The sequence below is a fragment of the Miscanthus floridulus genome, chromosome 10, assembly GCF_019320115.1.
Source record: "Miscanthus floridulus cultivar M001 chromosome 10, ASM1932011v1, whole genome shotgun sequence".
NCBI lineage: Eukaryota > Viridiplantae > Streptophyta > Magnoliopsida > Poales > Poaceae > Miscanthus > Miscanthus floridulus.
The window spans coordinates 58,360,006-58,431,130 of NC_089589.1; the positions used below are offsets into that span (position 1 = coordinate 58,360,006).

The 71,125-nt window shown below is 43.6% G+C and overlaps 4 protein-coding genes and 1 long non-coding RNA gene across 9 annotated transcripts; 2 read left to right on the forward strand and 3 right to left on the reverse strand.

Annotated features, from left to right (window-relative positions):
• Positions 1-11,817: 11,817 nt before the first annotated feature.
• Positions 11,818-15,256, reverse strand: LOC136484726 (probable protein phosphatase 2C 74). Its single transcript, XM_066481668.1, has 3 exons — positions 14,622-15,256; positions 13,650-13,859; positions 11,818-12,584 (listed from the first exon to the last, which is right to left on the reverse strand). Exons 1-3 carry the CDS (start codon positions 15,180-15,182, stop codon positions 12,090-12,092), a joined length of 1,266 nt encoding a protein of 421 aa, XP_066337765.1. The 5' UTR covers positions 15,183-15,256; the 3' UTR covers positions 11,818-12,089.
• A 5,184-nt stretch (positions 15,257-20,440) lies between these two features.
• LOC136484727 (uncharacterized) lies at positions 20,441-23,284 on the forward strand. 2 transcript variants are annotated; one of them, XR_010766182.1, is made up of 4 exons: positions 20,441-21,298; positions 21,935-21,977; positions 22,327-22,393; positions 22,943-23,284. It is a non-coding gene; the product is annotated as an uncharacterized lncRNA (long non-coding RNA). The 2 variants fall into 2 exon arrangements; XR_010766183.1 differs by lacking the exon at positions 22,327-22,393 and having other exon boundaries at positions 20,443-21,298.
• Positions 23,285-23,834: 550 nt separating this feature from the next.
• Positions 23,835-24,953, reverse strand: LOC136488704 (kinesin-like protein KIN-7I). The gene is made up of 3 exons (XM_066485542.1): positions 24,733-24,953; positions 24,527-24,664; positions 23,835-23,975 (listed from the first exon to the last, which is right to left on the reverse strand). The coding sequence occupies exons 1-3, from the start codon at positions 24,802-24,804 to the stop codon at positions 23,835-23,837; spliced, it is 351 nt and encodes a 116-aa protein (XP_066341639.1). The 5' UTR covers positions 24,805-24,953.
• A 3,185-nt stretch (positions 24,954-28,138) lies between these two features.
• LOC136484728 (uncharacterized) lies at positions 28,139-31,269 on the forward strand. The gene is made up of 3 exons (XM_066481669.1): positions 28,139-30,111; positions 30,203-30,370; positions 30,413-31,269. The coding sequence occupies exons 1-3, from the start codon at positions 28,504-28,506 to the stop codon at positions 31,130-31,132; spliced, it is 2,496 nt and encodes an 831-aa protein (XP_066337766.1). The 5' UTR covers positions 28,139-28,503; the 3' UTR covers positions 31,133-31,269.
• A 2,803-nt stretch (positions 31,270-34,072) lies between these two features.
• Positions 34,073-43,681, reverse strand: LOC136486626 (uncharacterized). Of its 4 annotated transcripts, XM_066483574.1 has the most exons (20): positions 43,432-43,681; positions 42,290-42,391; positions 41,825-41,935; positions 41,657-41,713; positions 41,459-41,529; positions 40,818-40,917; positions 40,445-40,515; positions 40,242-40,342; positions 40,062-40,165; positions 39,907-39,960; positions 39,730-39,785; positions 39,591-39,629; positions 39,307-39,457; positions 38,299-38,480; positions 38,156-38,223; positions 37,434-37,506; positions 37,283-37,344; positions 36,276-37,200; positions 35,357-35,647; positions 34,073-34,571 (listed from the first exon to the last, which is right to left on the reverse strand). In XM_066483574.1, the coding sequence occupies exons 2-20, from the start codon at positions 42,365-42,367 to the stop codon at positions 34,298-34,300; spliced, it is 2,868 nt and encodes a 955-aa protein (XP_066339671.1). In that variant the 5' UTR covers positions 42,368-42,391; positions 43,432-43,681; the 3' UTR covers positions 34,073-34,297. The 4 variants fall into 4 exon arrangements, with proteins under 4 accessions (XP_066339671.1, XP_066339673.1, XP_066339674.1 ...); XM_066483576.1 differs by lacking the exons at positions 41,657-41,713; positions 41,825-41,935; positions 42,290-42,391; positions 43,432-43,681 and having other exon boundaries at positions 40,242-40,358; positions 40,818-40,912; positions 41,459-41,496; XM_066483577.1 differs by lacking the exons at positions 41,657-41,713; positions 41,825-41,935; positions 42,290-42,391; positions 43,432-43,681 and having other exon boundaries at positions 40,242-40,325; positions 41,459-41,491.
• Positions 43,682-71,125: the final 27,444 nt, after the last annotated feature.

A 71,125-nucleotide genomic window follows, 5' to 3' on the forward strand; every position in this document is an offset into this window, starting at 1 on the left:
TGAATTTGCTTGATGGTTTGTGGCCAGGGATCATTTCCTTGGCGGTTCAGGCTCTTTCCTTGGCGGATTTTGGGGGAATTATTAAAATGAATTTCTCAAATAAACATGTTACAAACTTTAGTATCATTTCAAAGTATGAAGTTTGTACTATGCAATGGTGCTATTGGTTGTGATGTTTGCTTGATGGTTAGTTGCTAATTAATTCACCAAAAATGCTTATCTAACTGATTTTCAAATCCCTAACTGAAAGTGTTAAGTCCAGTTTCAATCTATCCGTGTTCTTGACATTGGATCTCTCAATCCACTAAGAATTAGGAGATGAGTCTTAAAGCAAAATTGAAGACCTCATCAAGATGAACAACTTTTGTTTTTGGAGCTGATCGAGTTTCCATGTGGTTTTGGGAGAAAGAGGAGGAGAAAGAAGCTCTGTCAGCCTGCTACAGTGCCACGCCGGCAGCAGGCAGTCAGCTTGCTCGCCATCGGCGGAGCAGCTGCTGGTGCACCAGTAAGCCTCACCTGCGTCCATATAACGCGACGCCGCTGGCCGTTCTCTCCTTCCTCGCCTTTCTGCTCCGCCGCCAGGCCGTCCCGCCGCCATCGAATTAGCCGCCGCCGTGGTGCTTTTCATCCAAATTTCCCACGCCCGTAGCCTCGCCTTGTCCTTGCGCGTCCGCTGATCCCGCTCGCGCTGTCCATCCCCGCTAGAGCTGGCCGGAGGCCACCTTCTTCTTCCCTGCCGTCCAAGAGAGCCGCCGTATGCCCCTCCGCCGTGGCCAGGCCACTCCGGAGAATTTCTCTCCCTCCTACCTCTTGTTTTAGTTTCCTTGCATTGTGGTTATGCTCATCGGCTCTCCGGTTTTCTCTTGTATCCTCAAGACACACCGGAACGCGAACTCGCCGTCTAGTTCACGCCGCCGTGCTCGTCCTCGCCGTCGGCAGCCGCGTCTGCTTCGTCTTCACCTCAACCATCACGCTTAGCACATCGAGGTAAGCATACTCAGGCTACCCCGATCCCTAGTTAGGCCAATTAGGGCCGTTAGCAGCTGGAGCTCCGTCGCGCCGCCGTGCGAAGCGCCACCGCGCCGCCATAGTCCACGCTGAGCTCGAGCAAGCCGTAATTCGTTCAACCGGTAGCGTAGGCATGTTCGCGTATGTGGGGAGCATGTGGGTGATCTCCCCGTGGCCGAAGAACTCGCCTTCGACCTTCTCCGCCACGCCAGAGTGCCACCAGGCCGCCATGGCCGGCGTCAAGCTTGCCATGGTGCCCTAGGGTTTCAACCGTCACCGTAGATCGATGCGCGAGGTTTCCCCGAGCGTATAGGTGCCCACGCCGTTGCCGGAAACTCGCCGCCGACGAGGAACCCACCGGCAACGGCGCCAGCGCCGCGGTCAGCGCGGAGGTACTGTGCATGGACCAGGGGGCCCAGCTGTCAGTCGCTATGGGTGAGAGAGAGGAGTGAGAAATGAATTTTATCCTTTTCCGATTTTCAGAAAATGCCAAATAATGCTGATTCTTGTTTAATACATAACTAAATAATTAGAGCTGATAAATTTATGAACATTTTTGTGTAGCCTTTTTATAATGTGCTTAATCATAGAAAATTATAAGTTTGCCATAATCAGTAGTTTTGCTATGCTCAAAAAATACCTCTTTTAATTATATAATGGACCTGGCATGATTTTTGTAGATTAAAATTATAATCCAAACATCATGAAAATTTTTGTGTATTCTTTACATGCTTAGGCCTGTCTTGACAAAAATTTAGTACTGTTTTGATGAATATAAATTGTTCACTTAATTTAAGTGTGTTTAAAATACCTTTTATTAATTAAATAAATACTTAAAATGACTTGGGTGTAATTGATACTTTGATTGTAGACCTTGGAACACTAATCCCTATAGTTCCTTGCCAACTTACTTACATTCTTGTTGTGTTCATAATTAACTTGTTAATAATAATAACTAAATTGCTTTGTGAGTAATTAACCAAACTATACCGTGAAGGAAAGTTGTACGCAAGTTAATTAATCTTGTTTGACCATCATGATCCATGTTGCATCTTTCATTCATGCTAAGTACATCATCATCCTAAAGCATGCACCTTTATTTATGTTTAGTGAACGAAAGTGGCCCGAGGAGGATTTTCAGTCCGGAGAGGTAGGATATGATATTGGTGGGAATTCTGAAGTGACTGACAACCCCAACACCAGAGACAAGCCCCAGAGCATAAACCCCTTTCCTTGTGTTTTACAAATATTACTCACTTAAGTCTTATGTTGATGTATTTAAGTTAAAATAGGAATTGGTTGAATACCCACTGCTGCATGCCTACCCTGACTTTTCAATATTCATCCTTGTCACCCTGTTAGTCATAGTAGTTGAATCATGCTTAGCCATGTCTAGTGGATAAGGTTTGAGTAATAAGGTACATTTCATGTGTTCTTAATCAAGAATGGCCTTGAGATTTAATGATAATTATGACTTAAATTTGAGACCGGGTAGGACATGGGCTATGTCTTTGGTGGTTAAGCAGACCAGTTTGCCTGGTTGTGCTTGTCCTGTCTTTGTCGATTGAAGACCGTACCATTATTAACCTATGTGAGTCGAGACTTTGTAGTACTGGCCACATACTCTGGTAAGCCTAATACCTTGGCTATTTCGTTATGAGAAAGGACAATCGCGTACTGGGAGTGGAGAGATAGCGAGAGTAGCATGTACTCATACTATGGAAACATCAGGGATGACGTAGGGCGGTGGAGTCTGCGCTCTCGGGTGGCGTGAACCCTTTCTCATTTTGGAGGATCTGAGTGAAAGTTGATATATGTAGGTCCGGGATCTGCATGTGTCGTGTGGTAAGGAAACCCTAGTTGGGCCTAATTGATTCGAATCGTTGTTGCTTCTCGGAGAAGAAGACTCAATTCTCTGCTCCACATCTAAGTTAATTAATGAAACAAAAGTACTTATGATGATAGAATGAGATGGTTAAGAAAGTGGTTGATTTAGATCAGGTGCAAACTGAAGTCTTATAATGATTTACTTAAGCTAAAACATTGAAAGTAAGGATCAATCATTAGTAAGCTTTTCTGTAAAAATTAATCTTGATTCTTGCTTCAGACTTTCCTTGATTCCCCGTAAACCTGCATATCCTTGGAGTCTTTCCTTTTCGTCGGTTAAGTCTTGTTGAGTACCTTCGTAGCAGGGACGGATGTAGGATTGATGTTTAGGAGGGGCTGAGTTCAAACTGTGGCAAACGCACAAAGCTATATGTATACGGTTTTTACTGTAGCAACAATAATCTATATATGCATATATATATATATATATATATATATATATATATATGCAACAAATAGATATATGTATTCTTTTTTTTTACTGTGGCAAAAGTCATCTACAATAATGTATCTGGTCACCAAGTCAGGGTAGATTTATTTGAACAATAGTTTTATTGAATAAATTTCTTCGAACTAAATGTAGAATTAGAATTAGAGAGACATAACTAGTTCCTATCATCAATCAACCAAGTATTCTGAGTTTCTGCACAAATATTAAACTTATGAGTTTATGCATATTAAAATTCTACGGATATAGATACTAATGCATATTAAAATTCTACGGATATAGATATTTATACATATGAAAATATGTGCGCAAAGTTCTCTTTACCATTCTGAGTTTCTAGACAAATAACAAATCTCAAATTTCAATCTGCCATAGCCATTTATTAATCGATCAATCCATAAGCAAATAATTCATTGAATCACATAGAAGAGAGAATAACTTCTATCAAATTTCAATCTTCAATCGCTAATGACATAATCTGTATACCTACTACCTAGCTGCAGCGCTGGCTGGCCTAGGTCCCCAGGGCCTAGGCCACCGCCCCCTGCGGCCCGGTGTCATTGCTGCTTGTCGTGGCGGCCGACATCGCCGGATCTTCACAGCGACGGCCCGGCGGTCAGGGTGGCCGTGGTGAGTGGGAGCAGAGTTGGGGACTGGGGACCTAGGGTTGGCGCCTTGGCAGGATGCGGCGGTGTTGGGTGGACGCAGGAAGCGGCGTTGGTTCACTACCGGATTCAGCTTCTTTGCCGAGTGCCTCAGGCACTCGGCAACGGCTGATATACACTCAACAAAGCCTTTGCCGAGTGTTACACTCGGCAAAGGGCGCTCAGTAAATAGTTTATTGGCAAAGACCTCTTTGCCGAGTGCACTTTATCGGGCACTCGGCAATGCCTTTGCTGAGTGCTAATCTGACACTCGACAAAGAAGAGTCGCCGTGAGGCAAGCGCCACCGTGACGGTGGCTTTGCCGAGTGTTAAGGTCAAGCACTCGACAAAGGTCGCCTCTTTGCCGAGTGCCATTGACTCAGACACTCGGCAAAGGTGGCCACTGTGCCAAGTACCACCGGCAAGACACTCTGCAAACAGGCAATCTTTGCCGAGTGCCTGGCCCGTGGCACTCGATAAATCTATGATGTTTGCCGAGTGCAATGGCCTTTGCACTCGGCAAAGCATGTTCCTAGGCATGTTCTCAGGTCGTCACTTTGCCGAGTGTCATGGCCATTGCACTCGGCAAAGTGACTAAAACAGCCTTTTTTATTTGTTTTTTTTACATTCCATCCAAACAAACAGAAGATATATATAACAAACATCACCAACATCACATATATATCATCAACAACACATATATATCACCAACACCACATATATATCACAAACATCACATGTCTCACAATATATCACAAATAAGTTCACAAGTAATCCAAGTGCTCCATCATCTACAACCACAATTGCAAATAGATGTACCATTAACAACCACAAGTATCATCACCTAGCTTCCTCATCCCACCGCCCACCATCTTTGTTCAATCACCTACAATTAAAAAGAGTAAACCAATATGCATAGATAAACAAGAAGTACTTAGAAAGAGATGCAAAATAAACAAAACATAATTACAAAATAACATATTATTTCATGTATTAGAAATAATCTTCATGATCGGGATTAGCTGGATCATAAGTCGCATCATCACTATCAATCATGTCAAAATAATCAACACTATCCGAAAGAGCAATGTTGCCATTGTCATTGTCTAAATGTAATCGCTCAAGCATTTGTAAGTCCTTCACATTTTGCACCTCATCTCCAGCGTCCTCTTCAATAACCATTTCATTGTCTACTTCCATTCCTATCGCTTCGGTTAAGTCTATCTCAAACCTCCCTTCTAGTCCCTTTTATAAGCTGTTGTAATCTTCATCGTTTGGGACAGGCACTTTACCGTGTGGCGATACCCTGTGCACAATATCCCAACCCTTAAGATGACTTTTGGTTTGACATGCATATGGGAGGTAATAAACTTGCGTGGCCTGTTGGGCCACAATATAGACATCATCTCCTGGTAAGATGGAATCCTATCGAATTTCGACTAGCCCAAGATTAGAATATGTCTGTCTCATTACTTCAGGATCAAACCAATGGCATTTGAATATGACGGGATTAAAAGGTTTGGAACCATGAAACTTGAGTTTGTATATTTCTTCAATTCTTTCATAATACTCGACCTCATCAACGTCGGGCGTAAAAACTCTAGAACTTGTGGTTCTTCGATTGGACCGACTCTGCTTGTAGCTTGTTGTGCGAAAGCGATATCCATTCACGACATAACCGGAAAATGACCTGACCCTATAGGCAAAGCCATCGGCAACCTGTCTCAACTTGGCACGCATAGACGCATCCCTCTGGCCCTGCAAGCTCAAGCAGGATACATCGTTATATTATTCGCACGTACGAGTAACTTGGAATGTCAAACTAAGTACGGGCTAAATTAGACGGTACCTTCCGTTTGAACCAAGAAATGAAATTGGGCATTCCATTTCCCGCACCCCGTCTAAGAAGGGTATCTACCTGCTGTGGGGTAGGATCCCTTGATTGACACCAGAATTCATGAAGAAATTCCCTGTACCAACGAGAAATAAAGGGGTTGGATGCAGAATAGTGACGGCGTATTTAACAAGTTCGTTGAGAACTTACTGCATGTACGGCGCCACTTCGTCAAGGTTGGTCAACACGTATAGCATGATATGGCGCCACTCTTCATGATTCAAGGTCTTGGGGGTCGATGCACTTACGCTTCCGAGTTGCCCTCGGAAAAGACTGAGGTTCGATTCATTTTCGCCAGAAGAAGCCACTCAATCCATATGTAGTAGTCATGACTCTTCATCCCTAAGACTCGCATAGTAGATAAGTTCACTCCCCTCCTCAGATTAGCTGCATACGCATCAGGAAACATTAACGTTTGGATCTATTCTAGTACTTCCCTCCTTTGGGGCTTACTTAAGACAAAATCAGCCTTAGGCCTTCTCCATGTCTTGCCGCGACTAGGAGGCTTCATATGTTGGTTTGGTCTATCACATAACGTTGCCAGATCCACTCTAGCCTTAACGTTGTCCTTTGACTTTTTAGGAATGTCCATGATTGTTGCCAAAAGTGCCTCAGCGATATTCTTTTCAGTGTGCATTACATCAATGTTGTGTGGAAGGAGAAGGTCATCAAAATAGGGGAGCCGAGTCAAGCCCGACTTATGTGTCCACATATGTTGCTCTCTATATCCCACAAAACCACCTTCTGGATTGACCACGAGACCATCTATCTGTTCACGAACTGCGGAACCAGTCATTATCGGTGGTGCAGGGTCTGTCACTATGACACCTTTCGTAAAGTTCTTGATGTCTCGTCTGAATGCATGGTCAAGAGGGAGGAATTGCCAATGTTTGTCGAACAATGAATACTTGCCACCCTTCTGCAACCAAATGAACCTCAGACCTTCCTTGCATATTGGGCATGGGAACTTCCCGTGAACACACCAGGCGCAGAATATCCCATATGCCATAAAGTCATGCAGGGAGTAGTGGTACCAAACATGCATTTTGAAGTTTTTCTTTATAGCTTGGTCGTATGTCCATACCCCTTCCTCCCAAGCATGGACCAATTCATCAATCATAGGCTCCATGAACACACCCATATATTCCCCGGGTGTCCAGGAATTATCAATGACAAGAATACGTTGTGTCGTTGAAAGCATATGCCAGGGGGAGATGGAGGGGGATAACGAACATGGGCCAACATGTGTATGGGGAAGCCATCATTCCATAAGGATTGAACCCATCTGTTACCGGCGCAACACATACATTACGAACATCTTTAGCTTTCTCATGATGAATGCCATCAAAGTGGGTCCATGCTTCACCATTAGATGCATGTATCATCCTGTCAGGATTGTATCGTTTGCTATTTTTGTGCCATGTCATCTGTTTTGTGGATTCCTCGATCATGTATAGCCGTTGGATCCTCGGTATGAACAGAAGGTGTCATAGGATTGTCATGGGAATGTCAAGCTGCCTCTTCTGGCCATCATGAGAATCTACCTCTAGGAACCTAGAGGATTTACACTTTGGACAGTACTTTGCTTCCACATATTCTTTCCTAAATAGGCCGCACCCCTTCGGGCAAGCATGTATCTGCTCATACAGCATCTTAAGTGCACGAAGGAGTTTCTGTGACTTGTGAATGCTCTTTGGCAGAAGGTGACCCTCCGGAAGCAGGCTACCAATAACTGTCAACATACCATCAAAGGCGTCTCGACTCAGGCTATACTGGGACTTTAACGCCATTATGCGTCCAATGGCATCCAGTTGAGAAACCTTTGTCTGGCCGTGAAGGGGTTTCTGTGCTGTGGCAAACATGTCGTACAATGCCTTTGCGGTTGCCTCTGGCTCCTCCTCTGTACGTCCTTCAGTGAACTGTGCCTCGTGATAGTCATTTAACATGTCTGCTACCTCGGCATCAGCATCATAATCCTCGATGCATGGTCTCACCACCTCCTCTCTCATACGATCGGCTTCACCATGGTAGACCCACCGGGTATAGTCTGCCGTAAATCCATTCTTCTAAAGATGTTCTCCCATGACCTTCTTCGTTTGTCTTTTCCTGTTTGCACATTTGCTACAAGGACAGCAAATTTTACTCGCTCCTTTAGCAGCCACGCCAAATGCCCATTCCAAGAAAGCATCGGTCTTGTCGATCCATTCATTAGTGACCTGACCCTGACTTGCGTGGCCCATGTACATCTACTCACGGTCCTCCATCCTCTAACATATATAGCGATGAGTAATATAGACATCAATTGCATCTACACGACGTTCCTACTATCTAATAGGTGAGGATAGGTCCTAATCCCACATGAGGATGCGTAGGTGGGGCTAGTTTCTATGCTCTACTCCTATCTGAGATAGAATTTTGGCAGCACCTCCCCGCTATTCTCCAAATACACGTCCTGCCAGGGAGAGTGTGTATCCGGAGAACAACAGAGAGATGATGCAAAACTCTATCTCGGATCAAAGCAGACCATGGAAACTAACCCCACCTACGCATCCGTGGGCTGTCCAAAAAACGTGGACAATTCAAAATAGATACGGTTTTAGATATGGAATTATCTACATATTTCCAACCGTATCTCTTTCGAACGGGAGACGCCTAACTGGGTTACGTGATCTACGACCATGATATGGAAAGAGGGGTTATACCTAGGGTGGCGGTGGAGTCAGGCTAGCGGGGCTGTGGCGGGTCGGTGTAGCGGCGAGGAAGGCGATCGGGGTTGCCGAGGTACTCTGGCTCCGCTCCGACGGGCTCTTCTCTGCAAAAAAAGAAACATAAAACTGTCAATACAAAATTTTGGCAGCACCTTCCCTACACGGTGAGGTTTCCAAAACCTGTAAGAAAACCAACGGCATGATGGCCGACATGCACATATATATGAACGGCACGATGGTCGACATGCAGAAGATTATGTAAGGAACACCTAGCAACATAATCAGGATAAGCAACGAGATGCCCGGATGTGGGTCGCCGCTGCTGCGGGGCCGCGCCATGCCCCGGCGGCGTTGCTGCGGCGCCGTTGCAGGAGCGCACGAGGGCGAAGGCGCCGTTGCTTCGGCGGCCTCCTTCTTCCTCCTCCTTCTCTTCCTCCTTCTTCCTCCTTCTTCCTCCTCTCCTCCTCTCCTCCTCCTCCTCTCTTTCTCCTCCTCCTCTGGCGGCGCGGCGCGGGGGGGCGGTGCTGGCGTGGGCGGGGGCAGTGGTAGCACTGGCGCAGGTGGCGCTGGCGCGGGCAGGCGTGGGCGCAGGCGGCGCTGGCGCGGGCGGCGGCGATGGCGCTGGCGCGGTCTGCCTACGTGCTTGTGTGCAAGTGTGCGGTGTGTGTGGGCCGGCTGAGCCAGCGGGGTTAAATCCCCGCTTTGCCGAGTGCCTCCGATCTGGCACTCGACAAACTATTTTTTTTTTAATTTTTTTAATTCTCTGCCGAGTGCCACCTGGCCTGGCACTCGGCAAAGAGAGTTTTTTTTTAAAAAAAAATTCTTTGCCGAGTGCCCCCGATCCGGCACTCGATAAACTATATTTTTTAATTTTTTTCAAATTCTTTACCAAGTGCCACCCGGCCTGGCACTCGGCAAAGAGGGGGTTTTTTTAAAAAATAAAATTCTTTGCCGAGTGTCATACGTCCTAGGACTCAGCAAAGAGGCTCCTTTGCCGAGTGCCAAACTCAGACACTCGACAAAACCATATTTTTTCACTTTTGACCTCCAAACTTTTTCTGCAGTCCTCATATAATACCTAGTACTCCATGTTCCAATGTGGCACATTTCTCAGACTTTTTCTATATTTTTTTAATTTATTTCATTTAATGGAATTTTCTTTGATAATTCAAATTATAACTGCTAGTCATTCGAATAATGAAAAAAATAAATGAAAAAATGATATTCATGTTATTTAGTATAATGTGAGGCCGTATCTAGGAACAGACCACCAATTTCGAACATCTTGTTTACGAAACATGACCACGAACTTGCGGTTGAGTTATTTTTAAATTCTATAAAAAAGCAAACGAAGTCCAAAAATCATGAAACTTGTCAAGATGTCATGATATCATATGTGGAGGCTATGATAAAAATTTGAGGAGGTTTCGCGCAAGTTGTCACATACGATGCTTGCCACCTCGTCAGCCTCTTCATGAAATCATAAAACTTCTTCAGGGATTCTTCGGTTTGTAAGCATCGTACGTGACAACTTGCGCGAAACCTCCTCAAACTTTTATCACAGCCTCCACATATGATATCATGACAAGTTTCATGATTTTTGGACTTCGTTTGTTTTTTATAGAATTTAAAAACAACTCGACCGCAAGTTCATGGTCATGTTTCGTGAACAAGATGTTCGAAATTGGTGGTCTGTTCCTGGATACGGCCTCATATTATACTAAATAACATGAATATCATTATTCCATTCATTTTTTTCATTATTCGAATGACTAGCGGTTATAATTTGAATTATCCAAGAAAATTCAATTAAATGAAATAAATTAAAGAAATATAGAAAAAGTCCGAGAAATGTGCCACATTGAAATATGGAGTACCAGGTATTGTATGAGGACTACAGAAAAAGTTTGGAGGTCAAAAGTGAAAAAAAATATGGTTTGCCGAGTGTCAAAAAAATGGCACTCGGTAAATAACCACTTTACCGAGTGTCAGAAGAAGACACTCGGCAAAGGGTTAACGGCGGCTGCCGGTCGTTAACGACGGCGACCCTTTGCTGAGTGTTCCGGTTTTCCGAGTGTCCGACACTTGGCAAACCTGGTCTTTGCCGAGTGTTATTGTTTGCCGAGTGCTCGGCACTCGGCAAACCACCTCTTTGTCGAGTGTCATTTGTTTGCCGAGTGCTTTCTCTATGGCACTCAGCAAATAGCCTCTTTGCCGAGCACCCGATAAAAAGCACTCGACAAAGGCTGGGACACTCGTCAGAGAAGCCGTCTCTGGTAGTGGTTCGCGTGTGGGGTGGGAGTCGCGTCGGGGGAGATGCCGCACTCTCGCACAGGAAGAAAGAAAGGAGGTGGGCTATGGGCTGTGTCAAGCGAAAAATTGGTGGGACGCCATCTGGGCCTTACAAGGCCAAAGGAGAAAAGACTGGCAAGTGAAGGAAAAAGCCCAAGTCGCGATTCTAGTCGTCTTCAACCTCCAGATCAGGATCTCAGCCCCTCCTCCCTTTCAAAAACTGATGCAATCTTCATGGGGGCTCCAAGGGTTCAGCGGCGGTAGGGGGGGGGGCTAGAGCCCCCCTGCCCCACCGCTGGATCCGTCCCTACTTCGTAGTCAAGGTTTGTTAAACTATTGTTGTAGGTGAGCCTCAACAGTAGATAGGCTTTTGCCCCTGCTGCATGACGGTTCTAGAGGACAAGAGTCAGCAGTAGAGAAAGTCTGTTGTGCACCATTGGGTAGGATGAGCCTCTTTTGATGTGATGTAATATGTGATACCGTCAAGCTACCTACTGCCTTGATGGCTAAAACCTATGGTTTGTAATAACTAACAAATGGTTTGTAAACTTATGCTTTGTAAAACTTCCGCTGTTACTCCGATGTAATATATTTGTATATTTATATAAATTGTTGTAATACTGCAATGACTTCTGTAATGTATCCTGCTCGGAAAGAAAAAGTGGATGATTCGGGTTTCTCGAGGACACCCACAGACTATCGGGATTGTGTGGCTTACGTCAATGACATGCGCACGTGGGCTATATAATTTGGGTAGTTCTGCCACACAGATTTGGATAATTCGGATTTCCAGACACATCTATTTCCAACCTAGACAATTATATAACAGCTTATAAAAGGAAATGAGTTCAATAGATCCAAGTCCCCCTCAGTTCACAAATATCATTCGAATAAACACCATAGTTAAATTTATCTGCCAAAATTTAGCTAGCTTTAACCACGTACTTTACAGTGAGGGTCAGAAAAGTGATGTTTAATTACAGCAACTAATTTGCTCCCCGGGCAGCAGCAGGGATGCAAATAAAAAAAACGTGATGCTGAATATCTACAATCAATGAACAAGCCGTGTTGTAGTGTGGTCAGTCAGTTTATCATCTTCCGGTTCACTTTCACGTACCACCTCTCCCTCAATCAAGACCCAGGTGAAACGTGTTGCTTCATCAGTTAGTACGTGTCTCCAATCCAAGAGCTCTGATCCGTCAATAATCCTATCTTACAAACCTATGGAGGTCGACTACCATGACGGTGATGTCGTCCCGGCTTCCCCTGCGCAGTGCCATGTCCACCAGCTCCCTGCAGGCCGTCGCCTGGTTCCCGGAGATGACATGGACGGCCTCCTGGTTGCTGACCTTGTCCCAGAGCCCGTCGGACGCGATGACCAAGAACTCGCACCCAGCATCAAGGGGCACGCGGGTGACCGCCGGCTCCGCGACGACCCACTGCTTCAGAGCGCCGTCGCCGAACGCGCGCGACACGGCGAGGCTACCCTGCACCCGCCAGACGCCGCTGCCGCTGCGGCACACGTAGCCACCCTCCCGCTCGATGCGCGCCCTCTCGTCCTCCCCCGCGCAGGTGTGGTCGGCCGTCAGCGCGGCCGCGGCGCCGCCGCGGCTCAGCACGGCGCGGCAGTCGCCTAGGTGCGCCACGTAGAGGTCGCCGCCCTTCACCACCGCCGTCGCGGCGCACGCACCACCGCTTGCATCCTGCGTTAGATCAAACAGATCAGAGGTCATTACTTTTGTTTTTTCACATTGAAATTCTAAAGCTTTTTTTTTGTTTTGTTTTTTACGGGACACTAGGGACACGGTAAGTCGGCAAGCAGTGTACGTACGTCCTCGAACCCCTAGTTGCAATCACATGAGCATCCAAAAAAAATATGTGTCTATCGCAACAAGAAGCCCCCCTTTGGCTGGGCTTTTGCCGCGGCTCCTCGAGCGGCTTCGGGCGAAGCCCTGCCAAACGGCGACAGGCAAAACGGCTTGCGGCAAGAAGCCGGCAAAAGCTCCGCAAAACCGATGACTCAGTTCCTCCCCACGCGAGAAGCCAAAAATACTGGCTTATTCCGGCTCGAGCTCGTCACTTTCCATCCCTGTCCCCGGCTTGCTCTCCTCCCCGACGCCGCGCGCCGACGGCCGCCTCCCTACGCCACCCCGTCGGCTTCTCCATGCTCCACTCCATCGGCCTCGAGCTTCGCCCCACCGCCGGCTTCTCCCTGCTCCGCTCCGCCCCACCGCCGGCCTCTCCCTGCTCCACCCCGCCGGTCTCCAGCTCCGCCCCGCCGGCCTTGAGCTCCAGCTCCGCCCCACTGTCGGCCCCTCCCTGCTCCGGTGGGCCGGCCTCGAGCTTCGCCCCGCCGGCCTCCTGCTACGCCCGAGAGAGAGAGAGGGATGGAGGGAGTGGGTGCTGGTAAAGAGTGAGGCCGTTCGGATAAGGAGAAGAAAAGAAGGGAGAAGGAAAGAAAAAGAAAAAAAAAGAAAGAAAAAAGAAGAGAAAAAAGAAAAAAGAAAAAAAAATAAGGGTATTTTGGACATTTCACGTCTTCTTTACACTAGGAGAAGCCGTTTTGCTAAACGTTTTCGTACAAAATAAGCCAGAGTTAGAAAAAAACTGCTTTTCCATACGAGCCAGAGCCAGAGCTGTTTTTTTACGAGCCAGAGCCATACCAAACGGGCCGAAAAGAAGCTTTTGACGCGTTCAACGTCGGAAAGTGCGTAGACCCGGTAAACAAACGAAGGAACCTCTAACGTGCGTAGGCGTCACTGTCACACCTGGTGCTGCGTGAGGAGCTCGCTGTCGGTGGCCAGGTAGGCCGTTCTGATCGCCGCCGAGACGGCGTCCTCTTCCGACGATGTTTCGCCGCGCGTCTCCGTCGTCCCCGCGGCGGCGAGCACCGCGGACACCACGTTCTTGCTGAGCCGCTCGGAGACGAAGTCCACGGCCGCGCGGCCGCCGTGGCCGTCGAACACACCGTAGAACGCCTGCGGGAAGAAGTAGACAAAGATTTAATTATAAAGCTTTGTAATATTACCATTTCTTCAGTGTTCAGTGTAACTGTAACGTCGGTCTTTTACTGGGTCAAAACAGATCGGATTTCATATATGTTCTAGTGGAGCTATGCATGCTTCGATCAGAGGCAATGCAATGAGAGTGAGATATCTAGCATTTTTTTTATTTGTGTTATAATATGTGATATTTGATCATGAAGTGTCTGCCGTTTGACTTCCTACTATTTGGGATGCACCTCAATGATTTACCTCACACTCACAACAATGATTTAATTAAACATAAATTTACTTTTTACCAAAAAATCTATATATATGTACCTCCAACAGTACCACATATATAGGAGTGTGCATGCATATTTCCAATCAATTACGTAAATGATTAATTAATTGTACATATATTTCGCAAAAAATGACATAAAAGAGAATCCCTCACAAAAACAGTATGACATATAGAGAGTGCTAAATGGGCATAGAGTGGAAAACAAGTTTGTTTTTAATTTCCCATATTTATGTATATTGAACACTTTTTTTGTTCTAGTAGTATATATAGATATTATTGTATCTTGTAAAAACTTGTAAATGGAACCCTGAACTATTCTTATCTAAACCAATAAATGTTCGCAAATTGAGGTACCATATAATATGAGGAAAAATCAGTGTAAGTGGTGAAACTTTGCCTGAAGATAATGAATCAAATTAATATTTTTCACGTAATGGCAAAGATTTAGTAATTACCAGCTGAGAATCTGCATCATTTTTGTCAGTGACCACAGCATACGCATCCTCCATCGCATGCCTCGGTCCTGCTCTACTGGCCAGCCAAAACCCGTCCCCCTCCACCTCCACGTCGGCCTCCTTCGCCGGCGCGGCAGCCACGCCCCAGCCGGCGGCGACCTCGCCAGCGTCGTCCGCCACCGGTATGACGAGCCTCGACGGCCTCCTCCTGGCCGCCCACGCGGCCTTCGTCTTCGTCATGCTCTGATGAGCTTGTTGTTGCTCTACTCTCCCGACCCCACTGACCCCGTCGGACACCTTTGCAGGAAGCACAACTACCGGTGGTGGCGGCGCGACGAGCAGGTTCTCCGGGACGGCAACCTGGGCAAGCGTTTTCTTTCGCTTCGGGAGCGGCGTGGATGCTATCAGGCCGATGGGCGACACGGCGGGTGCAATGAGTACAGCGACAGGAGACGGAGAGCATGCAGCGGTTGCCATGGCGGCCGCCTTGCGGAGCTCGCGGACCAGGCGCGCGAAGGCGGCGACGACGGAGCAGAGGAACCGGACGGTGTGCAGCAGCATGTCGCGGGTCGCCGGCCGGGGAGATGGACGGTATATGCTCGGCTGCTAAACTGGTTTGCTGGTTCTTCAGCAAGCGAGGGAGGGAGACGAAGACGATCGATGGGAGGCCACGGGCAGGAGAGGTGAGTTTTTATACGAAGGAATCAGGAAATGGAGCAGGAGAAGTGGGTGACAAGCAAGGGCTGGGTCACTGATGCTGACCAGTCAATGCAGTGACCAGATCATCTGGGCGCGCTGGGCTGTACATATGTGTTTTTAATATTGTCACCGGGGATTTTCGTTTACTTAATCCGGACGGCCGTGCACCCGGTATCGTGCTCGATCCTTTATCGTCTGATCTGACCAATAAGAAATTTGCTTTTGCACCATCTGGCAAGGTGGATCAATTCAGGGGATGTGTAGTAGCTCATGCCCTTTCCAATAGTTAAAAACAATTGATAAATCAATGAGTTTTAGAAGTCGCTAAAAAACTACAGTTGGAGCATATGTTTTGGCTTTTACCAATCGTTTTCAATAACTTGCTCCTAAAAGCTAGAAAGCTATTTTGCATCAAAAATCCCACACTATTTTCAAGTTACCCTAATCACATCTACTCCCTCCATTCCAAATTATAAGTCGCTTTGATTTTTTTTTTATATATATAGATTTTGATATGTATCTAGACATATATTATATATATAGATACATAGCAAAATTGATGTACCAAAAAAGTCAAAGCGACTTATAATTCGAAAGCAGAGGGAGTATATTTTATTTTTCTCTTATATATTTGCATTGGGAACTTTGTCCCTTTTTCTTATTCTTCCCCATATGTCCTTCTCACCTCTCGATGGGCCAATTGGAAAGGTGCGCATATCTTTCTGCGTGATTCGAACGATTTTCCCAAATGCAGAAAGATTGAGAGTTGACATAAAGAGTTGTTGAGAAAAGGTTTTTTCAATCTTGCCAACAAGTCAAGATATTGGGAGTGGGTTTTAAAAACTCTTGGAGATGCTCTTACTAGCTTCTAAATGCTGACCCTTTAGTGTATAGCTGGGGACAGGAAGTAGATAGCGGGTGACAAAATGGCAGGTGTTATAGAAAAATACTAAACACAGAGGCCAAAAATGCTAAGTCAAGAATGGTTTTATATGGCTTAGGAAAAAGTCTTGTTGGTTGGCTATGGTCCTGCTGCATGCACGGCACTGTGTAAAGCCATACCAACTCAAACACTGGGGTCGGAGACTATTAATTATGGTTTATTTCTCTACTAGGAGTACATGTTGGGCTATTGGTAAAACATGACGTGACCTGTCACCTTCATTGTCTTCTAGAAGAATGTAATATTTAATCTCCACTAACTCAAATAATAGACTGTAATTTGTATACATGATAATTTAGATCGAAATTGCAAAAAAAAACGCCGGATTGAAACTTTCTGATATATGAAAACTAAATGACTTGGTAATTGGAATGCATATGGGTTAACGTCATTTACCTAATCCAAACGGTGCATATTGAATGTCTGTTGCCGCTATCAATTTTCAAAATTGCACTAGCAGGCTAATTAGTATTTTGGAATGATATGTATTTGTTTAATTTTTAGAAATATTAGAATAATGGCACGTGAAAACTGAAACTTAGGAATGGAAATATTACTTTTTATTTGTTAAAAATATACTATGGTTTTTATATAAAAGCAGGTAATGATCATTATATATATATATGGGATAGTTTATATGTTTTATCTTCTAATTTCCACATATCAAATCTTTTTCTTGACAAGTCATATATTATGATCTACTTAGTCGAAGGAAGTGGTATAAGGAAAGAATAATTCAATTTAGTTCAGAAAAGTCTAGTTGGTTGGGTCTGTAGGGAGGACTTATCTGAATTTCAAAAAAAAAGGAGGACTTATCTGTTCAGAAGCCATACCAACTCAAATATAACAGCTACTAGATTCTTGCCAGGGTCTCATTATTAAAGCAAATGCTGAATCCCCCTTTATCTAAATTCATTATTGATAAATTAGTATTTTTGTCATATGATTCAATAGCATATGGGCTATGATGAAATTCAAACTCCCATCATAAGCGCATACCAAAAACAAGGTTTTTAAGATTATCTTCAAAAGTATTCAAACCATTCTAAAAAATTTACATGGATGCTGAGATGATGCACATGTATGCTCCATGACATGTTTATTAATATGAGAGAATTATTTTCTTGGCCCTAAAAAAGTTTTGCTTCCTTCCTTGGCCCTTTTAGTTTTGAAGTTACCTATTTGGCTCAAAATACAACTTTGGTTCCTTATTTGGCCCTTCTGTTAGATTTGACCATCGACGGTGTTAAGGGGGGCATCAATTGACAGTTTTAACCCTATGCATGGATTTGTGTGCATTTGTGAAGGTAATTGTGTTGTATGCATCTTATTGTTTAATTGATTGACTTGTGCAAATATAGAAAAATATACTTCCATATTTAGGTGCACCTTGTTTTGTGCAATTATGATGACCTAAAAGCATGCGAAAATAGTCTAAACAATTGTCAAAATGAAATATATCAAAACTGAACTCTGCACTCTCTAGCCCATGGGTTGAAGCGTCAATTAACCCCCCCCCCCCCCCCCCCCCCCCTAACACAGTTACTGGCCAAATCTAATGGAAGGGCCAAATAAGGAATCAAAGTTTGTATTTCAAGCTAAATAAGTATCTTTAAAACTAAAACGACCACGAAAGAAAGTGGAGCTTTTGTACGCCAAGCAAATAATTCTCTCTAATGATATTTGGAATGTTACAAACCCCTTCAATCAGTGGCGGATCTGCCAGGGGGGCTGCCAGGGCTCAAGCCCCCCTCCCCTGGCAGCCCCATTGGAGCCCCCCCCCCCCCCCCATGAATTTTTCAGCCATTAACAACAGGGAAGAAGGTGCTGGAGTGCTCCCGACGGAGGTTGAAGATGAGTTTCGAGTTGAAGATAAGTTCCCAGCCCCCCCTAAATGTATTTTCTAGATCCGCCACTGCCTTCAATGTATTAATTGTAGCGTATTATAGCATGCTCAACTAACTTCTACATTAAATTCCACTTGCATCTTAGATTCTATAATAAACTACTAGTTAGCTAGTAGTTGGCAATCTTTTCTTTCTTCTTTAACTCTCCACATGTAGGGCAAAGAATAGCATGGATCTCTCTATGTACCTACGGAGTAGATGACTATCTTATTGGCGGTGCCTTGACGGTCCTCTCGTTTTCAAGTGTACATTATTTATATGGAAACTAAAAGAATATCCTGTGCATTGCTACAGGATCATGAATGATTTGAAATGAAATTAGATGACTTATATTTAGTTGCATGACGAAGGGATAAACTATTATAAACAAATATTAATAAATGGTGTGGTATGCTAAAATTGACAAATAAATGCACGTTAGTGGATGATGTACTTGGCTTGCTGGCGAGGATATCTTGCATTAATAGATATTGAATGTCCTAGTGGACTGCTGACGTGGATAGCTTACATAGAGAGATAGGCAGTCTAGTGGGTTTAATTTGCTTTTATAAGATATATATAGATTGGACATTGACAATATACAAATAAAAAAATGCAGCACCTCTATATTTCTTTTAAATATGAAAGTTAGGAATAAGAAAACTGCTGTCTTTAGCAGACAAGGATCCAGCTACTTCTCTTACTCAGCCAGTTGCTCATCCACAAGTCATATATGTATATTAAAAGTACAATGGCATTGCATGATCCTCTAATTAATTAGTTGGAGACTGGAAGTGGATAGGAGGACTTGACAAAACGGCAGCTGCTAGAAAAACAAAATAAAACACAAGAAAAATGGCCAAAAGTGGTCAGGGAAGAATGGTTGGTTAGGAAAAGTCTTGTCGGTTTTGGCTGGTCCTGCATGCAGGAGACTCTGTAAAGCCAGCATACCAACTCAAATATAGTACGTGGCTACCAGGACTTATTTCTGACAAAAGACAATATTAGATAAAAAATCAAAACTGATCGAAGTAGTTGTTATGCTATCATGGGCTATTCGTATTCCCATTATTCGTGAACGCATGGTTTTTTTTTTTGGGGGGGGGGGGGGGGGGGGGGGGTATCATGCATGCATGGAATTATTTCGAAATTGCAAAAGGAACATCCGACGGAGTTTTGAGCGGGAACTTGTTGTCAAACTAGGAAAATAGCTTGCTAATATTGTCCAAAATAATACGAAACTAAGAATTTGGCACTGTGCGCCACACCATTTCATAGAACTACTCCTACTGATGACTGCCCAAGGGTGAAATTTTCACTACGTGAAAAACGGTTTGTACCAACGGGACAAATTTTTTTAGGGGCGGCTGGTGTTGGAGCCGCCCCTACAGTGGCGTGCTCGGGAGCCCAGAGACTAGCCGCCCATACAAATGGAACAGCAGGGGCGGCTGGTGATACGAGCCACCCCTACAAATGGGTCTGATTTATAGGGGCGACTCACTCACCAGCCGCCCCCGGTGTTTCTATTTGTAGGGGCGGCTCAATCACCAGCCGCACCTACAAATGCCTCTGACTATATATTGTAGAGCACAGTCAAAAAAAATATTCTCCAGCTTCTCTTCCCCTTCCCTCTCTCTCTCTCCTCTACGCTCTCTCCCCCTCCTGACGCGAGCAGCGGTCAGGGTGACGGCGGCTGGCGTGAGCGGGCCAGCGGACGCCGCAGCCGCCCTCCTCTTCCTCCACGCCTCTCCCCCCTCGCGCTCCCTCCCCCCTTGCGCCGCAGGGGCGCGGCGACGGCTGCTCTCTCGCATCCTCTTTCTCCCTCCTCCTCTCGGTGACTGCAGTTCGATCTGTCGACCTGCTTCGTTGTGTCCGCTTGCCGTTTCAGCGCCAGGGTGGTCGGATCCGCATGCTCGTCGGCCGGATCCGGTGGTGGCTGGTCCGGGCTCGCCTCCCCTCCGGGCGGCTGTTTCCGCGCGGTGACGATCGGACTGCGGTTCTGCAAGCGTGGTGGCAGCTCGATCCATGCGGTGGCGACCGAATCTGAGGTCCTAGCGGCTAGATCTGTGGGATTGGTGGCCTGAGCTGCGCGGAGGGCGTCCGGGGTGCAGGAGCTGGCTGGTTGGGCCGTTGGGGCTTCTACCTCCTCTTCCCTAGCCCCCTTCTCCTCACATCATCTTCCTTCAGTCAGCTCCAGAGGTAAGGGGCTTCTACCTACTCTGTGTTCTCGCACAAGCCGATGAGCCGGCTCCAAAGGTAAGGGGATTGCTCTAGTTCCTAGTTCCGACCTGATTTTGGTTGTTCCACCCCGTTCTCCTAGTACGACGAACGCAAGGCGATTATGCATTTGTAAAAAAGCCTGCGCTATCCGTTCCGTTCCTCGGAGTTAGATCTGACGAGTTCCCTGTTGATCTGCATTTCATGGCTCTATTTTCTATGATATCTGAAGATTCAGATATTTCTTCGACATTCAGTTAGTGCACATAGGTAGCAGATAGTGCACATAGGTTACTGACATTTCTGTTACTACTATTTGTTCATTAAGAACAATATTTCCATATGATTCCGACCATTTATTATAAAGTGCATATAGTGGTCTGATAGTAGCTCTACATATGTGGATACGTTTGGTTAGCTAGATAAGCAGTAGTATTGCTGTTATTGTACTAGATGACTGATAGCCTCGGCAAATTGTTTAGGAGCAGCTTTTAGATGGTAGGCTTGTTTCTAAGGCAGTGCCTGAGATAAGGAGGAAAAAGAGGAAGATCCCAAGCTTGTGACAAGCAAAGCTGATAGAATTGCAGCTATCTGTATAATCTCATTAAATTTCATTAAGTTGGGGCAATGAGTCCATGCAAGTATAGTACTAATAAAGTTGTCCAAGAATTCTTGCTGGTAATCACAAGTAGTATTCATAATGATAAATGCAGTAGGTTGCAAATAAGCAGAATTCTTCCTATGAATATTCTCTCTGTCCATTAATCACAAGTAGTATAGATAATGGCTCTTTTTCCCTACCAAATTCTGATCTGTTTCTTTTTCTTCTTGCAGTTCAGTTCAGTAAGGAGAGCATATAGTTCGAGTGATTAGCATGACACAAGCTACGCAGTTGCAAGCTAACCAGATTGGGAATATTATGGGGAAGTTGAGTATGTTTTTTCACAACTCCCAATTAGCAACTATGTGCTTTATTGTTTGATTACTGATTGCATCATCACTTTAGTAAAAAAGCAATGTGCAGACTCGAACAATGTGCAGTATGTGGTTAAAATTAGTTCGTGCCCAGGTTTTGCCACTGATTTAGCCCTGCTATCTGTGTGGTTTTCCCACTTATTTTGCCCTGCTATCTGTGTGTTATTGTTTCAAATCATCTACTGTATGTTGCTGCCTTGCTGGCGCATATGGAATTCAAGTTCGCATGCTCGTGGCCCATTAACGTGAGGTTCTGAGTTTGGTCTTTGTTATTATGCATGGATTTAGTAATGTTTGCTTACGACCTTATAAGTAGATTGCCACATGAGCTCCCACACTATTGAATCTGGGACTCAATTTTCAAATCCTATACAGGGTCATGCTTTGGAAAACTGTAGGTATTGCTGTTCGGTTGACATGCAAGCACGTCTTGCAGGTTTACCATTGCATCTAAATTGCTTTATTTTTAGAATAGCCATTGGAATGGGGATTATCTAGAATAAAATAATATTTTCTCAACCTTGCATTTAGTTACTGCATTGATAAGTAAAGTCTTATTTTTGTGACTGTAATCATGTCTCTCACCATTTCAGGAAGGAGGCGGCCTATGTTCCTCTGTCTCTGTACAAGCAGCAGGTAAGATAACATTGACTCCAACTAAATATTTGTGTTCAGTAACTTGGATGCGGGAACACTTCTGGAAAGTATGTTCTTCCTACCTGTTTTTCTCAATGTGCTTTATTGTTGTGTGTGTGTACAACATTTCTAGTTTGGATTTTAGCAACCATGTGAATCTTGTATGAATGGTACTGTGCAGAAAATGTCCGTCAGTAGGGCTATAAATGATATGCTAGTTGAAGCTATAATTTCTTTTCTGATCTGTTGATTGTTGCTGTTAACCAAGTGCAATAACTTTCTTGAACTTCAACTAAATGATATGCCTTACTGTGATTTTGAATGTGCTCAACGTGCTCTCACGACCTAGAGACCCGAATCGGAAGAGCGGGCCAGCGACGACAAGTTCCCCATAGCACAACTTGTGCAGCGCCCAAGTATTATTCTCTTATGCATAGTTGCTATTATTTTCTCAAATATTGCACAAGTTCATATTCCAGCGATGATGATGATGATACTACCTTTTCTTGTTGCATAAAGCGTCAAAATGCAGTGGGGTGTTTGTCTTCCCTGGCCCTTGCTCCAAATTATTGTTTGGATATGAGAATTTGAGAATAAGTCACTTGATAAAAATAGAGCCTGCATCAGTGATGATCTCAATACCGTCATAATATTTTGATCTCACAAGATCAAGTGGACGGCATATCTATGCCATGTGTATTTCAGTTCTAAAATAGTAAAATTCGTGCTTATGCGTTGCTAAGCAGTTAGTAGGTTGGGGCTTGCTATTCGGGGATTGTATATTTATTTTATATAAGTAGTATCATGCTAATTCAGAATAAGCCTACTCCTAATTCCTGAACAAACATTCTTTGATTAATATATGGTATGTATATGATTAGGTTATTCAGGACTACATTCTTTGTTCAATGATTTACAAATTCTTGATGAAGAGCTAACAATTAAAGCAACAAATCCTTGTGCAGAGTTAACCATGAAAGCAAAGAGCAAGCACAGATAACGGTTAAAGCAAGGAATTCTTGTGCAAAGCTAACTATTAAATCAAGCAGGAAGGCGAGGCTTCAACAAGTTCTTGTGCAGAGCTAACAGTTAGCAAGGAGCAAGGCTTCTTTAGTGTATCATGTCTCCCCACCGAGCTGAGGTGCTCCTATCTCCCCACCAAGCCGTTTACATGCATACTGATTGATGATGTGTTTTACTATTAATTTTCTTTCAATTCTATTTTACTCCACAAATTGCTTGTGCATGTAATATTGAATGGGTGTTCTGATAATTAAAGTTAAATGAACTTTCTGATTGTATTTAAATTATATCCATGAGAGTATTATATTAACTTGGGTACCATGAAGATCTACTTAGGTATTTGGTTTTTTCTGTCATTGTGTATTCACTACTGGAATCTCGCATTTTTCTGTGTGTGCGAAAACACACAGAAAAATATGAATACCATCAGAAAAATATTTTTCTGATGGTGTACCCTCAGAAAAATGCCCACAGAAATATAATGACAGAAAAATCAAATTTTTCTGTGGGTTCACCGTCAGAAACAATTTTTCTGTGGGTGTTACACGCACAGAAAAATTACGTTCGCCCAGATTAAAACTAATTTTTCTGTGTGTTAATCCACACAGAAAAAAGAAATAAACACACAGAAAAACACATGTTTTTTTCTGTCGGTCTAAGTGAACTCACAGAAAAATTGATTTCGCCCAGATTAAAAAAAATATTTCTATATAGCCAGCCTCACAGGAAAAAGGAGTTAAACACACAAAAAAATTATTTTAAAACAGTAGCAACATCATATTAAAATATATATTTTCCATACAGTAATTTTTGTGCATGACCAACAAGGTTTCATCATTCAAATAATACACAAATCAGCAGTTCTACAACAATGCATGTAATGTTGTCGTTGCTCCCACGCCTGAAGGTGATCTCCGTAAGCTTCCGGGCTGCAGCCTCAGGGCTATCCTCGTCCTTCACAAATGCAACAGCATGCTGGAACAACCATATGCACCAATCAGCACAAACAAGGAAAGAAACAGTGAGTGAAGCTTCTGCTGACTCTTAGTTTTGTTATATGTGCACAAGAAAAAATTGTGTCAAGGAAAACATCAATGCATGTCTACACGACTAGAGAAAGTACTGTGATCCACACATCCATGATTTTTTCTTTTCTAAAATACAAACACATGCCAGGAGCTTATGCCAGGTATGCATGCATTTTTGTGAGCATTTAATGGTTGAATAAGCAATAACCAGTGGAGGCACTACTATCAATTTGTCCCTATATCAGTAAATCTTTTCCACGTAAGCTTACTAATCAGTTTCAAAAAAACTTTCTAGCTAGCAAAATCCAATATGAATGTCATTGATCGCTGATAACTTCAGGCTTCATTTTTTTACAATAATTTTGCAAACGAACATACTCCCAATCCAAGCTAAAGATAAATTGGATGTGTTCAAACTAAAGCATTAATATTTATCAGCGAACATACTCCCAATGCGTACATTAGGGGAACTAAAACATGCAACCCTATCAAAGGTACCTTTATCAAATCTTCTGAAAGTTTGTGGTTCTCATCAAGGCAGATGTTCAATATATGATTAGCTTCTAGGTATTCTTTCTCCTTTGCTGTCCAAATTGATCTTTCAGATTCCATGTCCAAAAGGGCATCAGTAAGTTGCTGCATTCATTTTAGAAAATGAAATTATTTCACATAACATATAAATGGATAAAAGTATAGAGTTTTACCATTCCCAAATCGTCCTTTTCAGCAATTGAAGTGACTAGGGCTTCTTGTAAAGAAGAAATTTCCGCATCCATATCAAAAGCATAACAGGGATATTACTCAAAAGAAATAACGCAGATACGTGTACCAAATTTGGTATATGGCATACTAACCTCATTTGGCACCACATCCCAGAGCCCATCACTAGCCAAAATAAGAAACTCCACATCACCATCTATTTCTAGATCCTGACAAGAAATTTCCAAGTAAGTACAGTGCCTTGTGATTAAGTGCATTAATGTCGTCAACCAAGTAAGATGTAATTGAATTTCAACCAAGTAGACATAAACTGTAATAACTTTGGCAGAAAGATACACCCGCACTAAACCAAGTACCCAACGAGCCCAGCAATTGTTATGATCAATTTGACTTACCAGACCATTAGAGAGCAGTATGTCAAAAGCACAAGAACTACATATATTTCACCTGGAGCAAAATAACAAGAGCAAAAGAACTCAAGAAATGGCTCAGATTTACCCATTAGAGAGCAGTATGTCAAAAGCACCTGGAACTTAATTTAATTCTCTCTCTCTCTAATGGGAATTGAACTGGCCACAGAACTGGTTGCTTGTACTGGTATAAGCCATCCTAGTTAAGCAGCAAACAGAACAAAATATCCCAAGTACCAGCTCATAAGGTGCTAAAGTGCAGAAGTTCTCTAATGGAAACTTGATTCATCACAGCCACTCAAGAGTAGTACAAAACAAAAAAAGTCACAAGGCATAGTTAGGGAAGGGGAGAGCGGCGCGGCACGAGACTGGGGTTTCATATCATCTCAGCTCCGCAAATATCACATATCAAAATGATTGATCAGGTTGATATATACTAGTAACTTCCACGGGCGTCACCAATCTGACCATCCAAAGGTGCTAGATTTTTTTATCATAAGAATAACAAGATCCTGCAGCTACATCTATAGGACAACTACTACTAACGCAATGGAGCAAGGCAAGCATTACCATAGAGGCATATGCTGACATAATAGTTCTGATAGGCAAAGCAACAATTGGAAAAAGAAAGACATGCTATATATGCATCCACAAACTGTGAACCCCAACCACTGCAGATGAAGTTTGATTTTGTCTATAAAAAGAGCAAAGCATATCAATCCACACAGATGATGACAGATTAACTTGTAGTGAGCAAACATTTGCAAATTTTGTTAAGTTAATTTACCATCAAGGATATGTTATACTGAAAGTCCAAGTACCGGATAACAATTTGAACATGTTTTTTTTTCTCAACTTGATTGAACAAAAACAACCAGATATCATACTACTAAAACACTAGGAACAATTAGAAAATTCTCAAGCAGCACGGAAGCAAAGCATCAAAGCACGAATTAAATTACTCGCTAATTATACAGCTAACAGAAGCTCTAATAAAAAAAAGGCACGCCGACACCACGACCGCACCACCGGCACCGCCGCCGCTCTCGGCCATGGGGCTGCAGCTCGCCCCTGACCCGCGCAGCCGTCCCCACCGCCGCCTGGGGTGCGCCGCCGCCGGGCCCCCTCCCTGGATCTCACCGTTGGGGGAGGGAGGGAGGGAGGGGGCGGCACCGGCCGCCGGATCTGGCCGGTGGGGAGGGGCTGCGTCGGGGAAGAAGGTAGGGGGAGGGGGGGAGAGGGAGGGGGCGGCACCGGCCGCGCTGGATCTCACCGATGGAGAGCGGGAGGGGAGGGGCCGTGCCGAGGAAGAAGGTAGGGGAGGGGGGGAGAGGGAGGGGGCGGCACCGGCCGCGCCGGATCTCGCCGGTGGGGAGCGGGAGGGGAGGGGCCGCGCTGGGGAAGAAGGTAGGGGAGGGGGCGGCACCGACTTCGCCGGATCTCGCCGGTGGGGAGCGGGAGGGGAGGGGCCGCGCCGAGGAAGAAGGTAGGGGAGGGGGGGAGAGGGAGGGGGCGGCACCGGCCGCCGGATCTCGCCGGTGGGGAGCGGGAGGGGAGGGGCCGCGCCGGGGAAGAAGGTAGGGGAGGGGGGGAGAGGGAGGGGGCAGCACCGACCGCGCCGGATCTCGCCGGTGGGGAGCGGGAGGGGAGGGGCCGCGCCGAGGAAAAAGGTAGGGGAGGGGGGGAGAGGGAGGGGGCGGCACCGGCCGCCGGATCTCGCCGGTGGGGAGCGGGAGGGGAGGGGCCGCGCCGGGGAACGCCGGCCGCGCCGGATCTCGGGAAGAAGGTAGGGGAGGGGGGAGAGGGAGGGGGCGGCACCGGCCGCGCCGAGGAAGAAGGGGAGGGAGGGGAGAGGGGGGAGAGGGAGGGGGCGGAGGATGAGCGGGTTCGGGAGGAGCGGAGGGGAGTGTGGGGGGCTACGGCGGGGAAGAAGAAGGGGAGGGAGGGGAGCGTGCGTGCGTGAGGAGCCGAGCGAGTCCGCGGCGGGTTAGGGTTAGGAAATCTTGGTTTTTTTCCGTGCGTGTGTACATTTTTTCTGTGTGTTTTAAAATACCGACAGAATAATAACATTTTTTCTGTGTGTACATATCTTTTTTCTGTGCGTTTTTAAAGAACCGACAGAATAATTTTTATTTTTCTGTGAGTGCTGATTTTTTCCGTGTGTGTATTGTCACGCACAGAAAAATCATACAATTATTCTGTGGGTTTTCGTATTTTTCTGTGGGGATATTTTGAAACCCACAGAAAAATTGTAATTTTTCTGTGCGTACCGAAACAAACGCACAGAAAAATTTATCACCCACAGAACAATTCGAGTTTCCAGTAGTGATTGGACTGTCGGCTGAAGCATATACTTGAGTCACTTTGCAAGTATAAGTACCATGAATTTGAATTGTAAATTTAATTTTTTTTTTTTGTGGAAAAATGATTTGTAGGAGCGGTTGGTACTGTAGCCGCCCCTACAAATCGATTTGTAGGGGTGGCTGGTGTTCCCAGACCGCTCCTATAAATCGATTTGTAGGGGGGCGGCTACAGTACCAACCGCCCCTACAAATCGATTTGTAGGGGTGGTCTGGGAACCGCCCCTACAAATGCATGATTTGTAGAGACCCTTACGTAGAAACAGCTAGCTGAACCGCCCCTATAAATACACTGTAGCCGCTTCTGGAAATGATATTTGACGTAGTGTTTCCTTCTAGAGAAACGCACAAAAAATGCTTCGGTCACATGGCAGCAGCCAGCAGCATGCTGCAGGAGCAAGTATAGCTATACTGCAGGGCCGTCCCTTGGCACGTGCAACGTGTGCGACGGTACAGGGCCTCCACTTTTCAGGGGCCTCCAAATATATATAGAGTATATATACGTATATATGTATTGCTTGGTAAATAAGAACGTACAGCAGTAGCTTTGGCCTTTGGCCCATTAGCAAAGCGACGTGTACAACAATTGACCAAAGTCCAATAAACAATGGCTTGTTGCCCGGCCGCTGTTCAGTTGGCAATGTTGCCGATCCCAATTCCCCAACTGAATCAGATCGCAAATCTTAGGTCTCACGTACTACCTCTCGACGTCTCGTCTCGTGTCGCCGCCATCGCCTGACGCCGTACCGGCCGCCGGCAGCGTTTCGCGAGTGACAGGGCGTGAGCCGTGACGATCTAGCTGCAACCGCAACAGCGAGAGCGAGGCGCTAAGGCCCTGAAGGTAATATAAATCATTCATATTTATTTTTCAATTCATTCACTGGTAGCCGCGAACAATAATAAGTAGTTGATCGATCTCTAAATTTTGTTTTTTTTTATCTTTTGATCTAGACACCTACTGGAATAGCATTCAAAGATTGAAGCCATGTCTTCTACAAATCGTTCTAGAAAATTTGAATCAGGTTTTCAAAAGCGTAAGAAGAAACAAAGAATAGAGGAATTAGTCCAATCTCAGCAAGGAGCTATGGATAGATTTGTTACAAAACAGTCACAAGTGTCGTCTGATAATCCAACACTTGAGGCAGGGGCCCTGCTTGAGGAGGGGCAGGCGATTGACAATAATATTGATAATGATCCTATAGATCCTCCAGAAAATAATGTTGAAGTTGAGGAAGCTGACAACACAAATACTCAGATAGACAGTGAAGACTTGAATCCTTCTTCAAATGCTAGTGATTCTTTTCAGCCTGATATATTTGATCCAAGATACTGGGATTCACTTGATAGTAGACAAGTTGACATTTTAGCACAAAAGGGCCCTAAAAGAGACCTATCAATTCAGAAGGGTCCTAAGGACATGTTATCTAGAAGATTTTCTTCACTATTCTATGATAGAATTCTGTCAAATGGAGAAAGCTGTGACAGGGATTGGCTTGTTTATTCTAAGGAACTTGATAGAGTTTTTTGCTTCAGCTGTAAATTATTTACAAAAGGTCATCGAAAAGGTCAGTTGGCAAATGAGGGTTATAATGACTGGATACATCTTGGGCAGAGACTCAAAGAGCACGAGACAAGTGCAGATCATGTTTTGAGCATGACAGCTTGGTATGAGTTGCGTAACAGATTGCAAACTGATCAAACTATTGACAAAGCTGCTCAACGACAACTTGAGAAAGAAAAGGACCATTGGAGGAAGGTTTTATTTAGAATTGTTGGCATAGTAAAATTTCTTGCCAAGCATAATCTTGCATTTCGTGGAAGTAACAGCAAACTATATGATGATAGCAATGGGAATTTTTTGGGCTTAGTAGAGATGTTGGCTGAATTTGATCCAGTTATTCAAGAGCATGTCCGCCGGATTACAAATGATGAAACTCACGTTCATTATCTTGGTCCTAGGATTCAAAATGAGTTGATACACTTACTTGCTTCTGCTATTAAGTCTGAAATTATTAAGAAGATAAAGAGTGCAAAGTATTTCTCTGTCATACTTGATTGTACCCCTGATGTAAGTCACCAAGAACAAATGTCTTTAATTATAAGATATGTGGACTCAACATCAGGTCATGTTGAAGAATCCTTTCTAGGATTCTTAGATGTAAATGACACGACTGGACAAGCACTTTTTGATGTGCTAGAGAATGAGCTAAAGATTCTTGATCTTGACATAGATAATGTGAGAGGACAAGGCTATGATAATGGTTCAAATATGAAAGGAAAACATCAAGGTGTACAAAGGAAGCTTTTGGATGTAAATCCTAGAGCTTTTTATTCAGCTTGTGGTTGTCATAGCCTTAATTTAACACTTTGTGATATGGCTACTAAGACTTGTGGCAGAGCTAAAGATTTTTTTGGAATCATCCAACGTATCTACACAGCATTTGCTAACTCTACAAAAAAATGGCAGATACTAAAAGAAAACATAACTGGACTGACTCTCAAGTCAGTTTCAGCTACACGATGGGAGAGTCGCATTGATAGTGTTAAAGCTATCAGGTTTCAGTGTGCAGACATTCGGGAGGCTCTACTTCAGGTATCCAACATTTTCATATTGGTACTGATTTAATAATGTACTTTTGTTGGTTATCTCATATATTAAAAATGTTTTCCTTCTTTTAATTTAGGTATCTGATATTGATAACGATCCAGCAAAGAGTAGTGAGGCTAAAGGTTTGGCAAATAATGAACTTGGACAATATGACTTTATAGTGGCAGTTGCTATTTGGTATGAGGTACTGTATGCTGCTAATTTGGTAAGCAAACAAATGCAAGAAAAGGATATGCTTATTGATGTTGCTATCAAGAAAGTGAAAGGGCTTATTTCTTTCTTCGAGGGCTATAGGGAAACTGGTTTCTTACAAGCTTTGGAGTCGGCCAAAGAAATTGCACTTGAGATGGATATTGGTACTACATTCACTAAAAAAAGAAAAATTACAAGAAAGAGGCATCACGATGAGAACCCAGAAGACACAAATATTGCCACAATGTCTCCAGAGGAGTTATTTAGAATAGAGTATTTTAACACTCTTATTGATCAAGCTATTGTCTCTCTGGAAACAAGATTTGAGCAGTACAAAGAATACCAAAAAAATTTTGGTTTCTTATTTACTTCGGAAACATTGCGGTCGTTGGATAACCAAAGCTTGAAGTCTTCTTGTGATAATCTTGAGGTTGTCCTTAAAAAGGATGAAAAATCTGATATTGATGCCAAAGAACTATATATGGAGCTGAAGTTTCTACAAGACTTCATTCCAGAAGAAAGAATGGGGCCTATTGAAATTTTGCGGTTTTTAAAGGAGCATGGTTGTTTTCCTAATGCAACTATTGCATATAGAGTTTTGTTGACTATTCCTGTGACTGTTGCATCAGCAGAGCGAAGCTTTTCTAAGTTAAAGCTATTGAAGACTTATTTGCGTTCTACAATGACACAAGAAAGACTTAATGATTTGGCTATAATAGCACTTGAAGGTGAACTGTTGGAGAAGATTGATTATGAGCATATTATTGAAGACTTCATTTCAAAGAACACTAAAAGAATGATGTTATTCAAGTAAAGATTATGTAATATAGGTATCATTCTTGAATCTTGATATATATTTTATTGCAACATACTGCATGCTTTATAATATCGTATATTTAGTTTTTTTTTCTAGGCTAATAGGCCTCATTTCTTAGTATCGTACAGGGCCTCTAATTTTCCCGGGACGGCCCTGTATACTGAAGAATCAAAACCAGCTGAAAATTTTAGCATGTACGTACGTCTTGATGCATGTCTTGTGAATTCGTCAAGTCCTGTGCCTGTCTGCGTACGTATTTACGCAGCCATGCATTTCATCTGCTGATCCGATCGACGACTGAAACAACGCAAGACTTGTCCTAAGCTACCAGGCCGGCGAGGGAGAAGGGAGAAGGAGTAGCAGCCGCAGCTCCTGTATTTTGATCCGGCCGGCCGGAAGCGGAAAGCTGGCCGGCTCGCCGGCTGACGCAGTCCTATCTGGTTTTAATTTGCCTGGTTCGTACGACGCCGTCCGCGTGTGATGTGACAGCCATTTCAAAGGTTTCATTCTTTGTTTTTTTAGTGCGTGTTTAGTTCCCCATCTAAAATCCAAAAAAGTGCTACAGTACCCATCACATCGAATCTTGCGATACATGTATTGAGCATTAAATGTAGACGAAAAAAAACTAATTGCACAGTTTGGTTGGAAATTGCGAGACGAACATTTTGAGTCTAATTAGTCCATGATTGAACACTATTTACCAAATAAAAATAAAAGTACTACAGTAGCACAAATTCCCAAATTTAGGCAACTAAACACGCTCTTAATGGAGTTCGAGAAGAGCACGCACATTCCCTCGGCCACCTGTGGACTGTCGACTGTCGCTGCGGATCGAATTACGTCACGTGCGTGCGTGAAGACAGGGACATGTTCGTCCGTTTCTTTAATTCTTTGGCTACGGTCTCCATCAAATATTATTTGGTCGGTTGGTTTCAGACAGGGCTTATCAGTTAGTTAATAGTATTTTTCTCTCATAATAAATCAGCATCAGTTGGACTTATCAGCTCAAAAATCAACCAACGAACAGGCTCAAAGTCATCGTTGGCCGTGGTTTGGTAGATTTGTCTGTATATGCAAATGTGTCACGAGCGAGGAAAATAAAACCTTTGCATATCTATATAGTTTTAAAAAAATGACATAAACATTCGATGATAATTTATAACCCACGTCAGTTACTTCAAAATTTTAAAATAGACTTAAAATTTTATTTGAAAACTGTGCTCATCGATTCAAAAGGATAAAAAAAGTTACAAATTATAATAGACTTTCAAGGTGCAGGAAAGTTAACCCATAAATATTCTGTATAACTTCTAAATCAGGCGCGTAAAAGTAACCCATAAGGTTTCGCTCGTTTGCAGCTTGGAACGGCCTGTAATTGTTCCTGGCATGGAACTGAACCGCACCTAAATATTTCCTAACTTATAAATCGAACAAGCATCTACTTGGTCAAAGTACAAGTAAACAAGTACTCTTGCTCACTTAAACTTTCTTTTCATTTCTTGCATAATTAGTTTCGGGGTACATATATATAAGTTGGAGTTAACCTTTGCATTGGTATGCCTGGTCATGCGATGGACTTAGCTCCATCAGCATGACACAAATATAGAGCTGATCTTGAGCACGCAACGCAAGAATATAAGGGCCGTTTGGATTTTTTTTATTTTAGAGAAATTGAAATCTACTTAATGGATTAGGTTATTTGGTTTGAAATTTGACATTCCACAACTTTCATAAGTTCACATATAAGACTATCTCAAATTCATAGGGTGGGAGATGGAAATTGATTCTATAGATCATCATGTTATATTTCTACTCTCCAACTTATAGCACGCTCTTCAACTTGCTTCCCTATAGTAGAAATGCAACATATAAGTATCTCCCTTGTACGGCTAACAATAATTATACAAATATATTCCATATATAATGATATTAGCTTAATTAATCTGCCCTTAAATTATAATTATTAGGATGAATTCAATTCCAAGGATCCAAACGGCCCCGTCTTCGTGGTATGAAAAAATCTAAATAGCGGTCGTATTTTAACTATATCGGCCCCGTTCGGCTTACCCTATATTCGGCTTATTCGGCTTCTTTTTTTTCAGCCGGAACAATATTTTTCTCTCACAACTATTCAGCCATAACAGTGTTTTCAGTCAGTTTCAGCCAAAATTCTGTCAGCCGAACGGAGCCATCGTATACTCCATTTAGGACTTGTTTGATTAATCCCAAATCAAGGCGATTGGAGGGGACTGGAACCGTCTTTATGCCAAAATAATCGATAAAATGTTTAGATCTATATAGATCTTGACATTGTATCAATCTTTTAGGCATCAAAACAACCTCAATAAAAACTACCATAAGCTACAAAGTTAGATATTTTTTTTCTCTACAACTTTCATATAAATTTTAGTTACATATAAAAAATATGAGTTTTTTAAATGAGCTGGCAGAAAAAAAGAATATTCCGTCAATTGAACCGGCGTAACCAATATTCTGCCAACTCAACCAGCGGTATAGTTTTGCAAATTTTTATTTAGACAAATATTTTGCAAAAAAGGAATTTAAAAAAAATAAAAAATTTTCCAGAACGATGTGGGAATCCTTCCATCCACGTTGGACCATCGTACCGCAGTTACCACCTTGGCCCAATTAGTAGGCAACAGCCCATGCTCGTTGCAATAATTTTCTTTTTTTTTGTTTCAGTGGAAGCTCGTTGCAATTTCCTACCCACGTCATATCGCAGTTACCCACTTTGGCCCAACTAGTAGGCAGCAGCCCATGCTCTTTGCAATTTCCTAGCCGCAGCACCAAAGTGGAGCCCAGCCCACCCGTTTTCGGATGATTTGCGCAATGCAACTGTGGATGTATAAATTTTTCGAAAACTGAACAGAAATAAACAAACCGGCGCTTTGGGTGACAAAGACAGCGCGAGAACGGTTAGCACGGCTGAGGTCTGAGGGAGAGATGTCTCCGTCATAACTCATAACAGCTCATATATAGTATTTATTTATATGCAAACGACCACACTTCACATGTTTATTACGACTGATTATGTACGAATTTGCGGTATCCAACAGCAACAATGTTTACAAACGGCAATGACAATGAATGTTTCATCAACAATTCGGACACTCAGCGCACAGGCAGGCGCGCGGAGGCGATTCAGGACCTAAACCTGTTCCTGATGATCTCGTACACCACTCGGAGGAAGCTCTTGGACGATTCGTCTTCAGGCAGTTGCAGGAGCTTTGTGATCCGCGCGTAGGCGAACTGGTTCTTGGGGAATGAATCCTGGGGTATGTCTGCCTGAGGAGTGTTGTGGAGCTTCGGGTTCGAGAGTGCCCATTGCATTGCCCATATGGCAAGCGGGCGCATGTAGCACAAGGACCTGTACTCATCGTCGTTGTTCCAGGCTTCAGGAGTTTGGAATGAGTATCTGAGGAAATCAAATTGTCGGGTTTCCTTAATAGCATAAGAAAGGCAGCACTAGCAGGCACTATCCATTATACAAAATATAAATCTAAATTGAGCGGAATTAGTGGATTGTATTCAGAGAAAAAAGAGCAAGTCATTTAGTGTACAGAATTAAAGTTCAGAAAAAAAAAAACCCCAGGTAGGTGTAGGGAGATCTCCATCCTTTATTCACTACATGTCTTACTGGTTTTATTACATTATAAAAACTTCAGAAGATACAGATTTAGGAACGAACTCTCTATCCCCAAAGTTAATGCATTCTTATAACTAAGGTGGTGTTTGGTTGCACCTCCTAAATTTTAGTCGTTGTCCCATCGAATGTTTGGACACATACATGGAGTATTAAATATAGACTAATTACGAAACTAATTACATAGTTTGCGACTAATTCGCGAAACGAATCTTTTAAGCCTAATTAGTCCATGATTTGACAATGTGATGCTACAGTAAACATGTGCTAATGACGGATTAATTAGGCTTAAAAAATTCATCTCGTTGAGTACTGACGGATTATGTAATTTGTTTTTTTATTAGTATCCGAACACCCTATGCAACATCCTCCCGACACACCTCCTAAATTTTAGTCACCGGATCCAAACACCACCTAAGTCCATAGCGCTATATTAAATAACTAGGCTCAGCCGCTCAGGTAAAGTTCTATATCTCAAATGTTATACCACGTCCAAACACATACACACCTGTTGACAGCGAAAAACATCAAACCTCAATTTATATGCACATACTCACCCAAGTCCTTCTGGAGACCAGGCAGCATGATAGATCCCTTCAGCTGTTTTAAATCCCTGCTCAACCATGCCTTCTTGAATCATGCTTGCAGCTAGTGCATATGTCACCCCTGGCCATATCTCCCTAGACTGCATTGCAGACATGTCCACAGTGCCATCTGGCCACATCCCATTCATAGCTCCCCTTGTACCATCCTTGAACTTCATGACATTGAAAGAAAATATCTTCTCTAGCGCACTTTGTGCCTTATCTTTGTCAACAATTGGGAAGAGACCACAGGCTTTGGCATACCTGGAAAAAGTAACAGCCCAGCATCAAATTCATTAGTAAACAAGGTAAGTAGCAGAACTTCATTATGCTATTTGATTCAAAGGTAACATTCAAAATTCTGTGATGGAAAAACCAATCATGGAAGCATAATGTTGTGCACAATCTTGACTTCATATAAAGTTATCTACTACTGGAACTGGAGCTCACTGTCATTCAGATACAAGACTCTGCTTAACAAGTACTCTGCTATTGTATGCTTTATTCTACTTAAACGCTTCTGTTTGCTAAGCCATAAGTTGATTGCACGAACGAGCAGTTATAGTATAGGCATTTTAGAAGTTACTAATAGCAATGATAAAAAGGAGTTGATTTTACATATTAGTTTCCACAAATATTTATACAAACACGTAATAAACATACTGAATGAAGAAAAAAATGTATTTCCTAGAAAATTGGCAGCAACTGTCCATGTTTCAACTCGTCTTCATCCAAGAATTTCACGAATATTTATTACGTATGTCAATCGATGATCGAAACTGAAAACTGCTAGCGATTCATGTAATGTGTTAAGGGGTAAAGTTGTATCTATTTATCATATTAGACAACATTTAAAATTTAAAAAGAATTAGCATATATTAGTGATATATACCATTGTCCAGCCAATTGATCTGCTTGGATAGATGTGCTAACTTTGTTGTCGCCATCATCATAGCTGAAGTAAGAACCATTCCACAGCTTGCTATAGACAGACTTGGCCTTCTCATATTTGTCCCAAAAAAGCTTTTCAGAAGCTTTGTCACCAACCTCACGTGCCAAGGCCGATGCTGCCTGAAGAGCAGCCACCCAAAGACCACCACAGTATGCACTTATACCAGCCATCGACCACACGTCATACGTTTGATCTGGGAAATCCTCATTTTCTATCATTCCATCTTTATCCTTGTCAAATTGCTCCATATATGCCATTGCTATATATACTGATGGCCAAACAGCTCGAGCAAAGGATTTGTCGCCTGTGGCCACAACATCTCTATAAACTTGCAGCACATACTTTGGATTCAAATCTTTCCATCGATCTGTATTATAGAGCGTGTACGCATTCACTTTGAACCATGGGTCATATAACCCAAGATCATGAGGAACAGCGCCGAGCACTTTTCTTGCAGCCCATTTTCCATCATGCAAGATCCTGAGCTTTTCAGGATCATGCATCATAACAGCAGCAGCAAAGTCTCTCTGGACGCTAAGTTGGAGTTTTGGAAACAACATGATCAGTGAAAATGATGCATAAAAATGAACATCATACGTGTTCCACATATAATACTCGATGCCCTCGAGGTATAGAAACTGGCCAATGTTCTCTTCACCCTGAAGCAAAGTTGTTCCTATAGCAGAATTTGATGCAATAGATGCATGCATCCTCTCAAATACTGATGCCATTCGATGAAGAATATCAGAAGCAGTATTATTCTGTCGAACCATCTCATTGAAATCATCAGATTCACCATTTAACGTGTCAAGAGAAAACTTTTTCCAGCCAATTGCTGTCAAGCTTTGAATTGGTGGCAATCCATCTGATAATGTCTCTGAGTTAATTCTCAGGAAAAGTAATTTGCTTCATTTAGAGGGAAAAAAAAAGAAATTATGGATGCATACCTGTCCATATAGTTCCTCCGGCATTAAGATAGTAGAGTTCATTGAAAAGTGTAACTGGATACCTGTCGAAGAAAGTTCATGCTATAAATCGACATTCAGTAGCCTCAGATCTTGTGTACCAAGTAAATGAATTATTAAGGTTGGAACAAACCAAGCAGGAAACCTCTCATCTTGCAAAATAGGATTCTGCCACTCCTCGATTTGCCTCTCCCAGGAAGCATGCTCTATAATTTATTAAGCATACAAAAGAAGTCAGCAACAAATGTTAATAGGAAGAAATATGACTACAAAAGAGAAGAGTCTAATCCAGGATGTTCCCCTTTCAGATACAAGGACCTCGTTGGTGATGACATTGTCAGCAATTTCAGATACAAGGACCTCGTTGGTGATGACATTGTCAGCAAAAAATTAGTCTATACTGTGTCAATGGGTGTATAACAGAAAAAGAGAAATGAACTAGTCTTTCATGAAATAAGTTTGGACACGGTAAAATTAGTTGGATGATACACCGTAAAATTAATTGGACGATACACGGTAAAATTAATTGGATGATACCAGTGTGGCAGTAATCAGGGGAGGAATCTCCACTGTTAGCAACTTTACAGGGAACCACTCAGTTTTCCTAATTGATAACAAAGCTTGCACATGGAAATATTAATTTAATTCTTTTCAAATACTTATGTAAAATTATTAGTATTAAAAATTGTTAGTGAAAATAATTTATCATTAAGACCCATACTGTCCAGTTGTTAGAATATTTCAGAAACATGCTGAGTTCATGTAAAGTGGATTATTGTAGTATGGGTGTATGGCGCACACTGAAGTAAGAAAGGAGTGCATTAAATAGAATTATAGTGAGGAAGTGGATTATACCAAGAATGGCATCATGAGCAAGGGCTGCTGCTGCATCACCATCTGTGCCATAAAATTTGGTGTAACGCCTGAAAATCATGGAACGCAGTTAGTTTCAGTTGCACTACTGTTTTGTTCATTACTGGAAATTGTGCTGTTCTAACCTATGATAGGTTTTCCCACTAGAGAACTTCACTTCAGGACAAGCCCATGCAAGTGAAAATGAAATATCCTGGGTTGCCTTGGGAGCCAGCTTAACTGAAGCAGCAATAGCTGCCCCTATTGATGATCGTGGTCTGGAGCACATCGATGTCTTGATGGGATCAAGATGATCAAAAGATCCATGCTGCCATGATGGGTAGAATATTTTACCAGAAATTAAACTGGATACGGTGGTAGAATATTTGACACATTGAACCAAAGCAATGTATACAAGCCCTGAAGCTAAAGCTGAAGCAGAGTATTTGGCATCACTTTAATCAGAATGTAGGTAATCATGAAGGTAAACCTAAGATGAAATTTTCCGAGTCAGAAAATGAAATATCTTTGCACCAGAGAGTCTGTCCCAATTTTAGCTAGCCTGTTGACTTTTACATACCCCAACTACAATTCATAAGTAAAGATTTCATTCAATCTTTACACTTGTACATGACATTAGGAAAAGGCTCATTCAACCTATCTACCATCTCAGAAACAACTTTCACTAACCCACAATAGGCGTATTCCAAGATTATATTTATATGGCCGGTACACAATTAAACATTAAAATTTTGAGCCAACTACCAATGTTTCCACTTTTCAGCAGTTTGGAATATTTTGAGTTGTCTGATCCATTACATATTCTACAAAATAAGTGACAAACTCAGAATTCAAACATAAACGACTTTCAAAAGATTGACACAGGAATGCACTGTCTGGTACCATCCACTATCTGACATGCAGTGCATAAGAAGCAACATAGAACAACAATGAAATGCTGCCTAAATGAGAACTGTGGTTCTTGTTATAAAATAAACTGATGATCAGCTACATGTGCAACTGCATAAAGGTGATAGTTTCACCAATGAGGCAGGAATGTAAACTCAGCATACAAATGCAACTAGTATTTTCATTATCTTATCTTATAATAGGAAATGCCTTGTTATTTCAGAGTGCTTCCAGCTTCAACCAACCTCTTTCACAGAATTCCACATATCTTTAGCTGTGAATTCATCAGATGCAGAGCTCCCAGATATCACAAAGTAAGGACATTCAGAGATAAGGATATCCTCTTTCTCCTGTGCTGCTATCACAAAAGTTACAGGTGGTTGACCGTCTGCTGTTCTGCTCTCAGATACATGACATTTAAAGATATTTAGAATTAGAAAATTGCCCTTGGCTGAGTTCAGTTTAACCATATATCTAACTCCTAGGAGACAACATGTTTTCTAAGGAAAAAAATAAAATTTTTAGTTACCTGTGATGTAATAGTATGCCATGAACACCATCCTTTTCTCTGACATCCATTAGGACATATTAAAAATATAACCCGACAACTTATTTATTCAAGAAAAGCTCGAAAACCAGCTAAAAATTTATACTTATTGTTTTCTTACATCATACTAGAGTTGGAATGATATCCAGTGAGTTCAGATTTTCCACCAACAGAGTTCTGCATGTACAAACATAAGGCAAGAAGGTTCAGAGAAAAAGGGATACAAAATGTAAGTATTCAATAATGATAAAAGTTATGAAATATCTGTTCACAAAAAAAAAACATTACTGAAACTTACAGCCCATGTAAAAAGCAAAGTCACATCAGCAGCTGTATGTCCTGAGTTTGTTACCTGAAATTTTTTTACGTGATTGCCAAAGGTGTGGAGCTATATCATAAAGTTAAGAACAGGTGAAATAGTAGATTGAAGGAATTTAATGTATGTAGTATTACTGTAAAAGTGAATACTGCAACTGGATAGCTGCTCTGTTGATAATTGTGTGGAATAATTGGAGAAATCTGACGGCACACTATATTGAGATCAGGATCAGGTTCTCCTAACAAGCACAATCCAAAATGAGACAAAGATAGAAGTATGTTAACCAAAAGAGAATTCTGTAGTTATTGTAATACCATCATATACTGTCCAGGCCCTAGGGTAAAGGGCATGGTAAGTAGATTGTTGTCCACTCATATTCCAGTCCCAGGATCCAATTCCTGAAATATCACTTCCTCTGCATTTAAAAAGCTCTAAGAAATTTTTCAAGTACTCAAAAAAATCAAAACTATTCCCTGTTATAAAGGAAACTAATGGAGTAAACATCATGTGTGCTTACTTCGGCAAATCTGGTTTCCCAGGATGTAACACTGTGGAATATTTTCTACCATCTTGGCGGGAAATGAAGGCCTAAATGGACAACACTTAAATATCAAATAAACAGCAAACGCTGTATTTAAAATTCTTATCGCAGTTCTCATCAGCTAATGCATGGGTTAATCCAGCAGATAAGAGCTTGAAAAGCATCAAAACACACCATAGTTCATTAATTAAAGCACGAAAAGTCTGACAAGGTGCATCAGCACCTCAGGCATTAAGCCAGTACAAAGTGAGATTGCATTAGAAAAGAGTATCTCAAATTCCAAGAATCATCAGACACAAAAGAACACATTTACCAGCCAGAAAGAAAGTGGAGAAAACTAAAGACTTACAGAAAATTGATTTGCCAATACAGGTTTATCTTCACAAGTTCCTGGAAACAATTGCCAGCGTTGGAAATCACCTTTGTAGCTTCTTCCAATACTTCCTGCACTACACTTCCAACAATCAGGAAAATACATAAATATGGCAACAAGCTTCATCAAACAAGAGGAAAACATTTTTAGGGCATGCACTACTTGAAACTGTTTTTTATATCTCCCTTTCGCCCAGTAGGGCACACACTCCTGCATATTTCAGTGTGGTGACACCCCTGACCCCACTACCTAACAGGGAAATAATAAAACGGATGGCTGAGTTGCTGAGAGCGACCTTTGATTTACCAGCGTAGTGTTTAAGATGGCAAGTGAGAATTAATGTAGGTAGCTCCGTGTCATTTCAAGTGAAACAATAAAGTAAATACAATATGCTTATTCTTTCTTCATGGCACTTGAACTACGAAATGTTATACAAACATGTTTAGCAACAAAGTGATGCATAGGAAATCTCGCAAGCTCTTTACAGTATCAAACAGTAAGAGCACCCTAAATCTGGTGAACATAAGTTTCCTGGAAGATCTTATAATATAAAGTATGATGAATATACACTCAATATTTACAGTAAACACATATTACGCAAAGAGAAGAAGATATACCCAATACCACCAAGTGGGACACCCTGACCAGATCTTGCAGCCCGCTTTTTCATAGGATCAATAACAGCAATCTGTAGAAAACTAACGAAGCTAGAACTTACATGGTATCCAAGTGAAAACTGAAGCATGTGGAACATATCAGTTTTCCACATGATAATTTGTTATTATCCATGAACATGTGAAAATAATGAAACATACTCGCCCTTTTGAAGTTTCCTCAACAATATGTCGACTGAGACGTAAACCAATACCAGCCTGCAACGGTACAATGAAGATTATGTGTGTGTTGGTGGGTGGGGGGGGGGGGGGGGGGGGGGGGGGGTGCAGTGGAAGAAAAGGCTAGGCTATGCAAAGTAGAAGAAGTACCAGCTGCATTGTCTCTCTCCATGTAAGTCTGAATGGCGGCAAATCATGTCTAACATGAGTTAGCTTATGTTCCCAGGTCAACACTGGGAGTTGGCCAGGATAAACCTTTTCCTGACATCAAAGAATACCCCATTTGAACCCAAAATACAATGGGAGATTTTAATAAGTCAGGAATACAGATGAATAGTACTCATATTCTTTTTACAGGTGGTTGATAGAACCATTCAAATTATGAGTTAATAGAGCTAACTGGAATCATGAAAATAAAGATATGGGTAAAATAATCATTCATAATTACATGCCCACATCAACCCATAAAATTAAGCATTTTATACTGATGTAAATAAAAATTGGATTGTTAATGGCAAACACAATTGTGACTGATTAAATTATTGAGTTTTCATAAAGTCAACATAATATGGTGTGGCAGTAGCTTTTATATGAATAAAGGAAGGAGTATCTCACTTCATCGCCATTCATATGTGCAGGTGGACGATTCCGAGACACACCCTTTGGTTGCTCATCAACATGAGTCTGTACCATGTTTCTTATTTCTTTGGGCTAACCCTGCAAACAGGTTAACATTCACTGAAGCAACTATATATTAAATTCATCTGACCATAAATATCAACAAAAGAATTTTACAAACTACAGGATATTTGAAGTGACGAAGAGCGTGAACATTCACAGACATTTCAAATCACACAGAAAGGCAAACAAAGGATTTCTGATCTGTAAATACATCAGAATTCAGAAATGTGTCAAAAATGGAAACAAAAAAAAATGATGCCATAATACAGCTGATATATCCAGGAAATATAATGTCAGCAAGGTATACCAAAGTCAAATAAATAATTGTTCAAACTTTAATCAAGGTCTAAGAATCAATCTGTCAAATTGATATCTCATATCTCAAAGGATCCACTAAGTCTAGTTTGCTTTAAATCAGAGAAATATCACTTAGGTGCTGTAAGCCTGTAACTCAGATGAGTAAAGGTAGGCAAACAAATCATTTGGTTGAAGCATATAGAATCAAATTTGTGTCAATTTTACGTTACAAAAACACATAACAGAAATTTCAGACACGTCATAAGGTGTAATAAAACAATGTTGTATAAAGATGATAGGCAGTGTTGATTGAAACAAATTAAACACATGGAATCAACCAGGAATGCTCAGTAGATAAATATAGCACAAAAGTCAGAATTCTCTAGAGGTGCATCGGACTAGAATAGAAGGAAAAATTATATTGCGTGCCCAAGTGAACCTTCAGTGTTGACTGTTAACAGATGAACAAATCAGGTAATAGTGTCAAAATAGTTCACGCAGGAATAACTGGGGTTGGACTAGCGTGAGCAACGGAAGATATAACAGAAGAAAATAAAATAAACAATCCATCCCAGGAGCACTGTACTGCTTCATCATCCGTAAGATTAAGACGGAACCAATCGAAAGCCCAAACATCACAAGCACTCTAATGTGACAATTTCGGTGGGGGCAAAACCCCGATTCTCCAACCAAATTCCAAGAGCCGGCCAAAAAAAGAGAATAGAGGAGGAAGGCAGGCGCGATCCCGTGGGACGACGCCGCGAGAACAGTACTCTCACCGGAAATCCCGCGACGAGCACCGAGAAGGGGCCGCCAGGCTCTCGAGCTAAGATCCGGAATCAATCGGCGTGCGAATGCGGGGCGGGAACCTGGCCTCCTCCTCTCCTGAATCCCCCGAAGAGATCGATCGATCGGAGACTGCGGCGCGGAGGACGTGGGTTTGGCTTTTGGGCAGCTGACAGCGGAGACGAAAGAGATGAGGAGCGCGCGCCTGGTCTTCTGGGGCCCACGGCAATGGACGCAGTAACGCACCACTGCGCACGTCGGCACGTGTGAGGTGGAAGGGGTTTACTAGCACGGGATAGTATTTTTTAACCGTGTGTTTGGTGGGCGTGGGACAGTGATCTGATCTACTGCTGTGTTTAATTCGTGAATTTTGAGAATTTGACTACTTTCGTTTTTATTTGGTAATTATTGTTTAATTATGAACTAATTAGGCTTAAAACGTTCGTTTTGCAATTTTCAATCAAACTGTACAATTAGTTTTTTTTCGTCTATATTTAATTCTCCATGCACGTATCGTAAGATTTGATGTGATAGCTACTGTAGCACTTTTTGATAAAGTTTTTTGAAACTAAACAAGCACTTAGTAGTTTTGAGGCATGGGATAATTCTGTCTCATGTTTGATTTACATATACATAGGTATAGATACAGGGAAAGGCTAGCGGCTCGACGTCTGGATGGGGGCGCATCAGCGCATGCGGATGCCCGCGCCGCATGTCTTCCCATGCCTGCTCCGTGTCCCACGTCCGCTTCCATCTCAATCTGCGCCTGTACGGTCCCACGTTTGCTGCTCGTGTCCTCACCACACTCACGCGCATGCAGGTGGGCCTAGCAGCTGCTACATATGGCGTCCATGCAACATGTGCAACACCAGATTTACTTTTGCAATAACTAGAGAAAATATCTACAACATACGTCTGAAACAGTTAAAATACTTGCAATACGTCTGAAACACGAGGGAAACACGTGTGTAACCATTGCAAAAATATATGCAACATCTAGATGAAACATATGCAAATAAGTGTGAAAACATATGCTACATCCGGATGAGACATTTGCAACATAAGTGTGAAACATATGCAACATCCAGCCTATTTGCTGGTTGATTTCTGGGCTGATAAGCCCGACCGATGCTGGTTTATTGTGAGAGGAAAACACTGTTGGCTGACTGATAAGCCCTGACGGAAACCAACAAGCGAACAAGCTGATCCAGATAAAACACGTGCAACATCCTTTTGAAACAGCTGAAATATTTGGAACAGACACTTGCAACATACGTGTATAGTCATTACAACATATGCAACATCCCGATTTACTTTTACAACATCCACATAAAACACTTGCAACATACATATGAAACATCTGAAACATACGCTTGCAACACGTGCTTGTAACATCAAGGAAGGAAGGGAGCGCGAGGTGCAGCCGGAGAAGCCCCCTCTAGGTCTAGCCACTCCTAATCTTGTGGTGTCACGAGCTGAGGTCGAACGTCGCAGCGACGCCAGTGTCGACAACAGCCATGACCTCTTGGTAGGAAACGGCGGCGTCGTTAGCACCTTGACGCGGCGAGTGACGGGGCACGACGCGTAGGGCGGGGACCGGGCACGGCGCGACGTGGCGAAGTGGGCGTGGTGGGGGATGGAGCACGGCGCGGCGACAGACGTGGCGCGGCTCGACGCGGGATAGGGGCACCGCCGCGAGGTGGCTTGGGGCGGATGGACGGCGCAGTGGACCGCGACGAGCAAAGCGAGGAGTTGGGGATTTCTGTCAGCTGTCACAATGTAGATGGAGTAGATATATAGAGGAGAGAGCGTAGATGGTTCTGTTGGGCCAGTCGCGTTGCTACAGCTATCTCGAAGCAAAGTGTCCGAGTTTTTTTTTAAGATTCTGGACATATGTTCCGTAGCATTATCGATAGATATATGCTCCTTATACTCCCTCGCTCCAGTCTAACGGACTCAATTTTAACCAAATATATACAATAGATAAAATAATATTTATGGTGCATAATAAATATCATTACATTAATCATTAAATATATTTTTTATTATATTTATTTAGAGATATAAATGTTACTTATTTTTTTATAAATCTAGTTAAATATAAATAAGTTTGAGTAACACAAAAATTTAGACGACACTTAGAAAGGGACGAAGGGAGTATTTAGTTCAAAAACAATTGAAGGTGAGATAAGACACATGACATGTGGAGTCCACCTGTCAGCTTCTTTTTGTTTTTATTCTTCTTTGTCATAATTCTTCCTTCTCTCTTTTTCATTAAAATTTGTCTTTTTATTAGTAAACATGCTCGTATGCTGTAACAAGACATGTTGCATGACGCTCGTGCCAACGATAATGAGCTAGTTATTTTGTTGAATTTAATTAGGCTTGGTCAGCCTTAAATCAAATACTGTAAACTGCAATGCCCATAATGCTAGTGTAATAAAGGATTCTGCATAGAAAATTGATAGGAGATTGACTCAACTAAAATAAGTGTCTATTATATGTATAATTTATGAATTTTAAAAAAAGGTGGAAGACGAACCGTACGCCTTCACATGCCTTACAGCATGAGCAACCTCGTATGGCTAGGTCATAACACGAGCCATGTGACGCCAATAAAGATTTTATAGCTCCAAAAATCAGAGCGAGAACGGTAGGAGTAAGGAAAGAGTGACGAAAGAGTAATGAGAGACAAATAGAAGGGGGAGAGAGTGAGAAACAGAAGGAAAAAATCATTCTTTTAACTACACTTTGATATGACACAGTTTATGAGGCGCAACTTAATATAACATGGTTTCTCAAATTATACTTTGATTATTTATTTATTTTATATTATATATAGTTAATACTTATAGAACTTATAAAAATTAAATAATATATTTAATTACAAATCTAACTATATCAAGTTTGTATATAATAACTAAAAGTATTTGCTAAATTATGATCAGAGGATTTTAAAGTTTAAATATTGATATACATGTGCGTCTCGTAAAACAAATCGGAGGGAGTATTTGGTATAGAAACAAACCTTGTCAAACTAAGTAGTACTTGTATGTTGTTAGCATGTTGCCTTTATGTATGTTCTAGATTTTAGGACGCAAGGCAGGTTGTCCGTGAATCTATAAATACATTTAATTTTGTAGGTTACTCCCTAACCTGCAACAATTAAGGGGCCTTTTGGTATGGCTCTCAGCGTAGCTCTTGGAGCTGTTTTGCTGCTCCACCAACCAAACGGCCAAAACGCAGAGTGCTCCTCTCTAGGATATGCGTGAAACGCACTCTCACATAGCCCTTTTCACACACGGAGCCGGAAATACTAGCTTCATCCGGCTCCTGCCGACACGTGCAATGGCCCCTGTGCGGATTGGACACGGGTAACCTTCTTCTTTACCACCTGTGCAAAGAAAGGTGACGTCACGCTATCACGGGGAGACACGTAGGTGCCGCGGCGGAGCCGCCGCCCTATGCCGGCGCAGAGGCGGCGGGGGGGGGGGGGGGGGGGGGGGGGGGCGCAAGGCGATGGGTACGCAAGCAACTCCAACGAGGCAACTCCGATGGGGCGGGCAACCGCGGGGAGGCGGGCGGCCGTGAAGGCAATGGGTGCGTGGGCACGGAGGCGATGTGGGGCACACAAGCGACCCTGGGGGGTGCGCGGCTGCAGGGGCGGTGGGGCATGGGGGAGATAGGAGCACGACCGGACGGAGGTAGAAGAGAACTCGCCCCGTCCGTGAATGTGTGAGTGAATGGATAAGTAGAAAGGAAAGAAAAGAAAAGAAAAAAAAGGTAGCACGGGCACTTCGTTCTTTTGAATTACTAGAGAAGCTGTTTTGCCAAATGGTCCACAAAAACTACTTTAGCTGTTCAAACGAATCTGCTCCACATGTGAAGTCACAACTGAAACTGTTTTGGCTGGAGCTGGAGGTCTACCAAAGGGGCCCTAAACATATTTGCAAGTTTATGGATAATCTTCCTTGCATCCTTATTAGATCCGGGAGACTAGGACGTATAAAAAATGGATCTCTAACCACATCTGCTTTTTGGAGCAGTCAGAATATGAGCAGCAATTAGCGTTAGTCCTAACAAAAGGTTATATGGTCCAAGTAAGTACATTACTGTACTGAATGAATGAGGTATCGCATCCACTCAACGCAAACCCCTTTCTTTCGTAACGTTATGGTCCAAGTAAGTACAAAGTGGTTCCTTGAGCGAGTAACGTCACTTTAGAGTCTATCTTCTCTGTCAACACGTTCTTCCGTAATTGTCATGACTTTTTGTGAGATGAGATTACTGTTAACTCTACAAGTAGTTTATGAGGCTACTGTTTTTTCTTTTTTGACATGGACATTTAATGTAACGTTATTTGGATTCACCCCTCTAAACTTTACAGCTAAAGCCTCTAAACAAGTGATAAAAAATTAGCTCTAAACTTTAACTCACTTCACATTAGTGCTTTACAGCTCAAAACTGAGCAAAAATGCTCTAAAGTTTAGAGGAATGATCAAACAGGCTCTGAAGATGAATGTTTCGGCCACCATATACGCCACGTACATCGGACAAGCCCTTAGCACAATGTAGATGCCTTGTGGATCCGACGACACGCCCAGCGATATACCTGTGTTGGCGTGTTGCTTACTAGTCTGATCTGACGGTGAGCTGTGGCTTTCCAATTCCACGTGTCTAGTGGCCCCTGCTGGCTGCATCGTTGTCAACTCAGTCCGCCCGCCGGTGGTTCGATGGCAATTGTGGACACCGTTTGTTATTGTTTACTAGACGAGACATGTTAGGTGCGATCTTCACAACATGCTATTGTGAATTTGTAATGTTTGCATATTCCCTTTTTCAACTTTTATAGAGACACTTCCGCCACTCCTGTGACGACACATCACCCACTGTCACTTTTCTCACAACACCAGGTCGTTATCTTGATTACATATCAATTATTGCACCTGTAATATCTACTATCTCTGTCCTACTCGAAATAAAACTATTATAACTTAACTAAATTTATAGAGAAAAGTATCAACATTTATAACACCAAATGATATGCTACTATGAAAATATATTAGATAACAAATTAAATCCTACAAATTGGTAGCTAAATATGACATCTTTTTTATACATTTGATTTAAAGATATGTAAGGTTATTCCTTCTTGAACGGAGTAGCCTACTCCGTCTATGCGATGTACTTGCTTTGACAAAAGGCCCCATTCTTCGCCTTTGGCACTGATCACCAGCTAGGAGGACGACAATTCAAGTAGTAGGTGCCACAAAAGTCTTGATCAAGAGAGAACGAGTTTCTATGGCTAGTCAGTTTTCTCCTAGTCACTTGGGAGAGATTGCTGCTGTGCCGATTCACCATTCATTTAGGTGGGCACTCATCATGAAAAAAAAATCTAGGCAGCTTGTTCAACCAGCATTGTAACATTAGTAGCCGGCAAAATAGGTTAACAGAGGTGGGCATCACGCCCACCTCTATTCAATGTCTGCGTTAGTCTCGATTAATTTACATAGGCGATTATATATGCCCATCTAAGATGTTTATTGTGATTTATATCAATCTAAAAAAAATTGCGGCTCCGATTTATCAAAGCGGACTTGCTAGTGCCCGGATTTCCGATCAGAGGCGCTCGCGTCGGACGGTGCTCCCGCGCCTACGCCTGACACACCCATCTTCCTCGCGCCGTAGCCATCCTACTCTAGAGGTCGTGCGGGACCACACATGCACGGGGACCACCCCAAGCCTATTCCCTTTCATGTGCCCGCATGAAGGCATCAACAGCACTAGTAGGAACACGCGGTGACCCACGGCGGCGCACTAGCAGCAACAGCATGTGCTTTTCCGAGATCTACATTTGAAACGTCCAAATAAAACACTTGCAACATGCGTCTGAAACATATGAAACACTTAAAACATGCGTGTATAGTCATAGCAACATGTGCAACACCAGATCTACTTTTGAAACATGCAAATAAAATATTTGCAACATATGTCTGAAAATAGATGAAACATGCATGTATAGATATTGCAACATGTGCAACACCAAAATCTACATTTGAAATATTCAGATGAAACATTTGCAACATACATCTGAAACACCTGAGACATTTAAAACATACGCTTGCAATATGCGTATATAGCTATTGCAACATAGGCAATATCTAGATGAAACACTTGAAAACGTACGTCTAAAACATCTGAAACACTTGAAACACGACATTGCCGCCGACCACGACCTACCTGGTGGGGAACTGCGGTAGCTCCCTCCTTGACTCGGTGGCGACGGACTTGGAGGCGGCGGCACGCTCGACATCGGGCTTCGGGACGGGGCGTCGTAGCGCTGGGAGAGGACGTTGGGCGCTGAAAGCATCTAGGCCCCTAAGTGGATTTCGGTGATTAATGTCAATACAATATTACTATGACTAACATGTGTTTTGCAGAGGCAATTAAGTCAGGTCATGGTAATGGAGATCGATTGGGCAATCGAGGTTGTCATGCCCCTACGATGGAAATCGTTTCAGTTTTCAAAGGATGGACGACAAGGTTAAGGATGACTAGTTCTAAGTGTCAATTGAAGTTGGAGAGACACTTAGAGTAGTTTAGGACTTTGTTTTTTCCTTTGGCCATACTATGAAGGGGGGTATAAACGGGTAGCTTGACCTAGTTGAGTCTAGTGAGTTAGGTGTGGTGCACACTTGTTAAAACTAGCTCTAGGTAGCTCCTATGAATGCCTAAGATCCTTTGGAGCAAACTTCATTCACATATGATCGAAAGTTGGAAGTGAATGGAGGGTCAAATACTGACCGGACGCTGGCTCCGGTGCGACCGGACGCTGGCCGCAGGGTCCGGTCAGTTCATTTGACTGTGAAGAACAAGTTTGGTGTGACCGGACGCTGGAAGGTCGTGTGACCGGACGCTGAGGGCCAGCGTCCGGTCGACTCCAGTAAGGGTCCAGACTTGAGAAAGTGCGACCGGACACGTCCGGTCAGTGGTGACCGGACCCTGAGTATCCAGCGTCCGGTCGTTTACAGTAAGCATCCAAGAGCGACCGGACGCGTCCGGTCGGTACTGACTGGACCCTGACAGCGTCCGGTCATCACTTGAAAACTGTTCGCGGGTTGAACTGACCGGAGCATCCGGTCAAAACGATCGGAGCGTCCGGTCACCCCGCAGAAGCTCATAACGGTTCGTTTTTCAGGCTGCCTTATAAATAGATGCTCCACTCGTGAGTGGAGTCACTTTTGCTCATTCCAACAGCTGAGAAACACGTTTGTGAGTGTCAAGAAGAGCAAGGTCCTAGTGAGGTGTTTGTGATTTGAGAATCCAAGAGTGAAACCTCATTAGTGAATCAAGAGTAGACAAGTGTGCATCCATCTTCTCATTAGGCTTCGCGTGGTCAAGTGAGAGTTCGTGCTTGTTACTCTTGGTGATCACCATCACCTAGATGGCTTGGTGGTGATTGGGAGTTTGGTGTTCACCCGGCAGAGCTTGTGGGTGACCCAACTCAAGTTGTGAGCAGCTTTGGGTGATTCGCCGCGATGGAGTGTCGAAGAATCAACCCATAGAGAGCACTTGATCCTTGCGCGGATCAAGGGGGAGCTACACCCTTGCGCGAGTGCTCCAACGAGGACTAGTGGGGAGTGGCGACTCTCCGATACCTCGGCAAAACATCGCCGCGTTCCTTTCTCTCCCTATTTACTTTGAGCACTTACTTTGAGTATTTACTTTGAGCAATTCAATACTTGCTTTACATTCATAGAATTGCTATGCTAGAGTAAGTTTGGAACATAGGGTGCAAGTCATTTGTGCGTTGATTTGATAGAAACACTTTTCTAGGCACAAGGGGTTAATTGGGCTATCCGTAGGATTTGATTATTGCAAGAAAATTTAGAATTAGCCCAATTCACCCCCCCCCCTCTTGGGCATCTTGATCCTTTCAATTGGTATCAGAGCCTCGTGCTCACGTTTTTAAGCCTAACCGCTTAGAGCAAGATGTCTCACGGGGATGGACCTCCTCCTATCTTCGAGGGGGATGATTTTCCATATTGGAAAATTCGCATGGAGGCTTACCTAGAAGCTCTAGATGTTGGAATTCTTAGAGCCGCCTCTCAAGGGTTCCCAACACCTAAGAATGCCGCACAACTTCAAGGCGATGAAGTAAACTATGAAAAATGGAATGCAAAGGCTCGCAACACCATCTTTAGAGGCCTTTGCAAAGATGTGTTTAATCGTGTAAGGAACCACAAAGACGCCCATGCACTATGGTCGGACGTTTGTGCGCTCCATGAGGGAACCAAGAGTGAGCGTGAGGAACGCTATCATCTTGTGATTAAAAAGCTAAATTCTTTTGAGATGCTTCCCAAAGAAAGTGCTAATGAAATGTATTCTCGTTTAAATGTTCTTGTAGAGGAAGGTCAATGGGCTTGGACTTACTCAAATGTCACCATCCGACATTGTGAGAAAGATCTTGAGTGTCCTCCCCATTGATAAATATGGGCACATTGTGACCGTGCTACATCAAAGTGATCTTTCCACCGCTACACCGACATAAATCTTGGAAAGATCAATGCTCATGAGATGTACATGCACATCACGCCACAAGATGGCTCATCCTCTACAAAGAAGAAAGTGAAGGACTTAGCATTCAAAGCTAGCCAAGATAAGGGCAAGGCAAGACTTGAGTATGAGAGCTCAAGTGATGAAGATGATGAAGAAAGTCTTGCTCTCATGGTGAAGAAGACCGCCAAGATGCTAAAGAAGCTAAACAAGAGTGGCATCAAGTTTGACGGCAAGAAGAAGAAGTTCTTCACTAGCTCAAGAAGAAAGCCAATCTCCGAGATGGATTGCTACAATTGTGGCGAACTTGGTCACCTAGCTCATCAATGCACAAAGCCCAAGAAAGACAAGTTCAAGAACAAGGGCAAGAAAGATGATTCAAGTGATGAAGATGAAAAGAAAAAGAATAAGCCATACAAGAAGAGAGATGGCAAAAAGAGAGACTTCTACAAGAAGAAGAAGAGTGGCAAGGCCTATATTGTCGGTGATTGGCTCACGGACATTGATTCATCAAGTGGATCATCCGATGATGAGAGTGACAATGAGAAGGTGGCCGCCATTGCTATTGATCTTGCATCCTCACCGCCACCATCGCCATCATCCTCTACACACCTATGCCTTATGGCCAAGGGTGAACGCAAGGTAACTAAGAGTGATGATAGTAGTGATGATGAGCAAGCTAGTGATGATGATAGTGATAGCGATGATGATTCACCCACATATGATGATCTTGTCAAAATATTAAGAAAATACACTAAGATCATTAGAAAGAGTAGAGCTACAAATGAAAAACTTGATGCTAAAAATGATTCACTCTTAGCTAAGTGTGATACATTAGAAAAGGCTAATGATGAGCTCAAAGAAACAAATGATTCTATATCATCCAAACTCAAGGAGCTCAAATCTTCTAAGAAAGAGCTTAAAGATAAACATGATAAACTTGAGTGGGTGCACAATGAGCTTATCACTAGTCACAACAAGCTAAAAGATGAATATACAACTCTAAAGATCAATTATGATACCCTTGTTATTGCACAAGAATTCTTACCAAATGAGCCACATGATGCTACTAACCATGTTGTTAAGATTGATATAGCTACCTCATGTGATGATTTAATTGATGAGAGCATTGAGCATGGATCTAGTAGCAAAGGCAAGCAAGTGGTTGAGTGCAATGACTATGATGAGTATGTCAAGCTCAAGAGTGACCATGAGAAGCTCATGAAAGATCTTGAAGAGATGAAAAGTCACAACACCATTGTGCTAGAAACTCTTGATCATGACAAAGAGTTGATCCTTGAGAATGAGAAGCTCAAAGAAGAAAACAAGAAACTCAAGGAAGAGAAGAACAATGATATTCTCAAGGAAGAGAACAAGAAGCTCAAGATGGAGAAAGAGCATCTCAAGGTGGGATTGAGCAAGTTTGCTAGAGGCAAGCATCTCCAAAGTGAGCTACTCATGAATACCGTCATGAAGATGGATAGAAGTGGCATTGGATATATGGCAAGTGTAGAGAAGAAGAAGGCTCAAGCTCAACACCAACAATCAAAGCCAAAGCTAAAGCCAAAGAGATGTTTTGAGTGTGGACAAGAAGGCCACTTTGCTCATGAGTGTCAAACTCCACCACCACAACCCTTGCCCAAGCATGCTAGACCCTTTGCTTTCAATGCTCACTACATGCTTAGAAAAGATTCTAGTGGAAAGATGAAAGTCATGTTCTTAGGACCCCCCCAACAAGAGTAGGCCTAAGAAGATTTGGGTGGCTAAGTCACTTGTTGAGAAGGTGAAGGGCCCTCAACAAGTTTGGATCCCTAAAGCTTGAATCTCTTGTGTGTAGGTGAACTACAAGACCGGTGGAAGTCATTGGGTTATTGATAGTGGTTGCACTCAACATATGACCGGTGATCCTCGTATGTTCACCTCACTAGATGAAGAGGTAGATGGACAAGAGAAAATAACTTTTGGAGATAATTCAAAGGGCAAGGTTAAAGGATTGGGCAAAGTGGCAATATCAAATGATCATTCCATCTCCAATGTGCTCTATGTTGCCTCATTGAGTTTCAACTTGCTATCCGTTGGGCAATTGTGTGATCTTGGCTTCCAATGCTTATTCACCGAGAAGGAGGTTGTTGTATCCAAAGTAGATGACAAACAAGTGATATTCAATGGATTTAGATACAACAACTTATATCTAGTTGACTTCACCTCCGAAGATGCAAACTTGAAGACTTGCCTATTCACCAAAACAACACTTGGGTGGCTATGGACATAGAAGACTTGCTCATGTTGGGATGAGCTCACTCAAGAAGCTTATGAAGAATGATTTGGTGAGAGGGTTGAAGGATGTGAAGTTTGAGAAGGACAAGCTTTGTAGTGCATGTCAAGCCGGCAAGCAAGTTGCAAACACTCATCCAACCAAAGCTTTCATGTCAACCACAAGAGTGCTAGAACTCCTACACATGGATTTATTTGGACCAACAACATACAAGAGTTTGGGAGGAAATCTCTATTGTCTTGTGATTGTGGATGACTATTCAAGGTATACATGGGTGTTCTTCCTTCATGACAAATCCAAAGTTGCATCTTGTTTCAAGAAGTTTGCCAAGAGAGCTCAAAATGAATTTGAAGTGAAGCTCAAGAAGATAAGAAGTGACAATGGCAAAGAGTTTGACAACACAAACATAGAAGCTTATTGTGATGAAGTTGGAATCAAACATGAAGTCTCCGCAACCTATACTCCTCAACAAAATGGTGTAGTTGAGAGGAAGAACCGGACTTTGATCACTCTTGCTAGGACAATGCTAGATGAGTACAACACCCCCGAAGCTCTATGGGCGGAAGCAATCAACACCGTATGTTATGCATCCAACCGCCTATTTCTTCAAAAGTTCCTTGTCAAGACACCATATGAGTTGCTCAATGGGAAGAAGCCGGACGTCTCCTTCTTTAGGGGTGTTTGGGTGTAAGTGCTATATCTATAAGAAGCGGCAACACCTAGGGAAGTTTCAAAGACGTTGTGATATAGGTTTTCTTGTTGGTTACTCATTGAAGTCCAAAGCATATAGAGTATTTAATCATGCCACCGGCTTGGTTGAAGAAACATATGATGTGGAATTTGATGAATCTAACGGCTCCCAAGGAGCACATGAGAATCTTGATGATGTAGGTGATGAACCATTGAGGGAGGCTATGAAGAATATTCTGGTGGGAGACATCAAGCCAAAAGATGATGAAGATGATGTACAAGTCATTGACCAACCTTCTTCATCAAATGTACCACAAGATGGTGAAAAAGATGGGAGAGTAGAAAATGAAGATACTCATATCTCCCATGAGCAAATGGTGGTACAAGCACAAGATGTTGATGCTCCACAACCTCCTCCTCAAGTGGTCAATAGAAGAAATTCACCTCTCCTACAAGATCATCCACAAGATCTCATCATAGGGAGTCCAACAAAGGGTGTGATGACTCGATCTCAAAAACTTACTTCATTTATTGCTCATCACTCTTTTGTCTCTTGCTATGAGCCTACCAAGGTAGAAGAAGCTCTTAAAGATCCGGATTGGATCAATGCCATGCATGAAGAGTTGAACAACTTCACTCGCAATGAAGTTTGGACTCTTGAAGAGCGACCAAAAGGTGCAAGAGTCATAGGAACGAAGTGGGTGTTCCACAACAAGCAAGATGATCAAGGTGTTGTTGTGAGGAACAAGGCAAGACTAGTTGCAAAGGGGTTCTCTCAAGTTGAAGGTTTGGATTTTGGAGAGACCTTTGCACCGGTTGCAAGATTAGAAGCCATCCGTATCCTTCTTGCATATGCATCACATCATGAAATGAAACTATATCAAATGGATGTGAAAAGTGCATTTTTAAATGGCTTTATAAATGAACTAGTCTATGTTGATCAACCTCCCAGGTTTGAAGACCCTAGATATCCTAATCATGTTTATAGGTTGTCCAAGGCACTATATGGGCTTAAGCAAGCCCCAAGAGCTTGGTATGAGCGCCTTCGGGACTTCCTCATTGAGAAGGGCTTCACCATTGGGAAGGTCGACACCATACTATTCACCAAGAAGCTTGATGGGCATATCTTCATTTGTCAAGTATATGTTGATGATATCATCTTTGGATCATCAAATGAAGACTCATGCAAAGAATTTGGTGAATTGATGTCGAAGGAGTTCGAGATGTCAATGATTGGTGAGCTTACATTCTTTCTTGGTTTTCAAGTCAAGCAAATGAAAGAAGGCATCTTCATCTCTCAAGAGAAATACACAAAAGATCTTCTCAAGAGATTCAAGATGGATGAATGTAAGCCAATCAAGACACCAATGCCTACAAATGGACATCTCGACCTAGATGAGGGAAGGTAACCCGGTTGATCAAACTCTCTACCGTTCTATGATTGGTAGCTTGTTATATTTAACCGCATCTAGGCCCGACATCATGTTTAGTGTGTGTATGTGTGCTAGATTTCAAGCTAGTCCTAAGAAAACACATTTAATTGCCGTAAAAAGAATCCTTAGGTATCTTAAGCACACACCAAGCATTGGTCTTTGGTATCCCAAAGGAGCTTTATTTGAATTAATTGGCTATTCTGATTCGGATTACGCTGGATGCAAAGTTGATAGAAAGAGCACATCCGGAGGGTGCCATTTGCTTGGTAGATCACTTATGTCTTGGTCCCCCAAAAAGCAAAATAGTGTGGCTTTGTCCACCGCCGAAGCGGAATACATTGCCGTGGGTGCTTGTTGTGCACAAATATTATACATGAAACAAACTTTGCTAGACTATGGAGTAGTTCTAGAGAAAGTACCTCTTTTGTGCGACAATGAAAGTGCGGTAAAACTTGCAAATAATCCGGTTCAACACTCTCGCACCAAGCATATAGATATCCGCCATCACTTTCTAAGAGATCATGTGGCTAAAAATGATATATCACTAGAAGGTGTAAGATCCGAAGATCAATTAGCGGATATCTTCACTAAACCGCTAGATGAGGCTACATTTTATAGATTGCGGAATGAGCTCAATGTACTTGATTTTAGTAACTTCACTAAAATTTGAGCTTGTGTTGTCCCTTGCATTCATTGTAATATACAACATGTTTAATTTGTGGCAATGCACATAGGGCTTGTCTAACATGGTTAAGATAACCGCCGAAAAGCGTGTGAAGAAGCTTAACCTTGGATCAAACTTGACAAGCAACTAGACTTACTTACAAGTATTGCATATGCATGAATGTTGTTTTGTCGTTTTGTTCCATTTGCCCTCTTGTTGCCTATTTTCTTAAAAAGAATTATAGCCTAAGGCAAAATATTTTGAAAAATATGAGGGTTTGAGAGAGGTCACTCACATCAGTCCCAATGGGTGTTTATTTGGATCTTATTCAAGTTGGGACTTGATTGGGAACAGGCAGCGCGAAGGAAGTTTGAAGATTTGCTGGAAAAGGTGCACCGGACGCTGCTGTCCAGCGTTCGGTCAGTTCACAGGAGGTGAACTGCTGATGAAGGAGTGACCGGACGCTGCGTCTATGCGTCCGGTCAGGAAGGGTTCAGCGTCTGGTCGATCGAAGGGTACACAAGTTGTACTGACCGGACCCTGCCTACGTCCGGTCATGGACCACCGGACGCGTCCGGTCCCGATTCTAGAGGATTTGGACCTCTCTGGAATCGACCGGACGCTGGGTGGTAGCGTCCAGTCGCTACCACCGGAGCGTCCGGTCAGTGGATCTCGCGCGTTTTCAGGACTCTTTTCCGTTTCCTTCTCTGTTTCACTTCGGATCCTCATATAACCGCCCCTCTGTGTTCCTTTCCTTGACCTAACCCGCGCCACCAAATCCCCATGACCGAGCCCTAGCTTGCGCCGCTGCCAGCTCTCCACTGCAGCCGTGCCGCGTGCCTCCGTGCCCCTGCCTCACCGCACCACCACAGCTCGCGCACCATCGCGCCAACGCCGGCCCGTCGCAGCCACCGAGCCTCCCTTGCCACCACTGCTCACCCACGCCAGCGCCACCGCGCCTGCACTTCTCGCAGCGCTGCCGTGCCTCCCCGCGCGCCATCTTGCGACCGGCCGTGAAGTGTCGTGTGCCCTAGCCCCATCTCCTCTCGGTAAGGCTAGCCCTTTGTTTCAATTTCAAATTGTGTAGATCAATTTGCAATTCAGTTCACTGATTTCCCAAATTCTAGGGCCACCAGTTCATCATTGCTTCTTGTAACCCTAGCCCCTGTCGGTTCCGAGGATCCCCCGCGTGACATCTTATCTTTTCTCGGATCGCTGATCGTCAGGTAGAAAGCCATTCGATTCAAATTTCGCATCTACATTGCTTTCTCTATTAGGGTTTCGCATCTATTAGACATATGGTATTATTTGTATATCCATCTATTCTATCATGCAGCGAGTCGGTTCCGTTGTGGTTCTTGTGGCAGTTGGCAGTCAACTCGGAGCCAAGCTCGCGAGTAAGGATCGAGGCCAAGCCTCAAAAGCAGTAGTTTGACAGTTGATCTTCATCAGCGGCAGTTCACCATCTTGTCAGCTCAGATGGCTCGCACCAAGAACGTTGGTGGTGGCCCAGGTGATGATGATCGGAGGCCCCCGCCTCGCCAGCCAGCCGGATCTAAGGGCAAGTCAACCAAGCAGGTGACATCCAAGAAGCAGAAGTACCCCGATGCAGAGATAGCGAGAGCTGCAGCTGTTGCAGAGGCCGCAGAGCGTGCCGAGAGAGGTGGTGCCCGCAGCGGAGTTGTCATTGCAGATCAACCGGTTTCACCAGCACTGAGAGCTACGATTGAGGATGTTGAGCGTCGTCACGGGAGTCCAGCTGGGACTACCACGTTTGCAGGACGACGGGTTGCCATTGAGGAGGGTCCGTCAGCTCAGCAGCAGCCCCCACCAATAGAGCCTCAGCCAGCCCAGGAGACTCAGGAGGGTCAGGAGACTGAGCCGGCACCTCAGCTACGCCACTCGAGTCGTACCAGTGCTACAGTTCCACCGAGGCCAGTTACACAGCGTAGAGGTTCACGTCCTCCGCCCAGACCTCAGGGTCCGCCTCTAGTGGTTCACCTCGACTTGAGGGCCGCCACCGCCAGACAGGTTCAGCAGCTGTGATTTGTTGAGTTTGAGGTTTGGTTTCCTCCGAGGAGGGATGAGAGAGCAGCTGAGGGGTTCTACACGCCACTGCAGGAGGATTTCTATAATGCTTATCTCAACAGTGGGGCAGTGTTCAGATCTCAGAGAGTCTGTCAGATAGAGTCTATTGTGGCAGCAGCCGGAGAGAGCATTCAGCCATACTTGTCATATTTGCTAGGACTGTCAAATCTGATTGGACGGACGGGGATATATGTACCATCTTGGGTCTGTCAGTTTTATGCTTCGCTCTACATCGATCCACATCACAGATTCATTCACTTTGCCTTCAAAGGCAAAGACTACAGAGTGACGAGTGGCAGAGCCAGAGAGATACTAAGGCTACAGGAGCAGCCTATCAAGATGCATGAGGTCTGTTATGGTCAGCAGGAGCCTCCCAGGCGTCCTCATGGAGGGTTGGTGCCCCCTACAAACTTAGTGCGACATTGCTTCAAGGAGCCGTTTGGAGAGGGGTCGAGCAGAAACCCCAGTGACTTGACTCCTACAGCGAGGGTACTAGAGGCCATCATCAGGAGGACACTGCTTCCCAGGTTGGGATACAGGGAGGGCCTGACTCGCTTACAGCTGTGGCTTCTCAATGCCATCATGCAGCAGACAGTATTTGATATCTAGGATCTCCTGCTTTCAAAGATGGAGGACACAATAGCTGAGGGATTCAAGGGTCGCAGGCAGCTTCCCTATGCTCATTGGATCACGTTCCTCATCCACAGAGTTGTGCTTGATAAGCCCCCTGGTATGATGGATGAGTATACAGGTGCCACCACAGAGTTCCCAGCTTACAACCTATCACAGAAGATCAGGCACACCACTCCTCAGGCACCCAGACAGCCTAGCCATCATCCCGACGTGCCAGAGTCCGCAGCTCAGCAGGATGAGATCATCAGAGGGATTGCAGCCACTGAGGAGGAGGAGCTAGAGGCACAGCAGGAGGTGAGCGAGTACAGTGACAGCTCTGACGATGACTACCAGCCTATACCTCAGATGCCTCCACGCAGACACGATGCAGAGGCCGGTAGCTCCAGTTCTGCTCCACCTGCTCCACAGACAGACCCTGCTCTCATTGCTATTCTTGAGCGGATGCAGCAGGATCAGACACGACAGGCACAGGAGACAGCTGCCAACTTCGCACAGTTTCAGGCTCATCAGGACGAGTTCCAGCGGCAGTAGCAGCTCCTTCAGCACCAGCAGTTACTTATGCAGCAGCAGCTCATGGGATTCATGCAGCATGTAGTGACAGCCATTGGGATCCCACTGCCACAGCCTTCGCCCTAGCTTGCACAGCCTCCTACCACTTCGATGACTCCAGCAGTACAGCCCAGTGGGCTCTAGAGTCAGGGACAGCCTCTAGCTCAGTTTGCTTCACCTCCTATACAGGTGTCCCAGTGGTTAGCCTCACCCGTGGTAGCCCCGCAGTTCACTCCATTTCAGACGGGCTTCACACCAGAGCAGTCTTCCTCACTATTCGTGCCTGAGACGTCAGTCTCTAGGAGTTTTGGAGCATCCTTCAGCGAGTTGACCGGCATGCCTACTCCACCTCATATGCATACCGCCGGTCTGTCTACAGTAGCTCCAGTCGTAGTGACTACTCAGAGGCTCCCCTCGTCTGTCGCCTCATCAGATCCTATGACAGACATACAAGCAGCTTTCCAGGCAGCACCAGCCCCAGCTCAGACACAGACCGCCTCAGCAACACTTCTTGCTTCAGAGGGTCAGTCAGTTCAGAGCTCAGGGTCAGATGATGATGGCGCCCAGTTCCATCTTGCTCCACGTACTTCAGCGCCCGACTCGTCCGCTACAGCCCCGCCGACTGACCCTTAGGTTTTGGTGTTTGACGCCAAAAGGGGAGAGGGCTTGAGTATGTAGACTCAGGGGGAGCGAGTTTTAGGGAGAGCTAGTTATCTAGTATTAGTTTATTATATACATTTGGAGTTTTATTTGTGTGATATACTATTACTTATGCATTCGTGTGTTTACTTTCATGCATACTATTATATATATGTGATAGTGCTATCTACGTGATTGTGATAGTTGACATGTGTGATTTCTACTTTGCATTATCTATATGTCATATCACTTGTGATGCTCATTTGTTTTTGCTTCCGCGTTTATACTTCGAAGCAAATGAGCTTTGTTACTCGTACTCATGCTTAATTCATATTCTTTGAGTACATTGTGTTGGTTTGGGTCATATAAGCTTGCCTAACTCTTTTGCTCTTATCGACAAAAGCTTATATGAACCAAGCCCTTCAAAAACCTCACTCCATAACATACTCGAGGTGGTATTGTCATCAATCACCAAAAAGGGGGAGATTGAAAGCATCTAGGCCCCTAAGTGGATTTCGGTGATTAATGTCAATACAATATTACTATGACTAACGTGTGTTTTGCAGAGGCAATTAAGTCAGGTCATGGTAATGGAGATCGATTGGGCAATCGAGGTTGTCATGCCCCTACGATGGAAATCGTTTCAGTTTTCAAAGGATGGACGACAAGGTTAAGGATGACTAGTTCTAAGTGTCAATTGAAGTTGGAGAGACACTTAGAGTAGTTTAGGACTTTGTTTTTTCCTTTGGCCGTACTATGAAGGGGGGGTATGAACGGGTAGCTTGACCTAGTTGAGTCTAGTGAGTTAGGTGTGGTGCACACTTGTTAAAACTAGCTCTAGGTAGCTCCTATGAATGCCTAAGATCCTTTGGAGCAAACTTCATTCACATATGATCGAAAGTTGGAAGTGAATGGAGGGTCAAATACTGACCGGACGCTGGCTCCGGTGCGACCGGACGCTGGCCGCAGGGTTCGATCAGTTCATTTGACTATGAAGAACAAGTCTGGTGTGACCGGACGCTGGAAGGTCGTGTGACCGGACGCTGAGGGCCAGCGTCCGGTCGACTCCAGTAAGGGTCCAGACTTGAGAAAGTGTGACCGGACACGTCCGGTAAGTGGTGATCGGACCTTGAGTATCCAGCGTCCGGTCGTTTATAGTAAGCATCTAAGAGCGACCAGACGCGTCCGGTCGGTACTGACCGGACCCTGACAGCGTCCGGTCATCACTTGAAAACTGTTCGCGGGTTGAACTGACCGGAGTGTCCGGTCAAAACGATCGGAGCGTTCGGTCACCCCACAGAAGCTCATAACGGTTCGTTTTTCAGGCTGCCTTATAAATAGATGCTCCACTCGTGAGTGGAGTCACTTTTGCTCATTCCAACAGCTGAGAAACACGTTTGTGAGTGCCAAGAAGAGCAAGGTCCTAGTGAGGTGTTTGTGATTTGAGAATCCAACAGTGAAACCTCATTAGTGAATTAAGAGTAGACAAGTGTGCATCCATCTTCTCATTAGGCTTCGCGTGGTCAAGTGAGAGTTCGTGCTTGTTACTCTTGGTGATCGCCATCACCTAGATGGCTTGGTGGTGATTGGGAGTTTGGTGTTCACCCGGCGGAGCTTGTGGGTGACCCAACTCAAGTTGTGAGCGGCTTTGGGTGATTCGCCGCGACGGAGTGTCGAAGAATCAACCCGTAGAGAGCACTTGATCCTTGCGCGGATCAAGGGGGAGCTACACCCTTGCGTGGGTGCTCCAACGAGGACTAGTGGGGAGTGGCGACTCTCCGATACCTCGGCAAAACATCGCCGCGTTCCTTTCTCTCCCTATTTACTTTGAGCACTTACTTTGAGTATTTACTTTGAGCAATTCAATACTTGCTTTACATTCATAGAATTGCTATGCTAGAGTAAGTTTGGAACATAGGGTGCAAGTCATTTGTGCGTTGATTTGATAGAAACATTTTTCTAGGCACAAGGGGTTAATTGGGCTATCCGTAGGATTTGATTATTGCTAGAAAATTTAGAATTAGCCCAATTCACCCCCCTCTTGGGCATCTTGATCCTTTCAGGCGCCATGAGCGTCTGCACAAGGCGGCGCACCATGTCGTCGAATATACGCTGCGACGGCGGCCGGATGTAGAGCGACGGGAGCAGCACCTGGCCTTGGCGCTCGCGGCAGCCGCCGGGGCGGCGTCGGCGGATCCCTCATGGGTCGTGGGCTGGCTGCCCTCGACGACGGCGTTGGGGGCGTTCTCCGCCATGGCTGCGACCTACGGGGGAGAGTTTAGAGTGGACCACACCGGAATCCCGTGGCGGCATGGGCTCGGCAGCGAGTGGAGGTCTCGTGAGTCGAGTGGAGCCAGGGTCCGAACATTCCAGAGTGGATTTTGTTTATAGCGAGAGAGCGTTAGCTCGAGTGGTTCCGTCCCCGTCGTGGGAAGGCCCCGGTCGGGAGTTCGACTCCCGGCTACCGCGTGCATAGTTGCGGTCATGCGCAGTTTGTGCAGAAAAAATCCCTCGCCTATCCCACATCCCAAAGCACAGGTAAAAAGGTTCCGGCCCATTCACAGGGTTACGGGCCCCTGTGTGAGGACGGGGCATGGGGTTCAGGGATTTTCTCGACCTGCGTGAGAAGTCTTTTTCCTAGCACAAAACTGCAGGGGTTGTCTGCCCATTGCAGGTCGAGTTTTTTTTTGTTTTTTACAAACTTAAATGTTGAGGGCAAGACGTAGTGGGTCGTTCGGGCCGTCGCGACCCACGACAATGGAAGCGTCCGAACGCCCAGACGCTCTAAGCAGAGCATTCCCGTTATCAATGACACTCGTAGGGTGTGCTTTTTCATAAGGTAGGTGTAACTGCGTGTGTACACTGTGTTTGGAGAAACGAGGACGTACTTTCCAAAAATCAATCGTACTCAAACACACCCCGATGTACCCTAATTCCCTCCCTTGAATTGGGCCAAAACAACTCGTTGATGGGCCAGTTGTTAAAGGATGGGCAGCTGGACTGTCATGGGCCAATGAAATCGGAAAAGAAAAGGAATCCCAAAAGATAACAGGCGATCAAAAAGCACAAAGTGGGCGGTCGGACTCATCAGCAGACAGCCAGAGCCCAGAGTCCAGAGAGTATTTCATTCCCGCAGGCCGCACCAACAAATGGCTATCGTCAACGAGCAGGCCGACCGTTGGGGATCGACTGCGATCGACCTGCGCGGCAAGAGGAGGGCAGGAGGCGCAGACCACCTGCGGCTGAAGAACATGACGTAGGGCCCACACGGCACCGGCATCACCAGAGAGAGAAAAACGTTAAGGCCGAACTTGGGCCGTGGCGGAAGAACGTGGTTAATTTTACCTGAATGAAAGGATATATATATATATATATATATATATATATATATATATATATATATATATATATATATATATATATATATATATATATATATATATATATATATATATATATATATATATATATATATATAGAACTACTATCCTGTAGCTGGCTACAGAATAACTTATTCTGTAGCCACTTTGAGTTACGATAATTACTATGTTAATTTACGAGATTATAGTAACTCCTTACTAAGTGGTTTAATATAACGTTATGGTAAATATCCCCATGTGTTATAGTAACCCAACTATCGTAAATATGTATTGACATTATAGTAAATTAGTATATAAAATTATGGTAAATAGAGGTGGCTACAGAATAACTTATTTTGTAGCGGCTGCTGAATAGCCTCTCCCTATATATATATATATATATATATATATATATGAAAAAGGTAATGGAAAAATGTGAAAAAAGAGAGGAGGTAATCTCAAAGCATACGCATATATCATAATCCATAATCCCATCCTTAAACAAAACACAAAGAACATCTCATCTCAAAAGAAAAAGGACAAAACCATCCTATTCGAGTCTCTCACGAAACCAAACACATGCTAACCCTAGTGGCAGATGCGCTGACACTATGGCACATGAGGCATGATGGGGTTAAATCGCACTACATTTTATTAAAAAAAGTATACAAATATTTTTAAAAAATTATCCATTTTTTTAGAAAAATGTATGCAATTAAAATCTTAAATCTGGTTTACTATTAGAAAATTCATAGAAAATTAGTTTTTTAGGGGAAAAAATTAGTTATTGCTCAGAATTTGAAACTAGTTTCATTTTTTTTCATAAAAATCATGCTCTATCCAGTGCTACCAAATTAGAATTATTTGAATCTTATATGGTCTCCCTTTGCTGTTTATTTGCAAGTAGATGTCCTTATTTTCTGCTATAATAAGTCTACGTCGATGATCCAAAGTACATGAGAGTTCAAGTGACTTCGACGACAATACAAGTGTCTTATAATCACCTCGTGCATGACCCTATTTAGAATGGATACATGTGACAACTGACAATAGAAGATACATATGACTATTGGATTTTATGGTTTATTTGTGCAAGTAATGAACAATCTAGCTACTTGATTGCTGCTGACTTAGACAGGCCCCACCAACTAGATACCCCCATGTTACAAAGAAACACCGTTTATCACACACAATGTTTTCAGTTTCTTATTTACAAACATGCAAATGAATTTTGTTTGGTGAGGTTTGGTCTATTAGCAAATAGTTGACACATGAGAATGATATGGAACTAAATTAACAAAAAAAAAATTGTTCTGTTCCTTATGTTTGAACATGTCATCTAGGGTTTGAGTCCTAGACTCAGGATGGGTGATTGTATTTTTTTTGGATTTATTGTATAGATATATGACACAACCATTAACACCTACCATTACAAAAATAACACGGGAGCTGGCACTAGCAAATAAACACTAAAAGAAGATTATATATAATTCAAATAGTTCCAAACTAGACGCCAAACATAAAGAATAACTTTAGGAAAAATCTAAAATTGGTTTAATATTTTAAGAGAAAACAAATTTTCTATAAAACTTATAAGATTAAAGCGAATTTGAGATTTTAATTGCAGTTTTTTTTAGAAATGATTTTTTAACAAAATTATGCCTATAACTTTTTTTTGATAAAGTATATTTGACCCTACCTACGCTGATCTACTTTGACGTGGCATCTCTCTCTCTCTCTCTCTCTCTCTCTCTCTCTCTCTATATATATATATATATATAGGGAGAGTATATTCAGTAGCCAGCTACAAAATAAATTATTCTGTAGCCACCTCCATTTACGATAATTTTATATACTAATTTACGATAATGTCAATATATATTTATGATAGTTAGGTTACTATAACATATGGGGATATTTACCATAACGTTATAATAAATCACTTAGTAAAAAGTTAGTATAATCTCGTAAATTAACATAGTAATTATCGTAACTCAAAGTGACTATAGAATAAGTTATTTTGTAGCCAGCTATAGGGTAGTAGTTCTCTCTCTCTCTATATATATATATATATATTAAATACTACTCCATCAATTCTAAATTGAAATTAAGTCATTCAATCTTTTCTATATACATAGATTTTATTATGTATCTAGATATGACATATACCTAAGCACATAGCAAATGTTATGTATCTAGAGAAGTTAAAATGACTTATAATTTGAAATAGATAGAGTAATAAATTTGTTAAATTTGGGTGTTAACATCATATGGCAACTGTCTTTTTGGCAAAGCTAAAAATGTGGGTGCCAAAAAATACTCGTGTTTTAGGACGCTGGTAAAAAAATTATCGACCATATACGTGGTTTCAATCCATTCCACTCTTGGTCATATTCGTTTAATGCTAAATTTACCAGGGACATTTAATTGCAAAGGTTAGGTGGATCTGGACTTTGGCTTATTTAGTTAACTTATAAATTGCATGATTCTAGATATGAATTAGCGTATATCCAGCTATGTAGAAAACTAATTGTTCACCTAACCAGAACACCACAAGGCGTCTTTATATAGACGGCTTGTAGTGGCACAAGATACCACAAGCAAGCACCGGCACCAGTGCACCACGCCACCACCAAAGCCACCAACCATGGCCGCCACTCAGCTGTTAGATGATCTCCACCAATTGGTCTAACGGTCAATTAGGTCACTGGAACCGTGCCCTGATTGAGGACGTTTAACCGTTCCATGGTTGGTGGGCCCCCGTCGTACATGAAAGGATCAAGATGCCCAAGAGGGGGTTGAATTGGGCTAATTCTAAATTCTCTTGCAATAATCAAATCCTACGGATAGCCCAATTAACCCCTTGTGCCTAGAAAAGTGTTTCTATCAAACTAACGCACAACGGACTTGCAACCTATGTTCCAAACTTACTCTAGCATGCAATTCTATGGATGTAAAAACAAGTATTGAATTGCTCAAAGTAAATACTCAAAGTAAATGCTCAAAGTAAATGCTCAAAGTAAATAGAGAGAGAGGAACGCGGCGATGTTTTGTCGAGGTATCCGAGAGTCGCCACTCCACACTAGTCCTCGTTGGAGCACCCGCGCAAGGGTGTAGCTCCCCCTTGATCCGCGCAAGGATCAAGTGCTCTCTACGGGTTGATTCTTCGACACTCTGTCACGGCGAATCACCCAAAGCCGCTCACAACTTGAGTTGGTCACCCACACGCTCCGCCGGGTGATCACCAAGCTCCCAATCACCACCAAGCCGTCTAGGTGATGGCGATCACCAAGAGTAACAAGCACGAACTCTCACTTGACCACGCGAAGCCTAATGAGAAGATGGATGCACACTTTGCTACTCTTGATTCACTAATGAGGCTACTCTCTTGGATTCTCAAATCTCAATCACTTCACTAGGACCTTGCTCTTCTTGGCACTCACAAACGTGTTTCTCAGCTGTTGGAATGAGCAAAAGTGACTCCACACACGAGTGGAGCTTCTATTTATAAGCCAGCCTGAAAAACGAACCGTTATGAGCTTCTGCGGGGTGACCGGACGCTCCGGTCGTGTTGACCGGACGCTCCGGTCAGTTCAACCCGTGAACCAGTGGAAATGTGTTGACAGGAGGCTGGCAGGGTCCGGTCACCACTGACCGGACGCGTCCGGTCGTATGAAACCCTCATTGGATGCTTACTGGACTCGACCGGACGCTGAACCCTTAGAGTCCGGTCAGTATTGACCAGACGCGTCCGGTCACAGATTCCCTTCTCTGGAACCTTACTGGAGTCGACCGGACGCTGCCTCTCAGCGTCCGGTCACTTGACCTCTCCAGCGTCCGGTCGCACCGAACGCAGTCTGCTGATCAAATGAACTGACCGGACCCTACGGCCAGCGTCCGGTCACATCGGAGCCAGCGTCCGGTCAGCATTTGACCCTCCATTCACTTCCAACTCTCGAACATATGTGAATGAAGTTTGCTCCAAAGGATCTTAGGCATTCATAGGAGCTACCTAGAGCTAGTTTCAACAAGTGTGCACCATACCTAACTCACTAGACTCAACTAGGTTAAGCTACCCGTTCATACCCCCTTAATAGTACGACCAAAGGAAAAACAAAGTCCTAAACTACTCTAAGTGTCTCTCCAACTTCAATCGACACTTAGAACTAGTCATCCTTAACCTTGTCGTCAATCCTTTGAAAACCGAAACGATTTCCATCGTAGGGGCATGACCACCTCGATTGCCCAATCAATCTCCATTACCATGACCTAACTTAATTGCCTTTGCAAAACACACGTTAGTCATAGTAATATTGTATTGATATTAATCACCGAAATCCAACTAGGGGCCTAGATGCTTTCAATCTCCCCTTTTTGGTGATTGATGACAATACCACCTCGAGTATGTAAAAGAGTGAGGTTTTTGACGGGCTTGGTTCATATAAGCTTTTGTCAATAAGAACAAAAGAGTTAGGCAAGCTTATCTGACCCAAGCCAACACAATATACTCAAAGGATATGAATTAAGCATGAGTACAAGTAACAAAGCTCATTTGCATCGGAGTATAAACACGGAAGCAAAGGCAAATGAGCATAATACAAGTGATATGACATATAAATAATGCAAAGTAGAAAACACACATGTCATATATCACAATCACGTAGATATCACTATCACATAGATATAAAAGTATGCATGAAAGTAACACACGAATGTATAATAGTAATAGTGTATCACACAACTAAAACTCCAAATGTATATAATAAGCTAATACTATAAAACTAGCTCCCCCTAAATGTCGCTCCCCCTGAGTCTACATACTCGAACCCTCTCCCCCTTTGGCATCAAACACCAAAACCTAGGGATCGGTCGGTGGGGCTACAGCGGACGAGCCGGACGCTGAAGTACGTGGAGCAAGATGAAACTGGGCGCCATCATCATCTGACCCTGAGCTCTGAACTAACTGACCCTCTATGGCAAGAAGTGTCGTTGAAGCGGTCTGGGTCTGAGCTGGGGCAGGTGCTGCCTGTGATGCTGCAAGGACGTCTATCATAGGATCTGACGAGGCGATAGACGAGGGGAGCCTCTGAGTAGTCATGATAGCTGGAGCTGCTGTAGAGGGACCGGCGGTATGCATATGAGGTGGTGTAGGCATGCCGGTCAACTCGCTGAAAGATGTTCCAAGACTCCTAGAGACTGACGTGTCAGGCACAAAAAGTGAGGATGACTTCTCTGGTGTGAAGCCCGTCTAAAAAGGCGTGAACTGCGGGGCTACCACTGGTGAGGACAACCACTGGGACACCTAAACTGTAGGTGAAGCAAATGGAGCTAGCGGCTGTCCCTGACTCTGAAGCCCACTGGGCTGTACTGCTGGAGTCGTCGAAGTGGTGGCAGGCGGAGCAAGCTGGGGTGAAGGCTATGGCTGTGGGGGCCCAAGTGCTGTGACGACATGCTGCATAAATCCCATGAGCTATTGCTGCATAAGTAACTGTTGGTGCTGAAGGAGTTGCTGCTGCCGCTGGAACTCATCCTGACGAGCCTGAAACTGTGCAAAGTTGGAGCTGTCTCCAGAGCCTATCGTGCCTGCTCCCGCTGCATCCGCTCAAGAATGGCAATCAATGCAGGGTCCGTCTGCGGTGTGGGTGGTGCTGAGCTAGAACTGCTAGCCTCTGCATCATGTCTGCGTGGAGGCATCTGAGGTATCGGCTGATAGTCATCATCTGAGCTATCACTAGACTCGGTCATCCCCTGCTATGCCTCAAGCTGCTCCTCCTCTGTAGCAGCAATGCCTCTAATGATCTCGTCCTACTGAGCTGCTAACTCGGGAACATCTGGACGACGACTGGGCTGAGCGGGTGCCTGTGGAGTGCTGTTCCTGATCCTCTATGCCATGTTATATGATGGAAACTCTGTGGTGGCACCTCTATACTCTGCGACCATCTCAGGGGTCTGAACCTGCACTGACTGAAGCGTCAGGAAAGTGATCCAATGTGCATACATAAGCTGCCTGTGACCCTTGAAGCCCTCAGCAATAGTATCCTCCATCTCTGATAGAAAGAGGTCCCAAATATCAAACATGGTCTGCTGCATCAGGGCATTGAGGAGCCAGAGCTGTAAGCGAGTCAGACCCTCCCTATATCCCAACCTGGGAAGCAGTGTCCTCCTGATAATGGCCTCTAGCACTCGCGCTGAAGGAGTCAAGTCACTAGGGTTCCTACTCGACCCCTCACCAAAGGGCTCCTTGAAGCAATGTCGCACCAGATCTATAGGGGGCACCATCCCTCCATGAGGACGCTTGGGAGGCTCCTGCTGTCCATAGCATACCTCATGCAACTTGATAGGCTGATCCTGTAGCCTTAGTATCTCCCGAGCCCTAAAACTCATCACCCTGTAATCTCTGCCGTTGAATGCAAAGTGAATGAAGTTGTGATGCGGATCAACGTAGAGTGAAGCATAAAACTGCCGAACCCAAGATGGTACATATACTCCTGTCCGGCCAATCAGATCTGCGAGCCTCGGCAAATATGATAAGTAGGGGCGGATGTGCTCTCCGGCTGCTGCCACAATAGACTCTAAACTGTAGACCCTCTGAGATCTGAACACTGCCCCACTGTTCAGATATGCGTTGTAGAAGTCCTCTTGGAGCGGTGTGTAGAACCCCTCTGCCGCTCTCTCATCCCTCCTCGGAGGGAACCACGCATCGAACTCAATAAACCTCAGCTAGCGAACCTGTCTGGCTATGGTGGCCCTCAAGTCAAGGTGTACCACTAGAGGCGAACCCTGTGGTCTGGGCGGAGGGCG

Bases quoted from the DNA above. Each gene is read 5' to 3' on its own strand.
- LOC136484726 (XM_066481668.1), bottom strand. From the start codon at position 15,182: ATGCTGCTGCACACCGTCCGGTTCCTCTGCTCCGTCGTCGCCGCCTTC. The intron at 13,860-14,621 runs GTAATTACTAAA...TTCTTCCCGCAG, and splicing joins ATGATGCAGATTCTCAGCTG to GCGTTCTACGGTGTGTTCGA. The intron at 12,585-13,649 runs GTGTGACAGTGA...GATCTAACGCAG, and splicing joins AGCTCCTCACGCAGCACCAG to GATGCAAGCGGTGGTGCGTG.
- LOC136488704 (XM_066485542.1), bottom strand. From the start codon at position 24,804: ATGGATGCGGAAATTTCTTCTTTACAAGAAGCCCTAGTCACTTCAATT. The intron at 24,665-24,732 runs GTAAAACTCTAT...AAATGAATGCAG, and splicing joins AAAAGGACGATTTGGGAATG to CAACTTACTGATGCCCTTTT. The intron at 23,976-24,526 runs GTACCTTTGATA...TGGTTGTTCCAG, and splicing joins TTTCAGAAGATTTGATAAAG to CATGCTGTTGCATTTGTGAA.
- LOC136484728 (XM_066481669.1), top strand. From the start codon at position 28,504: ATGTCTTCTACAAATCGTTCTAGAAAATTTGAATCAGGTTTTCAAAAG. The intron at 30,112-30,202 runs GTATCCAACATT...CTTTTAATTTAG, and splicing joins TTCGGGAGGCTCTACTTCAG to GTATCTGATATTGATAACGA. The intron at 30,371-30,412 runs GTTGCTATCAAG...TCTTTCTTCGAG, and splicing joins AAAAGGATATGCTTATTGAT to GGCTATAGGGAAACTGGTTT.
- LOC136486626 (XM_066483574.1), bottom strand. From the start codon at position 42,367: ATGGTACAGACTCATGTTGATGAGCAACCAAAGGGTGTGTCTCGGAAT. The intron at 40,343-40,444 runs GTAAGCACACAT...TTTTAAATGCAG, and splicing joins GGGAAACCAGATTTGCCGAA to AGGAAGTGATATTTCAGGAA. The intron at 39,458-39,590 runs GTAACTAAAAAT...ATCTGAGAGCAG, and splicing joins GGCATACTATTACATCACAG to AACAGCAGACGGTCAACCAC.